The sequence below is a fragment of the Ceratotherium simum genome, chromosome 9 (assembly GCF_057802395.1).
Source record: "Ceratotherium simum simum isolate JZ-2026a chromosome 9, ASM5780239v1, whole genome shotgun sequence".
Taxonomy (NCBI): Eukaryota; Metazoa; Chordata; class Mammalia; order Perissodactyla; family Rhinocerotidae; genus Ceratotherium; species Ceratotherium simum.
The window spans coordinates 5,337,249-5,409,337 of NC_141908.1; the positions used below are offsets into that span (position 1 = coordinate 5,337,249).

General features: G+C 35.6%; 1 long non-coding RNA gene across 1 annotated transcript; it reads right to left on the reverse strand.

The window, feature by feature from the left end:
- Positions 1-12,623: 12,623 nt before the first annotated feature.
- On the reverse strand, positions 12,624-28,186 carry LOC147916227 (uncharacterized). Its single transcript, XR_015553091.1, has 3 exons — positions 27,996-28,186; positions 14,046-14,083; positions 12,624-12,945 (listed from the first exon to the last, which is right to left on the reverse strand). It is a non-coding gene; the product is annotated as an uncharacterized LOC147916227 (long non-coding RNA).
- Between the last annotated feature and the right edge of the window lie 43,903 nt (positions 28,187-72,089).

Here is a 72,089-nt window from a genome sequence, read left to right on the forward strand (position 1 = left end):
TTTTGCTTTGAATTTAGGGAGAATTGCATCTTAATCTCTCCATTTGTTTAGGTCTTCTTAATTATTTAAAATATTTTATTGTTTTCCATGCATAAGTCTTACAAATCATTTGTTAAATATATTTTTAGTATTTTGTTTTTGATGTTATTATAAAGTGTGATTTTATTTCATTTTCCAAGTTTTTGCTGATAGTGTAAAGACATAAAATTGATTTTTTTTTTTTTGTGAGGAAGACCGGCCCTCAGCTAACATCTATTGCCAATCCTCCTCTGCTTTTTCCCCGAAGCCCCAGTAGATAGTTTTATGTCATCGTTGCACATCCTTCAAGTTGCTGTATGTGGGACGCGGCCTCAGCGTGGCTGGACAAGCGGTGCGTCGGTGCACGCCCAGGATCCAAACCCGGGCCTCCAGTAGCGGAGCGCGCGCACTTAACCGCTAAGCCACGGGGCGGACCCCTGATTTTTTTAATTGTTTCAGAGTTTATGCAGCAAGTCCCACTGAGCTTTTAAAAAATTGTAAGAGCTTTATTGTGGAATGATTGGCATTAAATACACTGCAGATATTTAAAATGTACAATTTGATAAGTTTTGATATATGTATACACTTATAAAACAATCACCAAAATGTCTCACCCCTAAAAGTTTCCTCCATCACCTTTCCATTCCCTGCTCCTTTCCCTCCCTTCCACTACTCCTCATCCGCAGGTAAGCATAGATCTACTTTTTGTCACTACACATTAGTTTGTACTTCCTAAAATTTTATATGAATGGAATCAAACTGTGCACATTCTTTTCTAATTGTGCATCTTTCACTCACCCTCATTATTTTGACATTCATCTATGTTATTGCGTGTATCAGCAGATCCTTCCTTTAGATTGCTAAGTGGTGCTTCGTTGTAAAGGTGTATCACAATTTGTTTAGCCATTCAGTTATTGATGGACATTTGGTTTTTTTCCAGTTTTTGGCTATAGCAGATAAAGCTGCTATAATCATTCATGCAGAAGTCTTTGCATGAACATATATTTTAATTTCTCTTCGGTAAATACTTAGGAGTGGAATAGCTGGATCTCATTGAAGATATACGTTTAACATTTTAAGAAACAGCTAAGTTGTTTTTGAAAGTGCTTGTAACATTTGACATTGGCAATACCAGTTTATGAGTTCCAGTTCCTCCACAGGCTCAGCAACACGAAGTTTAGCCCGTCTAATAGGCGTCATGGTACCTTATGTGTTGTTTTGATTCACGTCTTCTTAATACTAGTGATGCTGAACACTTTTCTTGTGTTAATTTGCCACCTATACAGACATACCTTGTTTGATTGTGCTTCACTTTATTACGCTTCACAGGTACTGCATTTTTTACAAATTGAAGGTTTGTGGCAACCCTGCGTCCAGCAAGTCTATCGGGACCATTTTGCTCACTTTGTGTCTCTGTGTCACTTTTTGATAATTCTCACAGTATTTCAAACTTTTTCATTATTATTATATTTGTTATGGTGGCCTGTGGTTGGTAATCTTTGATGTTATTGTAATTGTTTTGGGACGCCACAAACTGCACCTGTATAAGACAATGAACTTAATTGATAATGTTGTTTGTGTTCTGACTGGTCCACTCACCGCTCTCTCCCTCTCCTTGTGCCTCCCCTCTTCCCCGAGACACAACAATAATGAAATCAGGCCAATTCAAACCCTACAATGGCCTCTAAGTGTTCAAGTGAAAGGGAGAGTTGCACATCTCTCACTTTAAATCGAAAGCTAGAAATGTTTAAGCTTAGTGAGGAAGGCATGTTGAAAGCTAAGATAGGCCCAAAGCTAGGCTTCTTGTGCTGAACAATTAGCCAAGTGGTGAATGAAAAGGAAAAGTTCTTAAGGGAAGTTGGAAGTGCTACTCCAGAGAACACATGAATGATAAGACAACAAAACAGCTTTATTGCTGATATGGAGAAAGTTTTAGTGGCCTGGATAGATCAAAAGAGCCACTACGTTCCCTTAAGCCAAAGCCTAATCCAGAGCAAGGCCCTAATTCTCCTTGATTCTGTGAAGGCTGAGAGAGGTGAGGAAGCTGTGGAGGAAAAGTTTAAAGCCAGCAGAGGTTGGTACATGAGGTTTGAGGAAAGAAGCCGTCTCTATAACATAAAAGTACGAGGTGAAGCAGCAAGTGCTGATATGGAAGCTGCAGCAAGTTATCCAGAAGATCTAGCTGAGGTAATTAAGGTGGCTCCACTAATCAACAGATTTTCAGTGCAGACAAAGCAGCCTTTATATTGGAAGAACATGTCATATAGGACATTCATAGCTAGAGAGCAGAAGCCAATGCCTGGCTTCAAAGCTTCAAAGGACAGGTTGACTCTTGCTAGGGCCTAATGCAGCTGGTGACTATAAGCTTAAGCCAGTGCTCATTTACCATTCTGAAAACCCTAGGGCCCTTAAATATTATGCTAAATCTACTCTGCTTGTGCTCTATAAATGGAACAACGAAGCCTGGATGACAGCACATCTGTTTACAACATGGTTTACTGAATACTTTAAGCACACTGTTGAGACCTACTGCTTAGAACAAAAAGTTTCCTTTGAAAATATTAATGTTCATTGACAATGTACCTGGTCATCCAAGAGATCTGATAAAGATGTACAACAAGATTAATCTTGTTTTAATGCCTGATAACACAATATTCATTCTGCAGCCCATGGATCAAGGAGTAACTTCAACTTTCAAGTCTTATTATTCAGAAAATACTTTTTGCAAGGCTATAACTGCCATAGATAGTGATTACTTTGATGGGTCTGGGCAAAGTAAATTGAAAACCTTCTAGAAAGGACTCACCATTCTAGATGCCATTAAGAACATTTGTGATTCATGGGATGAAGTCAAAGTATCAACATTAACAGGAGTTTGGAAGAAGTTGACTCCAACCCTTCTGGATGACTTTGAGGGGTTCAAGACTTCAGCAGAAGAAGTAACTGCAGATGTGGTAGAAATAGCAAGAGAACTAGAATTATAAGTGGAGCCTGAAGATGTAACTGAATTGCTGCAATCTCATGATTAAACTTCAATGGATGAGGAGTTGCTTTTTACTGATGAGCAAAGAAATTGATTTCTTGAGATGGAATCTACTCCTGGTGAAGATACTGTGAAGACTGTTGAAATAACAACAAAGGATATAAAATATTATGGAAACATTTGATAAAGCAGCATCAGGGTTTGAGAGGCATGACTCTAATTTTGAAAGCACTTCTTCTACTGGTAAAATGCTATCAAACAGGCTTTCATGCTTCAGAGAAATCGTTCATGAAAGGAAGAGTCAATCAATGCAAGAAACTTCATTGTTGTCTTAGTTTAAGAAATTGCCACAGCCACCCCAGGCTTCGGCAACCACCACCCTGATCAGTCAACAGCGATCAACATGGAGGCAAGACCATTCACCAGCCAAAAGACTACAACTCACTGAAGGCTCAGATAATGATTAGCATTTTTTAGCACTAAAATATTTTTAAATTAAGGTTTGTAAATTATTCTTTTAGACATAATGTTATTGCATACTTATTAGGCTATGGTTTAATGTAAACATAACTTGTATATGCACTGGGAAATAGAAAAATTTGCGTGACATCTTTTATTGTAATATTTGCTTTATTCTGGTGGTCTGGAACCAAATCTACAATATCTCTGAGGTATGCCTGTATATCTTATTTGATGAGATGTCTCGTTAAACGTTCTACCTGTTTTTTTTTTCTTTTGCTCATTTTTAATTGGATTCTTTATTTCTTTTATTGTAGAACTGTATTTAGAAGCCCAGATCTAAGTATTTGTATATCCACTGCTATTGATCTGTTGCTTCCAAATCATCTCAGTGGATGGTTAGGGAATGTAGGTATGTATTACTACACATATGTACACCTACACATTTATACATTGTGAACACATTTACTTCTTCTAATTTCTATCTGTCTATGTTGAAAACCGTGAGTTCATAAGTGTATCTATAATTTCAATTCAACTGCACAGGATTCATTCTAGGTTCCCTTTCATTTGTTTCCTCTTTTTAACTTTCTTTATCTTTAACCTCATTACTCAATATTGAGAAGCCCAGATCCCACTATGCTTAATATATTTAGTTATTTGTAATCTCCTTGTGTGTAACCAATCTCCTCATCACCAGCCACTGCTCCTCTCCTCCATGTGGATACTCTTTTCATTCCACTTTTACTCTGACCCATACAGAGATTCCATGCCCCCAATAATCCTCAACCCACTCAAAATTCAACACACACACCACTGGGGCCCTGATTACCTAGACCAGGCTGTACAACCTCACCACTTTACTCACTCCTTACTGTCTCAAGCTTTGATACTCTGTTCTGGGCCATCATACTCTACTCCTAGTCTCTTCCCCCAAGTGAGGATACCTACCTTGATTGCCCCTATCTGATGGCTTTCAGGAAAAAAAATCAGGAATCAAAAGAAAATAAAAAAGAGAAAGGATTGCCAAAGGAAGTGGAAGAGGAAAAGGAAGAAATTTACCTCATTTCTTAAAATAGAAAGTTATATCAGGGTAGTTGAAAGCTATACATTTCCCTGAGCTCTGTTATTGCTTCTTTCTACAAATTTTGTTATGTGGTAGTTTCATTATCATTCAGATCAAACTATTTTCTAATTTACTGGTTATTTCTTCTTTGAACATTCACATTTTTAATTTATAAATAAATTTGCAAACAATTTCCGGCTATTTCAATGATTTCTGGATATACTATTATAATTCATTACCAATTTTATTCTATGGGGGTCAATAACATACTCTGTATTATTTCTCAAGTGTAAACTTTACTAAAACTTATGATATAGCCCAGCATATGGTCTATATTAGTGAAAGTTCCATGCACCCTTGAAAATAATGTTATTCAGCGATTGCTGGGTGTAATGTTCTGTAAATGTCAATTAGGTAAAGTTGGACGATGGTGTTGTTTATATCTTTTCTCTTTACTTATTCATTTTTGTGCTCTGCCTGTCAAGTGCTGGGAGACGTGAAGTGCTAAAATGTCCAATTACATTTGTTGACATATTTAATTATTCCATTGTTATATAAATTGTTTATTTATTTCTTTTATGTATTTTTTTGGTTTTGTTTTGATTTTTTGCTTCATGTATTTAGATCCTCTGTTGTTAGGTTCAGACATATTTAAGACTCTTATGTTTTATTATTGAATTGACCCTTTTTCATAAAGCAATATCCATATTTATCTTTGGCAATACTCCTCGTCTTATAATATATTGTGTCTGAATTAACTGCTTTAAGCTTAATGTTTTCACTTTATATCATTTTCCAGGATGTATTTTCAGCCTATTTAAAGACAGAAATATATCTGCATCTTTTGTTTTAATCTTAAAATATTTATCTTTTAATTAGAGTGCTTATTTTTAAAATTTAATGCAATCACTGATATGCTTTGTTTAAGTCAATTATCATTCTATTTGTTTTCTTGTCATTCCATCTGTTTTGCTGTTGTTCTTTTGGCTGTTATTCCTTTGTTTCTTTATTCCTTCAATCTTTGGGGTACTTGACACTTTTTAGTATTTCATTTTATTTTCTATACCTCTTTGTATTACTCTTATTTGTAAGTGTTCATTCTAGGAATTAAAAGAAACATTCTTAATTATAATCAGCATCCTTAATTAATTATAATCCACTTAAAATTAATACTGTATAACTGAAGTAGTTATTTATTTTGGCATAAAAAGTTGCTCCAAATATTAACATTTTAAAATAATACATCTTTATTATCTCACAGTTTCTGTGGATTTGGCAGCTAGGCATAGCATGGCTAGTTCCTTTGCTTCACAGTCTCTCATGGGGCTCAATGATGTTGTCATTCTGGGATGTGGTAATCTCAAGACCAGATGGAGGAAGGATCTGCTTTCAAGCTCAGTCACATGTTTGTGGGTAGAATCAGTTCTTTGCTGGGTGTTGCACTCAGATCCTTCTTCTTCATTTGTTGTTGGCCAAAGATTTCATTCAAATTCCCTCAGATCGTGCCATATTGATCTCTCAAACATGACAGTTTGGTACATCAAAGGGGGCAAGCCAAGAAGAAGACACAGGAAAAAAAAAAGAAATAAAGGAGAGAGAGAGAGAGATGGAAGTCATCATCATTTATAACCTAATTTCAACATTTTTACCATATCATGTTCATTAGAAACAAGTCACTAGGTCCAGTGTGCACTCAAGGGGAGAAGATTACGCAAGTTTGTGAATACCATGAGATGGGGGTCATTGATAGCCAGTTTACAATGCTACCTACAACTGTCTCTGTCTTTAAATATAAGGTATGATAACTGCATGATTTACTTTATTATTTCCTCAAACTTTGTGCAATTGTATTCATATATTTTAATTATAGTTACATTATAAATTTCTCAATGTGATACAAAAATAAAGTATTTTATATATACACACATTTTCACCATTTCTGGTGCACTTTGTTCATTCCTGTGGATTCAAGTGTTCATCTAGTAATATTTCACTTCAACTAGAACTTTTTTAGACATTTCTTGTTTAGATCTGCTGTTAAATTCTCTCAGCTTTTGCTTCTCTCAATATAATTTTATTTTTGAAGACTATTTTCACTAGATGTAGAATTCTGTATTAAAGTTTGCTCTTTTAACATTTTAAGATGCTATTCTATTATTTATTATTTTTCAGATGAGAAAGCTGTCATTGCTATGCTTTTTTCTCTACTTTTTCTTTTACTGCCTGTTTTTTCTCACTATTTTTATATTTTTCTTTAACTTGATAGTTTGTTTGATTATAATCTGCTTAGTTTTGATTTTCTCTGTATTTCTTTTGCTTGAAGCTTCTTTTATATATAAATTCATAATTTTATCAAGTTTTAGGAAGTTTTGGTCATTATTAATTTACATAATATTCCCAATCCATCTTTTTTCTCATTTCCAAATGCACATATGTTAAGCCACTTGATGTCCTAAAGATCACTGTATTTGTTTTTTCTCTCAACTTTTATTTGTTCATATTTTCTGACTGGATGATTTCCATTGAGCTTCCTTCAAGTTAACTAATCTTTTCTCTTTCAGTTTCTAGGATGCTATTATCCATCCTTCAAATTTCGTATTTAAGATATTGCATTTTGCAGTGATGAAGCCTCCATTGTATCATTTCTCGTAGATTCCATTTCTTGTATGATATTCCTTATGTGTTCAGTTCTTAAGTCTCTTTGTTACTGTAAATCCTTAATAATATTTATATTAGTCTTTTAAAAGTCCTTCCTTGTTAATTCCAACATCTATATTACTTCAGGACCTTATCATAATGATTTTTTTTCTTCATTATGTGTCATATATACTTGCCTCTTTTTGTGCCTTGTAATTTTTAATTTATGTTGGACATTGTGGATGATAAGGAATCTGGATTTTGTTGTTTTCCTTTATAGAGCATTGTATTTTGTTCTGATGGGGAATAAATAATTGGCAGATTATCTCGATCCTGTAAGCTTTGTTATATTCTTTGTTAGGGTTGGCCAATTTCAGTTTTTCTTCTATTCCTGGAGCATAACACTTCTGCTAGGCTATACTCCTTTAAGATTTGACCTTTTTAAGTGTTCAACTGATGTGGAAATGCATTGCAATGTGTCTCCTCCGTGGTTTGGCATAGACGCCAACATCTCTGAGCAATGCAAATCTTGGGAATTTTCGTTTAGTTCTCAACCCCACTAAAGTTACACTTTGCCTGGTTTAATGGAATCTTGTTCAGTACATTTGCAGCTGAGCTCTTAACCAAGGAACTGTGAGGAAACTGCAAACAAACTTTTGGAGCTCTTCACATGTGCATCTCCCTCCTATTCAGTACTCTGCCCCTCAAATTTCATCTACTTCACCAGCTCCAAAGGCTGATCTCTACCCACTATGTTCACTGAGACTTCCATGCTCTTCTTAGACTCAATTTCTTTTAGCCATTGTCCAGAAATTGCCCCCAGGTAGACAGCTTGAGTAATTATGCTGCCAACTTGTATATTTCCTTCTCTCAGGATTAGTCCTGTTCTGCTTGTTATCTAATGCCTGAAAGTGGGTGTCTCAACATTTATTTGTTTTTTAATTGTTTATGGCAGTAGAGTAAATCTGGTAGTATTTATTTCATCATGACCAGAAGCTCAAGTGAATTTTGCCTACTTTTGATTTCTAAGTTATGCTAATTTCATTTAATAAATTAGATATCTTTCTCTCATCTTATTTTCTGCATGTATTTTTTAAATATAGGGTTATAAATTCTATTATTTTTTGTAAAATGAACCTGTAACCATTTTAACCTGGTAAGTTTTACTGTAGAATTTTTTACTATAAACTCAATTTGTCTAATGATTATTATTCTCTTCACATTTTAAACATATTTTGAAGCCATTTAGCCTATTAGTAAGTTACATTTTTCTAAAAATGTTTATTTTGTCTAAGTTTTGAAAATTATAAGCACAACATTGTTTAAAGGATTTTCTTCTATGGGGTTTAGATTCAAAAAGAAAATAATGAGTTAAGCAATTGTTGAAGCATATTAGTAAATTTAATTTTTGTTAAGAATAAATCCATATAAAAATATTTAGGGTTGGCATTCCTAATTCTTATAGATGGTTTTTTCCAAATATGACCAGAAGCAATGAGAGTCCTCATTGCAATGTCACCTTTAGAAGCCACTGAACTCCCATACATTATCCTGTTATGTATTCTTAAGTGAACATCTCCTCTCTACACAAACTTCACGAATTCTCTCTCAGCGTCCCACAACCACCTCATCTCAGTTTGAATGCTGGTTTTACTGAAAGCATATAATGTCACACAGACATTTAAAAATTTTAAGAAATAGACTGAAAATATAATATTACTGGGTCAACGGATTTTTAAAATATGATGTAATTATTTGTCATCTGCTTAGTAACCAATTACTGTAAAGTAACTGGTTTAACTTCACTTGATACCTGATTGATCCACTCTGTGTGGCAAACGGATAGTGAGTGATATAAGATTTAACTTTTTCCTAAGGCATGTTTGCCTTAGTTTTCTTCTTGAAATGTCTTTTTTGTTCTCTGATTTTTAGTTCTTACTGCAAGCATTCTTCAAAATATTACTTGTTTTTCCAGTGTTTTAGATGCAGTGCAAATGAACTGCAGGCACTCCAGTTCATCAGTTCTACAAACCTGCTTCTTGATGAGCTAACAGGTCTATTTTATCATGCTTTAGAAATTTATACTCAGCAAGAAGTATATCTAGTAGCTTTGGAAAACAATCCATTCCGTCGTGTTCAGGCAGAACACTACCTTGTTTTTCCAAGTTTGGGCCAAGTGGCACAGCCGCCACTCACCTTAATGCATTCTAGCATCAACTCTAAATCCAAAATCTTATTTTAATATCATCTAAATAAGATATGGATGAAACTCCAGGTACAATTCATTGTGCAGCAAAATTCCTCTCCAGCTGTGAACCTGTAAAACTACACAACAAGTTATCTGCTTTCAAAATACAATTCTGGGAGAGGCATTGGAAAATCATTCCCACTCCAAAACGGAGAAATTGAAAGAAAGAGGTCGTGGGTCCCAAGCAAGTTTGAAACCTAACAGGGCAAATTTCATTGTATTTTAAGGCTTGCAAATAACCCTCTTTGGCTCCAGGATCTGTCCTCCAAGCCCAATAATAAACCTAAAATAAGGAAATAGTTCAGCAAAGTTGCACAATACAATATCAACACACAAAATCGGTAGTATTTCTATACACAAGTAATGGACAATCTGAAAATGTATTAAGAAAACAATTTTATGTATAGTAACATCAAATATAATAAAATACTTAGAAATTAATTTAACTAAGGAGGTGAAAGATTTGCACACTAAAAATTACACAAAACTCTACAAAAAGAAATTAAAGAAAACCAAAACAAATGGAAATATGTTGCATATTCATGGACTGAAAGACTTAATCTTGTCGAATGACAATACTTCCCAGATTTGACCTATCTATTAAAATCTCAAAGGTTTTTTTTCTTTTTTTTACTTTAACAGCAATAGAAAAGCTACTCCTAAAAGTCATACAGATTTGAAAGGGAACAGCATAGCCCAAACAATCTTGAAAAAGATATACAAAGTTTGAAAACTCACTCTTTCTGATTTCCAAACTTACTACAAAGCTACAGTAATCAAAACAGTGTTGTGCTGGGGCCAGCCTGGTGGTGTAACAGTTAAGTTTGGCACGCCCTGCTTCAGCGGCCCAGGTTGGCTGGTTTGGATCCTGGGCATGGACCTACACTGCTCATCAAACCATGCTGTGGCGGTGACCAACATACAAAGTAGAGGAAGACTGGCACAGATATTAGCTCAGAGCCAATCTTCTTCACCAAAGAAAAAACAAAAAAAAAAAAAACCCAAAAAACTGTGTTGTGTTGTCATGAAGCTAGAAATATAGATCAATGGAAGAGAGCCTAGAAATAAACCCACATACTTATGATCAATTGATTTTTTGAGTTTCATGCCAAGACCATTAAATGGGGAAAGAATAGTCACTTCAACCACTGGTTCTAGGAAAACCTAATTTCTACAAGTAAAATAATGATTGGACCATTACTTTACACCATATACAAAACTAACTCTAAATATATCAAAGACCTAAATATAAGACACAAAATACGTAAAATCCTTAAGGAGGAAACATGAAAGTAAATCTTCGTGACTGTGGATTTAGCAATGGGTTATTATATATGATACCAAGAACATGAGCAATGAAAGAAAAATATATAAATTTGACTTCATCAAAATTAAACCACCTTTGCTCATTGAAGGACATCATCAAGAGAATAAAAAGATATTCTACAGAATGGTAGGAAATAATTGCAATCATATATCTGATAAGCATCTGATATCCAAAACACATGAGTAACTCTCATAAGTCAACAAGAAAAAGCCAAAAAATCCAATTCAAAAATAGACAAAAGGGGTTGAAAAGACATTTCTCCAAAGAAGATAAACAAATGCTAGCCAACAATTATGAATAGATGAATAGATAGTCACTAGATAAATGCACACAAAAATTACAATGATACACCATTTCAGATCCACCAGGATGCCTAGATTGAAAAAAAGAAAAGAAAAGAAAAATAGCACATGCTGGTAAGGATGTAGAGAAATTTGAACACTTGTGTATTGCTAATGGGATATAAAATGTTGTAGCTCTGTGGAAACAGTTTGTCATTTCCTAGATAAGTTTAGCATAGAATTATTAAATGACCCATGAAATTCACTCCAATGTATATACTGAAAATAATTGAAAACAAGTACTCAAACAAAAACTTGTACATGAATGTTCATAAAACACACTCACAATAGCCAAAATTCACAAAAGCCAAAAAAATCCTGCAAATATTCATCAACTGATAAACTTATGAGAAAAGCATGGTATATCCATACGATGAGATAATATTTAGCCATAGAAATGAATAAAGTACTGATATATGCTACAGGATGCATTATCCTTAAAAACATTATGCTAAGTAAAAGAAGCAAGGCAAAAAAGTCCATAAATTGTATGATTCCATTTACACAAAACATACAGAATGAGAAAATTCATAGAGATAGAGAGACTAGTGTTTTCCACCGACTCGGGGTGGTGGGAATATGGAATGACTGCTTGATGAGTACAGGATTTCCTTTTGGAAACATAGTTGAAATTATCAGCACTTAATATTTTTAAGATGGAGTTAAAGGAAAATGTGTATCTCTGAATATATATATTAGAAAGTTTTCTTACTTTTCTACTAAGAAAAGTACAAAAGTACTAAAAAACAACAACCTAAATTTCTCTATAAAGAGCCAAAAAACCACAACATATTAAAACCAAAGAAATGATAAGAAAGAAAACAATAAAGGTAGGACAAGAAATCAATAAAATATATAATAGAAAAAAAGTAGAGAAAATGAATAAAGCCAAAATTAGTTCTTTGAAAAAAATTATTAAAACTGATAAATCCTTAGCAATAGAGAAACCCCATATTATCTATAGTAGAATGAAAGAAAGGACATTGCTACAGATTCTCCAACATTATGTGAATGTGTTTGAAGATTTCCATGAAATAGAAAAATTCCCTGATCACAAATTAAAAGAAAACACAAGCAAAAAGAAATACAAAAATCTGTAGAATTCTAAATTTTAGGAAATAATTAATACCATAATTAAAATACTCTCCATTCAGAAAGGGATGATTTTATTGGTAATTTCTTCCAAAATTTGAGAAAATAATCTCATTCTATCAAATATTCTTCTAGAGAATAGAGATACATAATTTTTCAATATATTTTATGAAACCAGCATAACTTAGATACCAAAACCTTACAAAGATATTACAAAAAAGAAAAAGTATAAACCCATCTCTTCCAAGAAAATAAATGAAAAAAATCATCTCAAATATGAGCAATTTTGATGAGATAATATATTAGAAGAGGGATCTTATATTATTACCTAGTGGAATTTTTTTCAAGAATACAGGTGGTTTAATATTTGAATATTAATCAATTAATTACAAAAACTTGGAGGAGAAAAGAGAAAACTCATATGAATATTTCAATAGATGTATAAAGCACTTTGATAAAATTCATCACCACTTGTTTATCATAAAAATTTTTTATATACATACCTATAGGTGAAGACTTCTGTAATTTGATAAAATATCTAGAAAATAATATAAAGAAAAAATCACAGGTATAATGAAATATTGAATATTGTTTCCATAGAGGCAAAACAAGGATATTCCTGTGAATACCTGCATTCAACGTTTTGTGGGATACCCTGGCTAGTACAATATGAGGAGAAAAAGCAAAAGAAGTGTTATAAAGTGTGAAGTGATAAAACAGGAAATTGTCATTATTGGCAGATGATATAAGTATGTTTGTAGAAACAGCTGCACCCTGAAAAAATTAGAAATATATTATTAGATATAATAAATGAGTTTAGCAATGAGTTATACAAATGAGTTCAATACACAAAACTCAATTTCATCTGTATATATCAGCAATGCAATTAAAAATGAAATTTAAAAATATCTCACATATTTGCTATCAAGAAATATATGCCATTTAACAAAAGATGTGCAAGAATTCTACATAGAAAACATTGCTAGTATCATTTTCAAATAACTTAATTGATATAAAAGAATGCATGTTTCTAGATTAGGATTCTAACCATTGTTAAGATTTCAATTTTCCCAAAGTTTATCTATTACTTTGACACAATCCTTATAAAAATCTCATATTTTTTGTGCAAAAATTGACAAACGATTCTATAATTGATATGGAAATGTAAATGCTGAAAATTTGCCAATACATTTATGAAGAAGAATAAAACTGGAAGTCTTAGTCTATCAGATATCAAGACATTATAAATTTACACTAAAAAAACCACATATTGATAAAAATGACAAATAGAACAAATAAAACAAATAGAAATTATAAATCAAGAAATCGATTCCATACATGTACAGTCATTTACTGTGACATTTAAATGTCAAGAGAAAAAAGTAGTCTTTGTAAAAAAATTGTGGCAGGTCAACTGGACATCAGTACGACAAAAAAAAAGAGTCAATTCCAGCCCCATACTCTGCACGAAATCATTCCAAAATTGATTATACACCTAAATATGAAATGTTAAAAAATAAAACTTCTAGAAATTAAAAAAAATAACACAAGAAAGCATCTACATGACCATGGGGTTGGTCAAATAATTTCTTAAACTACATCTGAATAATCATCATAAAATTTATAAATTTATAAATGGTATTATATTAAAATTAAAACTTCTGTTCATCAAAAGACAGCATGAAGGGACTGAAAAGGCAAGCCATAAACTGTATGGATATTTGTAATACATATGTCAAAAAAGAGAAATTTTTTATATTTTATGAAAAAATTATATCAATCTATAAGAAAATACAAACTACTGATATTTTTAAAAATGAGTAGAAGACTTGAACAAGCAATTTACAGAGATCAATATTCAAATAGATAGTTACCTGATGAAAATATTTTGCAACTACTCAAATGACTAAACCTAAAAACAAACAAATAAAGAAATAAATTGTGATTTCCCAATTTAAAAAAGAAAATGGACAATATCCAACTTTGGTAAGAATGTGAAGAACTAGAAACCTCATATAACATAGCTATGCCTCTATAGAACACATTTTCTATAGAATGAATTTCAGAAATATATTATAAAATTAATATTACCTGATGACCCAGAAATTCTTCTCCTAGGGATATACGAAAACAAGCACAAGGATCTACCAAAAGCTCTGAACAAGAATGTTTATATCCCCTTCATTTATGATACCAACAAACTATAAATAAGCTCCAACTTCGGCAACATATCAGGTACGTGAATCATGGTATATCTTTAAAATACGCAGATTTGAAAAGTAAGAGCTAATCCACACACAATAGTATAGACGAATCTCACACACATAATGCTAAATGTAATAATCTAGACACAAAAGAATACTCATATGATTTCTTTATGAGATGTTCAAAACAGGCAAACATTCTCAAGGGTGATACAAATAAGAACAGCAGTTACCTTTGTGTTATGAGTAGAGGGAATTATTGACTCCGAGAGGGCCTCTTAGAGCTAGAAATAGTCTGGATCTTAATCTGGTATGATTTTATATAATTTTATTAATACCTAAAATTTATTCAGCTGCATATTTAAGATGTATACTTTATCATATGTGTTTTACATCAATAAACACATGAAAAATATTCACATTAAAAATTATATGTTTCTGTAAGAAAACATATTCCATAGGTACTCATTAAGCATATTGGAATTGTTGCCTATACAGTGAGAGGAGTGGGATGAAATGAGAGTGGAGTCTGGGGATACAAAAGAACAAACAACACAAGAAAGAGGAAATATATAAAGCAATGAACTAAATATTGGATACCAAAGGTCAGAGAATTGTATAATCTCTTTTCTAGTACAAAAATATCATCACGTTGCATATTGTTTAGTATTTTTCTGCAGTAATATTTTATGACTGTAAACTATTTTATGGCTGCCTGAATGAGTTCATTAACCACTATTGGTTAATCCCTGATGTGAGGAACATTTTATACATTTTCTTAGATATCTTTTAATAACCAGGTGTTCTCAGAGTTTTAGAAGAGTTTCTAAAGCCAGGTTGCTTGCTATATGCCTGTAATTATGCTTTGTTGTTGCCACAGTTTATTTTTGATTCAGTATAAAAGGCACCACTGATAGGTATCAGCTGGTATCTGTGGTGTTGTCTACTTCATATAAACTAATTCACAGAGTACATACATCAGTCTAGGCCGGTGGTTCTCAACCAGGGAAGATTTGGTCCTCAGCAGACGTTTGGTAAATGTCTGCAAGCATTCTTGATTGTCGTGACTGGGGCAGAGGTTGCTACTGGGCTCTAATGGGTCAAATCCAGGGAAGATACTAAACATCTCTAATGCACAGGACTACCCCCACAACAAATAATTAACTGGCCCAAAACATCAATAATGCCAGAGATGAAAAACCCTAGATTAGATCAACCTGTGACCTTGATGGAAGAAGACAAAAAAGACCACATTGTAATGTGTCTGAGAACAGACAGAAACAAAAATTCAGTGTGCAAAACACACACACACAAAAGCTTTCCACTCTCCCAGTAACATGAATGACTGCTACACGACCAATTACAGATCTAGGTCCACTCCATTGCTCTTGTCTACTAGATAACAATTATTGATACATACAGTTATGGACTTGTCCCTCCCCTACCTGACAGCACTCAGTCTAGTGCTTTTGAAATCTTTGACAATTTTGAAATCTTTCACAAATCATGTAACGTAAGCTCAAATCCTAAAACTTGTCTCTCCTATTTCTCTCACTGAAAGGCACCGTGATCCCCTATAATCTGTGCTGTTCTGTGTTGCCACAAACAATAAACCCAACTGTGTTTGACTACACGTCCTTGTGTTCCTCCTTGTGGTCTTTGGCTGGTGACCATTTTCAGTTTGTACGATTTTCTTTGCTGACTTTTAGAAAGTTATCCTTGTAAAAGAACCTTGAAGGGCAGCAGACTATGCTAACACACAATATGCCTCTTTGGCATAAGGATTATTTTGAGCTGATTATTACGACAAACAACAGACATAGGAGAAGCTCTGAAATCAAGGTAGAAGTTACCCTTTTGTAAGGAAAATTTATACTTATAAAGGAAATCTCTATTTGTAAGGGTGTCTTCCAGTCACTACCAGGAACAGAAAGATGGCTAAATCACAAGAAACTCTTATCAATGGAGAAGGTAATGATTTAAATCTGCATAAAAAACCTTACTCTTACTTACCATGCTTTTCCTGGTAACCTCCCCATAACTGGCCTCCAACATTTCTCTTTCTACTGTCCTTAGTTGAAGATGATATCTAAGCTGGAGTTCTAAGTCACCTCTGAGAGTTCATCATTTTTCCCTGGGTATATCCCAAGTACACATGATTTATACATGTTAACACACTTTTGTTTGTTTTTCTCTTTTAATCTATTATTACAGGACTCTCAGCCAAAAACTTTGAAAGGTAGAGGGAAAATTATTTTTCCTCCCCTGCAACCTCAAAGATGTTACTGAAAATGAGCTATATAAGTAACTGTTTGCCTAGAAAGAAAAAGTACTTAATTAATGATCAAACCATCTTGATTGGAGCTAGATGAATCAGTGCTTAATCAAGGAAAAAATATTAACACTCTCTCTCCTGTTAGATTTGATCTTTTAAGGTTCATACTTCTATGGAGCACTTCTTGAACAATACTTTAACTGTCTGTATCTTGTTTGTCTCTAAGACTGAAATGTTAGAAATTTTAAGGGCAATGACTATGCCACATTTAATTGTTTTATACCTAGCACAGTGCTTACAACAGTTTAGGAAATCAATAAATGTGTACTGTTATATTTTAGTTATAATTCTGGTTAAATATGCATTGACTACCCTCAACTGTATTGTAAGTGCTTTAAAGGCTAGAATAACATGTTACGATTTTGAGCACCAAACACAGGGGCTTTTTCTTTTAGGAGACCAATAAATTGTCCTGATTGATTTACATTTCTATACAATTGCATAGTGTAATTTACTATCATGATTAGTGAAACTAATGTGATGACATTTGATTGCAATTACAGGGAATTGGACATTTAAAAGTCCTCACCCTTAATTCATGATTTCAGTAAGAAAATTGTTGTTGAGCATCTATATGTACCACACACTGCATTAAGAGTTATAAGTTAGGAATGCAACCAGAAATAGAATTATCTCTGTCTTCAAAGAGCTGTGTATCATTTTATTTGGGAGTGAGGGACAAGCAACTAAACAAATAATCACAAAACAATAATATATGCTAAAATAGAGGTAGCAACAAACTTCTATGGATGAACAAGTATGGTTCATTTAACCCAGAAAGGTGGACGGGTATCAACCAAGACATGCCTTCTAGGGATGTTGACATGTCAGCTGAATTGTGGAGCATTGCTCAGAGTTAGCCGGTTAAAAAGGAGTTTGAGCATTTCAAGCAGTGGAAAGTTACCGTCAAGTTTAGAGAGATGATGAGAACGAATTTATGCTACTTTCAGCAAAATGCTAGCAAAATGGTTAAGTTTGATACAGAAGGTGAAGGAGGGAGATGGGCTGGAGTGTTAGACAGAAATGAGATCATGATGGGCTATGTGTCATTTAAAAAGTTGAATTATATCCTGAAGTAGAATTTTTACCTATATAATTGCATGATTTTACAATGTCTCTTGAAATCCCACTTTTCAAGTCCCATAGGCCAGACCCTCAATCCTTGCCATTCTTTCCTAGAAGTATTTATTTAGCTTCTGAATTTTTCCCAGTTCTTTGTAGATTGCCAGAGGGAATGAGACAGTGTGGTTCTTTCATGATAAAATGCCAGGCATGCAGTTAAAGTTCATAGCAAATGTTCCATTTGGAGTTTCAGCAGAGAGAAAGCTTCTAAGGCTTTGCCTAAGAAGATGCTAATCTGATATATTTAAATAGTGGGAGATGAGAGAAGAAGAGCCTCATTTCAGATTCAGTAGTGAGTGACTCTGAGAGAGCAGTATTGATAGACCTTCCTGAACCCCCAGGAAAGCCATTAGGCCCATGATATTAAAGTCCCTTAGCTTTAAACCCCAATGCTCTAATTCCCAACTTAAGCAACATCACCCTTCTGCTTCTGTTTTGTATGCTGGCTTCATTATAGAGTTTCTACGGGAGTGGCAAATTGTTGGGAGTTTCCTTCATGCCTGACTTCCAACATTAACCTTTAGGCTATCATATTGCCTAAATTAAGTACCATAAAATATAAATAAACAATCAGACTTTAAACATGATTGCACCCTTTATGAAGCATGTAGAGAGAACTCTCCTCTAACAGGCTTTATATTGCAAAGTCGCTGAAACATATTTCATACGATTTCTCACTTGGACTTGGTTTTAGACTAAAGGCTCCTGTCCTGTTATTGCAGCCTCCAAACCCAGAAGGAGGATAAAAAATGCTTTCTGTTAGCAACTAGTAAGATGGGCTGAGTTGTGACTATAGCAGTAGCTTGAACTGCACTAACTTGTCCTTTTATTGTTAAAGACCCTGTTATGGATTAAATCGTGTCCCTCCAAAATTCATATGTTGAAGCTCTTACCCTCAATGTGATTATATTTGGGGATAGGGCCTTTAGGGTAGTAATTAAGGTTAAATAAGATCATAAGGGTGGGATCCTAATCCTATAGGACTAGAGTCCTTATAAGAAGAGGAAGAGACACAAGAGATCTCTCTCTCTGCACACCAGCACAAAGGAAAGGCCATTAGAGGACACAGTGAGAACGTAGCTGTCTACAAGCCAAAAAGAGGAGATTCACCAAAATCCAACCTTGTTGTCACCTTGATCTTGGACTTCAAACCTCAACTACTGTGAGAAAATCTGTTGGTTGTTTAAGCCACTCAGACTATGGCATTTTGTTATGGCAGCCCTATCAGACTAATATAGGCCTCTTCAGTGGAGGGCTGAGACAATTTAGAGAAAATGTGTTGGACTGCCTCTACAAAGACCCAGAAGGTACCATAAAGGACATAATTAAATATGTTTCTTTAGTCACTGCAGTAGGCAACCTCTAGAATGGTCCCCCACATTCCCCACATCCCAGTATTCATACTCCTGATAATCCTCCACCTCTTTGAGTATTAGTTTGACCTACTAATTTCCTTCTGGAGAATAAAATGTGGCAATGGTGATAGGATGTCATTAGCTTAGGTTTGCCAGATTTAGCAAGCAAAAATTCAGGATGCCCAGTTAAATTTAAATTTCAGATAAACAACATTTTTTTTTTTTTAGTATAAGCATTCCCCACATCACATTTGGAATATATTTATACTAAAAAAATATTGTTTATCTGAAATTCAAATTTAAGTGGGTATCCTGTATTTTATCTGACAACGCTAGACTAGCTCAACTAGAAGGTGAAAGAAATGATGGAATGTCACTTCCAAGATTATGTTACAAAAAGATTGTGGCTTCCATCTTAGGAGCCCTCTCTCAATCACTTGATCTGAGGAAAGCCCGTTGCCCTGTTGTGAACTCCCTATAAAGAGGCTATTTTGGCAAGTAACTGAGTGATGTCCCTGGTCAGCAGACACCAAGGAATTGAGGTCTGGCAACAGCAGTGTGAGTAAGCTTGGAAGTTGATACTTCCTCATGCAAGCCTTAACATGACTGCATACCTGGCCAACACCTTCATTCCAGCCTCCCGAGTCACAGAGGCCAGCTAAGCAGTGCACATATTCCTGACCCACAGAAAGAATGAGACAAACACGTGTTGTTTGGGGCTGCTAAACTTTGAGTGATTTGTTATGCAGTAATAGATCATTAATATAATAATTGAGCCCTCTCAAAATCAGTCATCTGGTTTCTTCTTTCCTGAAAAGCAAGGGAAAGGCTCCACAGAGGTAACATGACCCCTTGAACTTGTTACACCTCTGCCTGAGACACCCTGTTTCACTCCAATCCTCAGTCCTCTTCACTTGGTTCTGCAACTGGTTATCCTTTAGTATACAGCTTAACTATCACCTCTTCCAGGAAGCTTTCTCTGCTTTTGAAGCTCCACCTTATACATACCATAACACATTCTAAATAGTCATATTGCATTTACTGCTATACTGTATTGCAGTTTTACATTTTTTTCTTCCTTTTGCTCTCTTACTAGTTGCAAGTTTTTGGCCTGGCACTGTGTCTGGCATATAGTAGGTACCAACAAAGAGTAGATAAATGAGAGGGATCAGAGCAACATTTAAAAAAATAAAAGATCAGGGTTTTGGCCTGACTCTCCACAATTTTGGGAGGCGAGATGAATCCTAATTGTGTTCCATCTGAATAAAATACACAGAATACTCATTGAAGAGGAGTGTGGGTGTGGGGGATCTGGAAGCCTTCACAACCAAGGAGCATTGGATGGAGAAAAGTGTGAGGAGACAGAACGAAATGACAATTCATGTGTTTTCCATAAGGCTGAACTCAAAAATGGTATATTTGGCCAAGAACGTGGGCCAGATGGCCTAATGTTGAAATCTGAGTCCTCTCTCATATGGCAATGTGGTCTTGAGAAAATAACTAAGTGTCTGTATCTTGATTTTCTCATCCATAAAATAGAGGTACAGTGGAAAAAAAGCTAATGCATAAGTGTTGGAACAGTACATAGAGTAGGCTAAATAAATGTCCCTATTAAAAGGAATATTCCTGTGATAATGTATATCTCTATTATAAGAAATAATACAATGATGAACTGTTAGAAGTAAAGCAGTGGAATGGACTCTGTCATAACAGCAATACTAATGGTTACTGAGCACTCGCTCTACACGGGGCATGTGCTAAGAGCCTCACATATATTAACTCAGTCCTCATACACAACTCAAGAGGGAGGTACACTTTCCTTCTTGGTGTTGCAGATGATCTGACAAAGCACAATACAATTAAATAATTTGTCTAAAGACACAGAACTAGTAGAGGTCAGAGCTAGGACTTGACCCCACAGTATCAAGACTCAGAGCCTGGGCTATTAACCACTTTACTACCCTGTCTCCCCTGCAGAGTCAGTTTCCATTCCCCAAAACTATTCTAGCATCTGCCACCCGAGATTTTGCTTGGATAGAAAGTTGAGATAGCTAGTTTTTAGGATCACCACAATGTTTTTTTAGGTTTCTATAATTGTTTAAGTCCCTTTACCCTACTCATCAGTTTTCTATTTTATTCATATAATTATTTTTAAAAAATGTGTACTGGAATGTTCTGTGGGAGATAAAGCTAATTTTTTTTTCAGTTTGAATTTGTTTCCTTTATGATCTAGAAGAGAATGGCAATAAATTTTGTATACATAATCTATCTTTTTGGTTGAGGGCTGAAAACAAAGTTCAGGCTCATCTTGGCTATCAAGCTTTATTGCCAAGAAAGAGTTTAGAGGTGGTACAGACATCAACTGTAGTTGTTCCCTGTTGTGAAAGGAAGGACAGAGGCACCCAGAGAAGAATGTGTCAGAAGAAGCATAGGTCACTGAATCTAGAGAGTCAGTAGGTCTGGGTCATATTTAAGGCTAGGATGCTAGAACTGGTCAATACCTCGAACACCTAAACTCTTTAGGGCTCCCCAGATATCTAATGAGGAGTCAGGTTGGACTTCCCGGACCCTGTCTCTGTGAGTGAAGGTTTTAAAGTGTCTATACTCTCAAGACAAATCAGAACGTATCGGTGTACTTGAGCTGTGAACACAGGAATGAACACTCTGGTTACATACATATTGAACATCTATTATCTGTGAGGCAGAGTGCTAAATAGTAAGGATACAGAGATAAATGTACCTCAGACACCTGATGAGTTAGAAATGGAAGCATGTCATTACCCTTTCATGAGTGTGATAATAGAGATATATACAAGTTGCCAGGGAGCAGACAAGATGTAGTACTTTATGGGATATTACAAGGTGGATGATTTTTTAATACAGTTTTGAGAGGAGTCTGTGAGCTGTATGAGATTGAGGAGGGTGTTCCAGGCAGAGGGCATGATTCGTGCAAAGATAACAGCATATCATATCAGAATATCAGAAAATGACACATTTGGGAACCTGAAAGTGCTTCTATATGGCTGGGGTAGGAGATACAAGGGAGTAGTTCAGTAGGAAGAGGATAAACAAGCAGAAAAGGGTCAGTTCAAGAAGAGCATTCTGTCTTGTGCTCAGGAATCTAGATGTTATACCACAGATAATTAGAACTCAATTAAAAATTCTTCACAGCACAAACACAGAAAAATTCATTTTAGAAATTTCAATTGGAAAATAATATTTAGAATCAATAGGAGTGCCAAGAAAGGAAGTTACTGATATAGTCAAGTAGGAGACGATGAAGACTCCAGTTAAGGTAGCAATATGAGAACGGATTACAGAGAATTTAGGTAACGGAGGAGGGAGAGTAACTTGATGATCAGTTAAGTGAAGCAGATGAGGATAGAAAAGAAACAATGTTGATTCTAGATTTCTGGCTTGGACGGCATGATCAACAGCAGTGTAAAATCTTTAGTGTGTTTAAAACTCTACTAGTAAGAAATTACATTTATCTTCTATGAACAAGGACCTGAGGGCACTGGCAAATAAGGATTGTTTTCTCCTCACATAAAAGTTTTTCTAATGTTGACAGTCCATGACTACTATGAGAGATCCAAGAATTCATCAGAGATCTATGCCTTTTCTCTTTCCACTAGCCATCCTGTGTGTTGTTTCCAGCTATAAGGTTGCCTTATAGTTCAAAGTTGGTGCAGGAATTCAAATTTTCATATGTATGTTCCACGGTATGCACCACTCTCCCCCTTTTTAAAGAGGCTTTCTGAAAATTTTATATAACTTTTCTGGTTATCTCATAACCAGATAAATAACCAAATAAATATCTCATTTATCAGACCCTGGTCATTGGGCCTCACCTAGGCATACTATCTGCTCAGACTCTTTACTTTGGTTAACAATGTGCACAGGTATGATTTAGGGTCCTATTCCTAAGGCAGAAGAGGAGAATATGGGGCAACTCTTGATCTCAGTAACAAATAAAGAAAATTCGAGTTTGAAAGAAAAATGATCCTATCTCGCTTTGTAAACATTGCAAAGCCTACCAAATGCCATGCACAAAATAGAGCCTCAATAAAGTTTATTAAATTGTTTTGAGCCATTTTAACCATGTGAGTTTCTCTTTTAACATCCTTGGGTCTTCTTTGTTTCACAAATTCTACCACATATTTCGACCAAGATTATATAGTTCGGGAAAACTAAGAAATTTTAAATTTGTTTCTTGGTTGTTCCAAGGGTAGACTTTAATTTGGATTTGTGTGTGTTTAGAGGGCCATAGCTGGACCTACGCAGATGGGTGTAGGTATAGGAATGAGACTACTTTATACTGTTTGATTTTTGAAATATATTCCCCTCCACTACCACCACACACACACAAATTAAATACTACTTTATTGCTTTACTGAACTAAATTATCTCTTCTTTCTTTATTGTCAATGTTATTCTTCAGCTTTGGTTGTTATCTTCATTTTTTTGTTTGTTCTCTTTTACTTTCACTTCCAAGAAAAACTGGATGTCTTTCTTGGAGGGAAAAATATGATAATATTTTCTGCATAAAAATGTTATTTTTTGTGTGTTTATGGTTTAAATCCTTGTCTACATTGTTGAACATGTACAGACATGTATTTGTTTAATAGATGTCAAGTCCTCAGCAATAGTAACCAAGGGAGTTCCACGTTTAAGCTGTCAGTAAGTCTCCCGGTAGGACAGGCCCCAAAGGTATAAAAGGAATGAAAGGGTTAGAAGGATTTGTTGTAGGCCCGTAGCCACTATTATAAAGTTAACACAACAGTCATGCTGAGCTCAGTGCCTAGCAATACGCATGGCATGAGGAGCTTGTGGTAACTATGTGGGACATTCTCTGAATCTCTCTGGTTCTCTGCCTCCCTGGTCAATGTCTGGGATCTCAATGTGAGGGTAAAGTTATCTGACCAGTTTGGGTCAAGGAGTTTTGAGTAGATGTGACAAACACCATTTAATTGCTGGTGCAAGACTCTGGAGAGAACTCCCTTCTGCCTCTAGCAGAAGCTGAACTTCAAGATGATGGTAGAGTGGAACTCCTAAACCATGATGGTCACATGACACGAATTAGGATCAAATCTTTATTTTTTTAATTACCTCTTTTTTTTCCATTGTTGTTGTTATTGTTGTTACCCAAGTACAATCTGACTATCCTGAATAAAAGACATCTCAATTATCTTTGTTTATAATGAATGAGGAAACAACAATGAAACAATAGGTAGTACTTTGCTTTTAATTTAGCAAGAAAGCCTGTTTGCAGGAAGTGACTTAATTCACTGAATGTGAGAGATTAGATTTGGAGATTTCATAGTGGGATTGCTTCACTGGCATTCTTATAAATCAACAAGAGACTCCTATTGCCTCAACATCATGACCAGACTCCCCATCCTGATTTTCAAGACCCTCAATCACTGGCTATAGCCAAGTTACCCTAATTATCCCACAAGTTCCCACTGCTTCTGTCCCACTAATTGCTTCATTAATTAGCGTATTGTATGCTAATTCCTGCCTTTCTGCTTACACCTAGGCATCTGCCCTCATCTTTACTGCTTTCTCTTCTCCCTTCTTCATAATTAAATCCTGGGAGAATGTAAGTGAAAATGACAAAGTAAAGACTTCCAGAAAATCTCTCTGCCATAGGAGCAATGAGAAAAGTTATAAAAATGGTCAAAAATCAGCATTTCAGTATTCTAAAATTTGTCTGATTTTCGTCTGTCTCAGGACATTCACAGGCAGAGGTTTAGGCTCGCTCTGTCCAGTTGGGGTTTGCAGAGAGCATACAAAATGGAAGAATTCATGCTAAGGATTTGGCACAAGAAAATGAAGTTACGGGTGTATCTGACAATGCCTTAAAGCAGCACCCATAGAACACTGAAAACCACAAAAACCACAGACACACCCAGAGATAACTAGATGGCACGACTGCAGACATGGATAAGATGTGGAAGCAGCATAAAAGGGAGAAAGGAAGGAACTCTGATGCCAATGAGCCACCCCAGAGAGGACGATTCCCTGCTGGTCACCTTGCTGATTTCCGTGCCTCTTGTTCTTCCCTTTGGCTGGACCGATTTCCTGTTCCGACTCCTGTGCCAAGGGCTTTGTGGATTTTTGTTCGTAACCCCTTACATATTGAATGCTGTGTTTAGTGTTAGTTAATATGTTTTTATGATACTCATATGATTTAATGTGTGATGTTTGATTGAGTTTCCGTAAAGGAACACCAGGCTGTTACCGCTGTCCCCGGACCTCAGTCACTTGTGGCGAGATCCTTTGAATTTACTCTAATAAATTCTGGCATTGTGGAAAGACACAAAAGGGAGTGGACAACCAATTATTAACTGCTCATTACAGGGTTAGAGACTCAAACACTAATTACCCACTTCTGCCCAGCTTCTATTGCCTAAGAAAGGGATGTTATTATTCTTGGAGGCCCTTGAGTGAGGGCTGAGGCCTGAATCCTGAGCCCACTGGAAGCCCAGCCCCTACTGCTTTAACCCCGGACCTAACAGGTCAGAATTTGGACTGTCTTCTTGTAGAGAGATGGACCAATAGATGGATGATGGAGGGATGGATAGCCATAGATGAACAGTGCCTTGCACACAAACTGCTGAGTGGAAGCATTTCAGTGAGCATGACAGCCTGTGGCACGTCAAATAAAGAAGTTAACTAAAGTCTTGCAGCATTTGTTCAAGAAAAATGGCTGAATCTTGCTCAGAGGTATAAGCTCCAAGGCATTTTAACTTGCTGTTTCCCATTCCCCTCTTTTCAGCTCCAGAGTAACCTTGCAAACCAACAAATGTACTCTTGGTAAAAACCAACAGCAGCCAACCAGGCAAAATGAGGTTGGAGTTCTTTTATAACCTCATTCTCAGAAAACTGTCATTATTTAGCCTGTGTGGTGGTTCACTGGAAGAGCACTTTCAAAGCTGTCTTTATTTGAACTGATTTGGAACTTGCTCAATGACAAGAGGCTTGCCCCCAGGGATGTTTGTTAACAATTAAAAAAAAATTCTTACTTCAAAGATGCCTGAGGCATTGGATAAAAGTTGGGAAAAATAATAGGCTAACCGAAATGCTTAAAAGCTGAGAAATGATGGGGGCCGGCCCAGTGGCTTTGTGGTTAAGTTTGCATGCTCCGCTTTGGCAGCCTGGGGTTTGCAGGTTTGAATCCCAGGCCCGGACCCACACACCACACATCAAGCCATGCTTTGGTGGCATCCTACATACAAAATAAAGGAGGATGGGCACAGATGTTAGCTCAGAGCCAATCTTCCTCAGCAAAAAGAGGAAGATTAGCAACAGATGTTAGCTTAGGGCCAATATTCCTCACCAAAAAAAAATTTTTAAAAACTGAGAAATGAGCTGCCCATAGGAGGTTGGAAAATTTCTGACATATTCTTTGTAATCTAGAAGGCCACACACATGTGTAGGTCTGTGTGCATGCTCAAGAAACAGCTGAGAGAGATCTAATTTCTTATCTCTACCTGATGCTGAGTCTCTGTGCAGACAGGAAGTGAAGGTTAAGGCAAGGGGGTTTGGTAAACCATCTGGACCATTGTGGAAGGTGTGCTCCAGCACTCACACAGAACACCTCAGGAAAGGCAGGGGGACACACTGGCTCTAGGAGTTTAAGGAAATCTCTGTCTTATCGTTAGCTGAGCACTAAGCTAACTGAACAGAAATTTCAATGGCCACACATAACAAAATTATAAACATTACAGATTTAGTTCAGAAAATCCACTAAACAAACAAACTACAACATCAACAACAAACAGTAGCAGCAACAATTCCTGGAGAAAGACAAGAATTTGATTTCCATATTTACTTCACAATATTTCATAAAATGTTCGGTTTTCAAAAAAGATGATGAGATATGTAAAAATAAAATCCTCTAAATTAGAAAATGTAGATCACACACAGGAAATAAAATCAATAGAAACTGTCCTTGAGAAAGACCAGACTTTGTACTTACTAGAGAACAATGTTAAATCAGTTATATTAAATATGTCCAAATAAATAAAGGAAATCATGTCTAAATAACTAAAGAAAAATATAAGAATGATGTCTCAGAAAATACAGAATGTAAATAAAAATATAGAGATTATTTAAGAAAAGAATCCAATAGAAATTCTGGAGTTGAAAAGTACAAAACTAAAGAGAAAACATTATTAGTGAGACTTATCAGCAGATTTGAGCAGGGAAAAGAAAAAAAAGTCAGTGTACTTCAAGTGTATCAACTGAGCTTTACCAGTCTGAAGAACACAAATAGAAAAAGAGTGAAGAGGGGGGGCGGAGTCAAGATGGCGGCGTAGGCAGACTCTGAACTCACCTCCTCCCGTGGACACAGCCAATTTACAACTACTCGTGGAAAAATTACCCCTGAGACAGAACTGAAAACTGGATAAGAGGAACTCCTGCAACAACGGACAATCCTAACTGGGGTAGAAGAGGCAGAGACTCCCTTCTGGAGAGGAAAAACGCCGCCTTCACAAGCCGCCAGCTTCACGGCCGCCGGGAGCAGCTCACAGGTACGCAGCCTCCCTGGAGACGCAGGGTCCTGAGCCGGGGAGCGCCCCCGCTGTGGGCATTTTGTGGACCCAGCACAATTGAGACCAGCAGCATAATATCTGACTTTGCCTGCTACTAAAGCATTGGGTAGCACCCCCAGAAAACCCGGTTCACAAAGAAACTAAAACTGGCTCTTAAAGGGCCCGCGCACAAACTCACCCGTTCCAGAAAGCATCCTAAAATCACCAGAAAGAAAGGTGCACAGTGCTTCGGTGACAAGAGACTCACCTAATAGGCCCTGAGTGCATCTCGGTGAGGGGTGAGACCTCTCCAGGGACTGGGACATTGGCGGCGGCCATTGTTGTGGCCTGGTGTGAGCATGCTGACACAGACGCCATTGGAGTTCTCCCTGAGACCTGCTAGCCCAGGGTCTGCTCCACCCGCTAGAGCACAGATTTAATCCAGCTCAGCCAGGGCAGGCAGCCCACCCCAGAGACTAGCCCCACCCAACAACAAGCCCTCAGGCAACATGTGGGCCTGCATAGATTGGTGACTGGATTCTCTGCAGCCTGGCAACTGAGCTGACTTGAGCCGGGCAGGGTGTGCACAAGGAGCGGGTGGAGAGTGTGGGGCAGTGGCAGAGTGTGTGGGGCTCCCGCCGTGGAGAGACTGGGTCCACTTGGGGAGGTCGGGGCGCTCACACGGGGCAGGACTGTGTTGACTGTGTGTGTGGACCTGTGGGCGGCAGGGCTTCTCAGCCACAGAAGACTTGTACTTCTCAAAGACCCACATAGGAGGTTTGCTCCACCTTCCAAAACCTGAAACAATTGGGTGCTCCTGTGCCTGAGGCCAGCCCCACCCAGCTGCAATCCTCAGAGAGCTGACAAGAGACCTAATAGGCTAGAGGCTTACAGCAATTGTAAGACCCTGAGCCTAACAACCTGCCACGGTGGGGGCCTACTCACTTAAAAGAAATACTGCAACACAAATGTGGTATTAGAACTTACAGCCAACTGTGCTGGGGCTCCTCACACCTGATAAAGAGACTGAAGGGCCCACAACAACTACAAGCAGCTGAGCATTACAACAGCTGGCCAGGAGCATAACTCAGCCTCCCTGGGCGCCCACAGGGAGAGCAAACAGGCCACAGCAGAAGGATACACGTAGCCCACATAGGGGTCACCCCTGGAACATTGAGAACTGAGGGAAGCACACTGGAAGCCTCCTAAGCCATCACTTACATAAGGTCACCTATCCAAGAGCAGGAGACGTAGCTGACCTACCTAATACGTAGACACAAGCACAGGGAAAGAGGCAAAATGAAGAGGCAAAAGAATACATTCCAAGTAAGGGAACAGGACAAAACCCCAGAAAAGGAACTTAGTGAAACAGAAATGAGCAAACTACCTGACAGAGAGTTCAAACTAAGAGTGTTAAGGATGCTGACTGATCTGGGGAGAAGAATAGATGGACTCAGTGAGAATGTCAACAAAGAAATGGAAGATATAAAAAAGAACCAATCAGAAATGAAGAATACAATACTGGAAATGAAAAACTCATTAGAGGGACTCAAAAGCAGAGTAGAGGATACAGAAGAACGGATCTGTGAGCTGGAAGAAAGACTAGAAGAAATTACCCAAGGTGAACAGGTAAAAGAGAAAAGAATTAAAAAGAGTGAGGACAGTCTAAGGGACCTCTGGGACAACATCAAGCGCACTAACATCCGTGTTATAGGTGTCCCGGAAGGAGAAGAGCGAGACAAGGGGGCAGAGAATCTATTTCAAGAAATAATAGATGAAAACTTCCCTAACCTAAGGAAGGAAACAGACATCCAGGTACAGGAGGCACAGAGAGCCCCAAACAAGATAAACCCAAAGAGGCCCACACCAAGACACATCATAATCAAAATGTCCAGAATTAAAGATAAAGAGAGAATCCTAAAAGCCGCAAGAGAATGTCAAGTTACATACAAAGGAAACCCCATAAGGCTATCAGCTGACTTCTCAGCAGAAACCTTACAGGCTAGAAGAGAATGGCATGATATATTTAAAGTGCTAAAAGGAAAACTTACAGCCAAGAATACTCTACCCAGCAAGGTTATCGCTCAAAATGGAAGGAGAGATCAAAATTTTCCCAGATAAGCAAAAATTAAAGGAGTTTGTCACCAAGAAACCAGTGTTACAAGAAATGTTAAAGGGACTGATTTAAGGGGAAAAGAGAAGACCACAAATAGGAAAAATTATCTATTTCCACGATTAGAACGTAATGGATACAAATGCACAAAAAGAGGTTGGATATGATATCAAAAACATAAAAGGAGGGAGGAGGGTAGTTAAAGAGTACAGCTTTCAGACAGAGGTCAAAACTAAAGTGACCATCAATTCTGTATAGAAGAAGTAAGGAAGAGAGAAGGACTACTAAAACACTGAGGAAAAAAAAAAACACTTAAAAATGGCAGTAAGTACATACTTATCAATAGCTACTTTAAATGTCAATGGACTAAATGCTCCAATTAAAAGGCATAGGGTGGCTGACTGGATTAAAAACAAGACCCATATATATGCTGCATACAAGAGACACACTTCAGACCTAAAGACACTCACAAACTGAAAGTGAAGGGATGGAAAAAGATACTCCACGCAAATGGCAATGAAAAGAAAGCTGGGGTAGCAGTACTCATATCAGACAAAATAGACTTTAAAACAAAAACTGTAAAACGAGACAAAGAAGGGCATTACATAATGATCAAGGGAACAATCCAACAAGAGGATATAACACTTGTAAATATCTACGCACCCAATGTAGGTGCACCTAAATATATAAAGCAATTATTAACAGACATAAAAACAGAAATAGACAGTAACACAATAATAGTAGGGGACTTTAACACTCCACTTACACCAATGGATAGATCATCCAAACAGAAGATCAATAAGGAAACATTGGCCTTAAACGACACACTACAACAGATGGACCTAGTCGATATATACAGAGCATTCCATCCAAAAACCGAAGAATACACGTTCTTTTCAAATGCACATGGAACGTTCTCCAGGATTCATCACATATTAGGCCACAAAACAAGTCTCCATAAATTTAAGAAGATTGAAATAATACCAAGCATCTTTTCTGACCACAAAGGTATGAAACTAGAAATCAACTATAGGAAGAAAATCAGAAAAGCCACAAATACATGGAGATTAAACAAAATGCTACTGAACAACGACTGGGTTAATGAAGAAATCAAAGAAGAAATCAAAAAATACCTGGAGACAAATGAAAATGAAAATACGACATGCCAGAATTTATGGGATACAGCAAAAGCGGTTCTAAGAGGGAAGTTTATAGCAATACAGGCCTATCTCAACAAACAAGAAAAATCTCAAATAAACAATCTAACAATGCACCTAAAGGAACTGGAAAAAGAAGAACAAACAAAGCCCAAAATCAGTAGAAGAAGGGAAATAATAAAAATCAGAGCAGAAATAAATGAAATAGAGACCAAAAAAACAATAGAAAAATTAATAAAACCAAGAGCTGGTTCTTTGAAAAGATCAACAAAATAGACAAACCTTTAGCTAGACTCGCCAAAAAAAAAAGAGAGAAGTCACAAATAAGTAAAATCAGAAATGAAAGAGGAGAAATTACAACAGACACCTCAGAAATACAAAAGATTATAAGAGAATACTATGAAAAACTATATGCCAACCAATTCGACAATCTGGAAGAAATGGATAAATTCTTAGAATCATACAACCTTCCAAAACTGGATCAAGAAGAAGTAGAGAATTTGAATAGACCAATCACCAGTAAGGAGATCAAAACAGTAATCAAAAACCTCCCAAAAATAAAAGTCCAGGACCAGACGGCTTCCCTGGTGAATTCTACCAAACATTCAAAGAAGACTTAATACCTATCCTTCTCAAACTCTTCCAAAAAATTGAGGAGGGGGGGAAGCTCCCTAACTCATTCTACGAAGCTGACATTACCCTGATACCAAAACCAGACAAGGACAACACAAAAAAAGAAAATTACAGGCCAATATCACTGATGAACATCGATGCGAAAATCCTCAACAAAATACTAGCAAATCGCATACAACAATACATTAAAAAGATTATACACCATGATCAAGTGGGATTTATTCCAGGTATGCAGGGATGGTTTAACATTCGCAAATCAATCAACGTAATACACCACATTAATAAAATGAAGAACAAAAATCACATGATCATCTCAATAGATGCAGAGAAAGCATTTGACAAGATCCAGCATCCATTTATGATAAAAACTCTGAATAAAATGGGTATAGAAGGAAAGTACCTCAACATAATAAAGACCATATATGAGAAACCCATAGCTAATATCATCCTCAATGGTGAAAAACTGAAAGCTATCCCTCTAAGAACAGGAACCAGACAAGGATGCCCACTGTCACCACTCCTATTTAACATAGTATTGGAAGTCCTAGCCAGAGCAATCAGGCAAGAGAAAGAAATAAAAGGGATCCAAATTGGAAAGGAAGAAGTGAAACTGTCACTATTTGCAGATGACATGATTTTATATATAGAAAACCCTAAAGAATCCACCAGAAAACTTTTAGAAGTAATAAACGAATATGGGAAAGTTGCAGGATACAAAATCAACATACAAAAATCAGTTGCATTTCTGTACACTAACAACGAAGTAGCAGAAAGAGAAATTAAGAATACCATCCCATTTACAATTGCAACAAAAAGAATAAAATACCTAGGAATAAACTTAACCAAAGAGGTGAAAGATCTGTACACCGAAAACTATAAAACATTTCTGAAAGAAATTGAAGAAGACACAAAGAAATGGAAAGATATTCCGTGCTCTTGGATTGGAAGAATTAACATAGTTAGGATGTCCATACTTCCTAAAGCCATCTATAGATTCAATGCAATCCCTATCAAAGTTCCAACAACATTTTTCACAGAAATAGAACAAAGAATCCTAAAATTTATATGGAACAACAAAAGACCCCGAATAGCTAAAGGACTCCTGAGAAAAAAGAACAAAGCTGGAGGTATCACACTCCCTGATTTCAAAATATACTACAAAGCTATAGTAACCAAAACAGCATGGTACTGGCACAAAAACAGACACACAGATCAATGGAATAGAATCGAAAGCCCAGAAATAAACCCACACATCTATGGACAGCTAATCTTTGACAAAGGAGCCAAGAACATACAATGGGGAAAAGAAAGTCTCTTCAACAAATGGTGTTGGGAAAACTGGATAGCCATATGCAAAAAAATGAAAGTAGACCCATACCTTACACCATACACAAAAATTAACTCCAAATGGATTAAAGACTTGAATGTAAGACCTGAAACTGTGAAAGTTCTAGAAGAAAACATAGGCAGTACGCTCTTCGACATCAGTCTTAGCAACATCTTTTCAAACACCACATCTGACCGGGCAAGAGAAACAATAGAAAAAATAAACAAATGGGACTACATCAAACTAAAAAGCTTCTGCACAGCAAAGGAAACCATCAACAAAACGAAAAGACAACCTAACAATTGGGAGAAGATATTTGCAAACCATACATCTGATAAGGGCTTAATCTCCAAAATATATAAAGAACTCATGCATCTCAACAACAAAAACTACCAACCCAATTAAAAATGGGCAAAAGACCTGAACAGACATTTCTCCAAAGAAGATATACAGATGGCCAACAGACACATGAAAAGATGTTCAAAATCACTAACTATCAGGGAAATGCAAATCAAAACTACAATGAGATATCACCTCACGCCCGTCAGAATGGCTATAATTAACAAGACAGGAAACAACATGTGTTGGAGAGGTTGTGGAGAGAAGGGAACTCTCATACACTGCTGGTGGGAGTGCAAACTGGTGCAGCCACTATGGAAAACAGTATGGAGAATCCTCAAAAATCAACGATAGAACTACCATATGATCCAGTTATTCCACTGTTGGGTATTTATCCAAAGAACTTGAAAACACCAATTTGCAAAGGTACATGCACCCCTGTGTTCATTGCAGCCTTATTCACGATAGCCAAGACTTGGAAGCAACCTAAGTGCCCATCAAGGGACGAATGGATAAAAAAGCTGTGGTATATATACACAATGGAATACTACTCAGCCATAAGAAACGACGAAATCCAGCCATTTGTGACAACATGGATGGACATTGAGGGCATGATGCAAAGTGAAATAAGTCAGAGGGAGAAGGTCAAATACCGTATGATTTCCTTCATTAAGTAGTAGATAATAACAACAATAAACAAACACATAGGGACAGAGATTGGATTGGTGGTTACCAGAGGGGAAGGGGGGAGGGAGGAGGGTGAAAGGGATAATTGGGTACATGTGTGTGGTGATGGGTTGTAATTAGTATTTTGGTGGTGAACATGATGTAATCTATGCAGAAATAGAAGTACAATGATGTACACCTGAAATTTTTACAATGTTATAAACCAATGTTACTGCAATAAACAAAAAATTAAAAAAAAATAAAAATAAAAAAAAGAAAAAGAGTGAAGAAAAATGAACAAAACAGAGCTTTAAAATTATGCTAGACACCATTGAGCATAGCAACAAGTATATAATGGGAGCCCAAGGAGAGAAGAGAGACAGGAACAGGTAGAAAGAATATTTAAAGAAAGAAAGTCCAAAAATTTCCCAAATTTGATGAAAAATATTATACATATATTCAACACTCAACACTCCAAGTAGTATAAACTCAAAGATATCCACATGTAGACATATAAGCAAACTGTCTAAAGCTAAAAATTAAGATAGAAAATTTTGAAAGCAGCAAGAAAAAAGTGATTTATCATATACAAGTTATTCTCAATAAGATTAACTGCTAATTTCTCACCAGAAACCGTGGAAGCCAGGAAGCTGTGGGATGTCATATTCAAACTGCTAAAAGAAAAATTGTCAACCAAGAATTTTCTCTCTCTCAAATTATCCTTCCAAAAAGAAAGATAATTTAAGACTTTCCCAGATAAAGAAAAACAGAATATTCATCACTAGTGAACCTACCTTACAAGAAATACTAAAGGGAGTCCTGAAATGAAGGGACACTAGATGGTAACTTGAATTCCCATGAAATAATAAAGAGCTATGGTAAAGCTAACTATATAAGTAAATGCAGTATAAATATATAAAAGACAGTATATATGTATTTTTGTTTGTAATTCTTTTTGTTCTCCTATCAAATTTAAAAGAAAACAGCATAAAGTAATAATTATAAGTTTGTGTTGATGGGCATACAAAGTTAAGGATATATATAACAACAGTGATAATGCACAAAGGAGGGGGAAGGGAATATAGCTATTTAGGGGAAAAGTTTTTGTATACCATTGAAATTAAGGTGGAATTAATTTAAATTAGATTGTTATAAATTAAGGTGTTCAGTCATTAGGAAAGTAACTATAAATATAGTAAAAGGAATAAAAAAGAAATTAAAATGATTTGCTAGAAAATATCCATTTAACGTATTTAAACTCTGACCACGGTTTGAGACCCATTTCTCAATTATTCCCTTCCTTTCTTTGACTACTTCAATCTACAATGAAGCTGGCCTTCCCTGAACAGTTTCTGCTTCCTTCAACCCTTAGAATCACACAGCTTAACAGTTAAGAGTCTGATACAATGGAAAAAACTTGGGCTTTGGAGTTAGAGAGATCTAATATTCAATTCTTGCACCATCAGAGGTTGGTTAGGTTAGTGCCAGGCTAGATACATCATCTCATGGAGTGTTTGTTTAAGTTCTTCTCTTCACTGAGAAATGAAGGTAATACTCTTGAGTTTGCTGTGTTTGGGGAAGATTAATGATACTCAAGCAAATGGCGTGTGGTAAGAAGCTAATACTATTGTTATTGTGGTCTGCCCATTATATTTCACAACTTACTCTTGCCTTATTCTTATACCTTTCATTCTTTTTAGTTCTGCCATTACACCTGGGAGAATGCCCATTAGTTTCTAATGACTCACAGCACCTGTCAGTTTTTAATTTCACAGTACCTGTCATGTTTAATTTCCCCAGGAGCTCTTGCCAGCTTGGAGTTCTTTCAGCATGCAACAATGGTAGAGGTTTATGGTAAAATTTAGAAAGTTGAGTAGAAGAGGGGGTAGTAGAATCCAGGAGGAGCTGTTACTAAGGATTAAAAGCAGCAACTAAGAAACTCAGATCAAGTGATTTTCTACTTTATTTGCAAAATTGCATTCTACTCATGGATTTTTATGTACAATGCAGAGCATTACTGTTTTGAGGACAGAATAAGCAACAGTTTTGCTCATGATTAAAGGTAGGATAGCCCATTCATTTCACTCATATTTAGCAAGTTAAACCCAGCATCTAATAAGAAGCAGCTACCTAACAATCATAGTTGACAACTTTGAATATACAATCAAGATACTCTCATTCCAGCTTCTCAACTTAGTCAGGTCGTCCCTTTTTTTGATAACTCAGCTAAAGCCCTAAATCATATATTCATAAAGTATTCAGATTAAAAAAAGCCTTTCACTTGTATGATATAGGGAAAAAATCAGAACTTTTAAATGATTGCAGCTAATGCTGAGGGCCATTAAAAATGTGGTTGGGTTATATTCATATTTTCCCAAAGGATATTTAAAAGTAGATAATTTTATTACCCCCCAAATGAGTTAGATAATTAATTACGTATCCTAATGTGATTTATTAATAGGTGCTCAGTATTAAATAACATCAGCCCTTATCCACGGGGAATTAATTTGTACTCAGAGCAACCAGAAGTGAGAAAGATATGAAACAGATGATGTTTCAGTAGCAAATGAAATAAGCTATAATAACTTTACGTAAATAAAACTATTTTTAAGCCTTCCCTTGAGTTGTATTTGTGTCTCCCAGAGGCAGGTTTGCTGCGCTCTGCTTCTGTGGGAGGCCAGGGGCAAGAGAACGTTGATTACATTTTCAATAACCTCAAGTGCCTCATATGCATCTCAATGATATGTTATACTTTGGTAACAGATGAAAAACAACCTGGTGAAGGCCATTATTTAGCATTGCTTCTGCATTACAAGAGAAGCGCCAGAGTTTCCAGACTCCTTTTCAGTACCATGTCTATAGGAGACTTGAATTCTTATCAGGGAGAAATATAAGTATGAGAGATGCAAGGACTTTTGGCAAATGGCATCAAAATTCTTAGTGAAAGGTTTTGTGCATATTCAGGTGGTAAATCAGGTGACAGCTAGGTGTTCAGATGTGTTTATACAGAGCAGGCTGTTGGGATGTTTCCTAATGGGGATGCAAATCCCAGCATTCTAGGGCCAGCCACTGACACAATTATAAAGATAATGAGGAAAATAATCTTTATTTGGCAACTTTTCTTCTCCCTTTTATCTCTTTCCTTTTCCTCAGGCTTAAATCCTCAGAATTCCACATAGTTTTTCTTACTGGTTATCTAAGCAGCTATTCTATTTATGACTTTTTTTGTTCGTTTGTTTCCAGTTAGTTGTCAACTCTTACCTGGAAAGGAATTTACTGATAATGAAGGTGTTAGATGTCAACTAAGCATTGGTCAACACATTATATACCGTGATAGTCTATTCGCCCTGCCGTAAATTTCAAGTATGACTCTTGCTTGTAGTTTCTGCATTTTATTTATTTATATATATATATATTTTTTGTGTGAGGAAGATGGGCCCTGAACTAACATCTGCCAATCCTCCTCTTTTTGCTGAAGAAGACTGGCTCTGGGCTAACATCCATGCCCATCTTCCTCTACTTTATATGGGACACTGCCACAGTGTGGCTTGACAAGCGGTGCGTTGGTGCATGCCTGGGATCCAAACCGGCGATCCCCAGGCCACCACAGCAGAGCATGTGCACTTAACCACTTGAGCCACTGGGTTGGCGCCCTGTAGTTTCTGCATTTTAAATAAGAAACAATGTAACCTACCAATTAGGAGCAAAGGTTTACAATCAGAAAGGCTGGGGTTTGAATATTAATTCTGTCACTTACAAGTTGTGTCCTGAAAAGGTCACTTCATTCATCTATTCATAAGAGTGGCTAAATTTATTGAGGATTTACTATGTGACACACACTGATAAGCACTTCATCAGAATTCTCTCAGTCCCTATAATAACCTATTGAATAGGTACTATTCTAATGTCTATTTCACAGATAAGGGAAGTGAGGCTTAGAATTGTTAAATAACTTGCACAGTCATTGCAACTAATAGCAATGGAGCTGGAATTCAAAATACTCTCTGTGTAAGTAAGCATCTCACACTCCTCTCATCCCAACCTATTCATTCTTTGTCAGAAAAATGTGGGTAATTATGCTTCTTTAACAATTCTGTTATAAAGTTTAAATGAAGTTACATGTTCCGGAAATCCTAGAACAACTCTGGAACATAGTAGTAGGTGATTATATATAATGCCTAGCATCTTCTAATCTTCCAAATTCTGCAGACCCAGAATGAATTAAAATGACCTAGTATAATGACAGGGATTGAAGGTGTGGCAGATCAAAATTGGCCATCCTGAAATATATCTCTTGACCTTGATTATTTTCTCTGATGGACATTTGACCTCCCCCAAACTGCCTAAATAATTTAACATAGAAGGCCTGTTTCAGGAAGGAGTTAGTATTATATGATGGCTGTAATATCATGTAAAATAGATGCTACAATAGGAAAGGCACCAACAAGCCCATCTTATCAAAAATTCTCTCTCTCCCAGGCCACATTCTCTAGGTGGCCCTGCAAAGAGTTGCCAGACAAACATTTACATTTATAAGGGAAATCTCCATTTGTAAAGGCATCTCCCTCTCTGTATTAGGAAGAGGGGGGGATTGGCCTTATCTGTGGAAACTCTTATCAGTACAGAAGGAGAGGGCTTAAATCTGCATACCCTTGATTACTGTAATTTCTATCTCCCTTCTGTCTACCTCTGCACCCCCAAAATCTTCCTTTGTCTTTAGCTGAAGATGGTATTTAAGATGAGAATCTCTGCCACTGTATTGAGAAACACAGTTTCCCTGGTTTCTCCCACATATACATGTTATTAAACTTGGTATTATTTTCTCCTGCTAACCTGTCTTTTAATTACTTGGCCATCTATAAGAACCTTAGGGAAAGGGCAGAGGGGGATTTTCCCTCTTGTCCAACAGAGGTTATACTTTAAAATATTGGGAGCAATGCAAATATGTTAGATTATCTTATATAGAATTAATTTTCCCAAGATTCTTCTTTTAAGTGAAATATCATTATCCTTAGTCCATAGACAGGAAAGATATATTTTACATGTGCAATATGTGTTAGGATTTGTGATAAGTCTTAAAAAAAAGGCTCAGTTTTTCAGCCAAAGAACTTAGAGTCTAGTAGAATGAACAGAAAAGTCTTATTTTTAGATGCTATTTATTAGGTGTTAGAGTTGAGATATTTGTGCTTAAGGACTATAATAAGACAATGGAAAGATACTCAATAAAACCTTAGAAAGTCGGAGGAAGCCTTACAGGAGAAGGTGGGAAATCACGAGTTGTAGAAACAGAGGTACAAAAAAGATATTCTCTACACAGGGAGGATCATGTGTAAATAGATTCAGATACAAAAATGTTCTACATTATGGTAATTTATATGACTAGAGAGATGGTTTTGTGAGGTGATGAAGAAGATGAGTGGGTCATGGTCTGTTATTCTAACAAGTTAAAATTTTGATAAAAGAATGAGGATCCTTTAGCAATGGCATCATGTTTTGGAAGGATTGGTGAATGTTGGCTGATTTTATTTTTAAGTATCATCTATCTATTTTTCTAGTAAAAGTTTTCTAAATTTTCAAAGAAACACTTAACATATGTGACTTCTACCTCAATGCCAGGCATTGTCATGTAACTACGGCTAGTCGCTCAAAGTATCCCATCCTATTGGCCATAGCTCATAGGTCAGAAATGAGCCATCAGCACAACCAGAAGCAGCAAAATCCAATTGAAGGACTTAGGAGAATGTTTGAGAGAACCTCTCCTCCATTGGGGCTAGCATGCAAGTCTGAAATTGTCAGTGCCAACTTGAAATTAAGAGGAAGTGTTTCTGCCTCAGAGTTGAGCCACTCAGAAAAAAACATCACTGAGAGAGTGGGTGAGTGAGAGACTCTGTCCCGAGGACACTGTTTGAGCTACTGAAATCCTCTATATTTACCCAAGGACATTGGCTATTGTAATCAATAAATTCAGTACTTGAAAGTAAGTCTAATTTTGTATTAACTATATCCAAAAGCATTCTGACTATCAAAGAAAGCTAGGAGTGTATATTTTTGTTGCCCCTTTTAAAAGAATTAGCTTAAATTCATGGAAACAAGAACTACTGATGGGTTTATATTTCAGACAGTTGGGGTGAAAAGCTGTTTGATAAAAAAGTTGTTTCAAAAATGCATTCACATCTAAATTACAAGATAGATATTCATAAAATATGTGTTCTTTTTATCCTTCTGAGGAGATAACTGTTTCCTTTTTTATTTTATAAAATATGTATCTCAGCAAGTAGAGGTGTCTTGACCTGCAGTTATTCCCAAATACATTACTGCCCCATGAGGCCACATCAGCAGAATATTCCTTTCCTTCTCACCATCTAAAATGTGACTATCCACTAAACTGTAAGAAATTCGTCTCTGGTCTGTCCCATTTAATTCAACAAACAGTTGTTGAGCTGAGTCACAGGCTCTATGATAGATGCTGAGCCACTAATACAGATGACACCTTCTGTGCCCTGCCACTGCTCAAGTTCACTGGTAGAGACAAACGGGTAAACAGATTTATTACGTGACACGTGTATAAATACAAGCAAGCACAAAGGGCAGTGGTGGTACCAAGGAGGCCATGACTACATATAATGATTTAGAGGAGGGTTAGTCATGTCAGTGAGGGCTCCAGAGGGAAGATTCCACACTCTTCAGGATAATTCACAGTGGCTATGATATTTTTCACTCTGGGTATATCAATCTCAAGCTATCAGCAATATCTCACTTTTACAAAGTGAGATATTTTGTACTAAACTTCTTTAATACAACTTCTTAATTTCTATGAAGCTTTTATTTTGGATTAAACCACTTTTCTCAAAACTATTATGATACAACAAATATGGATTCACCCTCTTTCCACTTTCTCACTTGTCAAGAAAAACACAATGAGTATGGAGAGAGGAACAAAGACCTAAAACATTTATAAATATTTTTCTGAGTCTTCTAACATTCTAAGCTATACAGATCCATTGTGATGCTCTCAAAGAAATTTGTGACAAGACAAAGGTTGGGGCAAATTTTTACCTTAATTTATCCTATGGAGCCATTTATTTTTCAGAACATAATTAAGGTTCTAAGGGAAGAAAAAAGATTTAGTTGATGAGAGTAGGATGCTTATTTTTGATATTCAGATTTTTCCTCAAAAGAAAAGGACAAATAAAGGTATATTTAAATTGTTTTAAGTGACACACAAAGGCCTCTCTGAACTCATGGATTTAAAACTACCTGATAGCAGGACCTCCTGTTGGAAATGTAGTGAAGTCCAGCTCTCCTAATAATCGCTTGTCTACAATCCAAGTTCCTTTCTTTGTTTCTTAAGTTTCTCTCATAGTTTACACTATTGTCCAATAGTGCTGTCTGTTAGATGACAACAGTGGATTTGAAATATTTGCACATGGTGTGATATAAATGACATTTGGCTCACTGTTCATCACACTTTTCTTATTTTTGAAATGTGCTGAAGTTTGTATTGACTTTTTTTCATCATTATTAATCACAATCCCCATTTGTATATTTAGAAATAAGTTGCCAATGATATTTATAAATATTTAGTTAATTTAAGAAAAATAAAATTGTCACTCTTCACACAAAGCATAATGGTGCATACATAAAAGGCCAAAAATATACATCTTGAAAGTAATAAGTTAATGTAGCAAAGTCACTGATAAACAATTAACATAAAAATTTTCACTTTTAATATATAAGCAACTAGAAAATGAAAAAGAAGGTGTCACTTATGAGAGCATCAAAAAGTCTAATTACTGAGAATAAATCTAAAGATAGATGTTCTAAATCTCTGCACACAAAGCTATATGGCATAAGACATTAAAGACCTAAATAAGTGAACGTGTATATGGTGTTCATGTATCAAAAGACTCAATAGTAGAAAGGTATCAATTCAGCATGAATCAAGCTGTTAATTCAATATATAAATTTTAGCATCTCTCTAAATGGAAATTGGCAAGCCAGTGTTAAAATTTATGTGTAATGTATAATCTTTTGTGTTTGGCTTCTTCACTTAGAGTAATGTTTTTGAGATTCAAGTGGTAGCATGTACCAGTGCTCTGCTCCTTTTTATGGTTATATGATATGCCATTGTATGGTTATATCACAATTTGTTTCTCCATTCGTCAGTTGATAGACTTTTGGACTGTTTCCACCTTAAGCTATCATAAATAGTGCTTCTATGAACATGCATGTATCTATATTTCCTTGAATACCCATTTTCCAATCTGTTGGGTAAATATCTAGGAGTGGAATTGATGGGTCATATGGTAATTCTATATTTAACTTTCTGAGGGATCACCAAATTGTTTTCCACAGTTGCTGAACTATTTTACATCCTTACCAGCAATGTATGAGGGTTCTCATTTCTCTCATAAGCGCTCTTTTTTTTCTTATTACAGCTATCCTAGTAGGTGTGAAGTGGTATCTCACTGTGGTTTTCATGTTCATCTCCCTAATGATTAGTGATGTTGAGAAACTTTTCATGTTCTTATTGGCCATTTGTATATCTTCTTTGTAGGAATGTCTATTCAAGTCCTTTGACCATTTCTTAATTGGATTATTTGTCTTTATCGTGTTGATTTTTAGGAGTTCTTTATGTATTCTGGATAATAAACTCTTATTGTGTGCATGATTTGAAAATATTTTCTTCCATTCTGTAGATTGTCTTTTCACTTTCTTGATAATGTTCTTTGATAAACAAAACTTGTTTTTCTTTTTTAATTTGGATCAAATTCATTTTATCTATTTTTCCTTTTATGGCTCATGCTTTTGACATCATATCTAAGAATTCATTGCCAAATCCAATGTCATAAATATTTATTCCTATGTTTTCTTCTTTGTCAATATTGTTTTGATTATTCGGGGCCCCTTGAAATTCCATATGAATTTGAGGATCAGCTTTTCTATTTCTGCCAAATGGCCATCAGAGTTCTGATAAGATTTACCTATTTCCATGAAATATGCAGAATAGATAAACGAATAAAGACAGAATATAGATTGGTTACCAGGGGCCTAGAAGAGGGGAGAATGGGAAGAAACTGCCTAATGAGTATGGAATTTTATTTTGGAGTTATGAAAATGTTGTTGCATAACGTTGTCAGTGTACTAAATGTCACATAATTGTTCACTTTAAAATGGTTGTTTTATGTTATATGAATTATACCTGGATATATTTTTAAAAATTGTGCAGAAATGTCAAGTTGAAGAATAATTAATATAATTAAGAAAAAAATAGAATTAAGCTAAAAGACACACATTGTCAGATATTCATACTTATTACAAATTTTCATAATGAAGAGTGTAGTGTTAATACAAGGATTAAAAAATAAATCAATGACGTAGAGTTGTCTGGAACCAGAACTCACGTATTTGGTCAAAAAGAATTGGAGAAAGACTGAGCTTTTTAATGAATAGACTTGAGTCAATTAGAGGTCTGTCTTGGAAAAAAAAAGAAAAAGAAATTTTATCCCATTCATCTTATATGGAAAAATCAACTCTGGGTGAATTTAAATCCAAATATGAACGGTAAAATAATACAGCTTTTAAAATTTAATATCTTCCTGACTATACTTCTTAAATATGAATCCAAAAATATAAACAAATTGCACTGGATTGAGATTAAGAATTCTATCCACCAAAGGATTAAGAGTGAAAAAAATGGCCCCCAAAATGGAAGAAAATATATGTAATGCATTTAACTCACAAAGGATTTATATCTAGGAATTATAATGACTGTCAGTTAATAAGAGATTAATAAGGTTACTGAATAGAAAAATGAGCAAGAAAGTTAAGCATGCATTTTACAAATTAATCTAGCAAAGAAAATAAATATATGAAGAGTTATAAAATCTCATTAGTAATCAGGGAAATGCAAGATAAAGCAACAGTGAGAAACAAATGAACAAAAAAGTATTTAAAATTAGGAAATAGAAGATAAGTTTTGGAAAGAATGTGAAGCAACTGGAATTGTACTCTGCTGAAGGCATTGTAAATGTCTATAACATCTTTGGAAATTTTTTGGCAGTATCTACTAAATTTGAACATATGTATTACTTCTGTTCCAGCAGTTCTACTTGTAGGTATATAATCAACAGAAATATGTTGACCAAAAGACACGTGCAAGGGTGTTCATAGCAGTGTTATTCATTTTAGCCAAAACTAGCAACAATCTGAATATCTATCAATAGTAGAATGAATAAAAATATTGTGGTATATTGATCACTTGAATTTTATACAACATTAAAAATACATGCGTCGTTATGCTAAACCATATGGATGATTATTACAACATAATTTTAAGTGAAGGAAGCCAGAAACCAAATAGTACATGTGGTAGGATTTTATTTCTATAAAGTCAACAATAGGCAGAATTAGTCTAGAGTTTTAGAAGAGAGGATAGTGGTTAACATTGAGAAAATAATGGGGCATAGCACCTGGAGGGGATATAAGGGGGGTCTTTGGCAAGGAGGTCATGTTCTAGACGGTGGTTACCTGTGTACGTTTATCTTGTGATAATCCATAGATCTCTATACTTATAACACATTCATTTTTCTGTGAATGTGTTATATTTCAATTAAATGGTTCATTTAAAAATGTAGATTATTGATAAACACATTAGAGTGTCTTTAATAGAAGTGATATTAAATAAATAAGCCCTGAAATGGCTGTCAACAGTCATATAAATGTCACAGAAGTCTGATAGAATTTGAAGATCTAGCAGATGGTGTAAACTATATCATCTGATTCTAACTTGATGCACTTTCTAGCATTTAGTAGTTATATTAGTAAACTAATTTAAATAAATACATTTATTCTTTATTTTGACTGTTCTCGCTCATTTTTAACTGCTTTGTTATCAGGATTCTCTCATTGAACTGTTCTTGATTTTAATATGCCTTAAGAATTGTACATGATCTTGGAACTAAATAGAGTTAAAATATATATTCTTGGGGCCGGCCACTGGCGCAAGTGGTTAAGTGCGCACGCTCCAATGCAGCAGCCCGGGTTTTTAGATTCGGATCCCCGGCACACACCGACGCACCGCTTGTCAAGCCATGCTGTGGCAGCATCCCATATAAAGTAGAGGAAGATGGGCACGGATGTTAGCCCAGGGCCAGTCTTCCTCAGCAAAAAAGAGGAGGATTGGCAGATGTTAGCTCAGGGCCGATCTTCTTCACACACACAATATATATATATATATATTCTTGTTCTTAGTTTTCCCAGAATTATGTTTCTACCCAAGAAGGCATAATTCTAAATTTCTAAATAGACAATTGCCAAGTATAAAAAAGGCTATAGTAAAATATACAATAAAGGAAAGAGAATCTCTTCTGTGATGTAATGGTTTGGTAATTGGATAATTTACTAAGGTGTTCAGGCATCTGTGTCTGAGAAGATAAATGAGGAAATGATACTGATGACTTGGAATAGCACCAGGAATGGTGACTGGTTCATTCTCATGCCAATCAGCTCCCATGAAGGGAACTGAGTGCTCACATGATGAATCACATTGGTTACTCAGACAAGGATTCTATTACGTTTCTCTGTGAAATGGCTAATTCTAAACACTGCAAGATTATTTTCTGATGACATTTTAGAGCATGCTAACATGTTTTAAATAACACTGTTACTTTAAGTAACACTCAAATACTTAGATTCTGTGATATACGGAACTTTCATTCAATTTGAAATCAAATAAATATTCACGATGAGCTCAATGAATAGATTTGAGTTAACAAATTGGAGATTGCAAAAGAGGGAAGTTATTGCAAACTGGAAGTGTTGAAGGATTTGTCTTCACACATTTGGGTAGAAAATAATATTGCTTATTTCTTGCGCATTTAACCCTGGAAACAGACTATTTCACCCATTGTTTCTAAACCTACAGGTATCGTACTAATTTGCTCTGCTTTTTATAAATTTTCACTTAGTTAAAATTTCCTGATTTTTCTAATGATTTTGCAAAAGAAAACAACTTCTATAACAGAGATTTTGAGTTTCCTAAAAGCACTGCATAATTATCTTTTCAACTAATTTTATATCAAACATCCATTACGTACTAGGCCATGTTTAGGGGTGGGGGGAAACAAGTAGATGATGATGTTTAATTCCTTTGACCTAAAGAAACTCATTATAATAAGGAACACATTCATCTATGTATGTACATATGTATGTCTGTTACTGTATGTATTATAGTATGTAATGTCTGTATTATAGTATGTATATTACTGTATGTATGTATGTCTATTACTGTACATATTTTATATATATATATCTATGTATGTGTGTATGCACATATATATACATGTGCATTGAAAAAAGGCCGACTTACTGTGATACTCATCATTTCTAAATGTTGATTTAATTGAATATATAATAAGGATATCTGCTCCTTAAAAAGAAGAAAAAAAATCAAGCCATAAAAGAATATGAAAAGGAAAGCAACAAATTACCTCAAATGCCACCATCTAGAAATATCCAATGTTAAAATGTGGTAATTATATCAGTAAGAAACAGAATCCAGTCTAGAGAGTTTAAGCAAAACACAATTTATTAAGAATCGTGAGAGGGCTGAAGAAACAACTCTAGCCTAAATGTCCAGCCACACAGAGAACTGGGTGGCCAGAGGAGCTGCTGCTTTTGCCAGTAGCAAGAAGAAAGTAAATCAGGAAGTCAGCACTATAGCTACTTCCATCATAACCACACACCTTACATCAAGATGGGCATCAACAAAGTAGATGACCTATGTCCTACCTCTCTCTCCCACATAGCTTAGTCCCAAATTCTTGTCCAGATGTCTTTCTCTCCACATGATTTGGTCTAGGATATAGTATAACTATGACAGATTGGTAGGATCTAAATTACATTTAGAACCCTATATGAAAGCAAGTCAGTAATATAGAGAATTTTATCTTTCTCATTTCTGCTGTCTAGAGGAGGGTGGCAATTGCTGTAGAATAAGCCAATACACTGGTGATCATTATAAGCATATAGGTCAATAAATGAATGGATAGATGGAGGGATGGATGGAAGGATGGGTGGGTGGATGGATGGATGGATGGAGGGAGGCAGGAGGGGAGGGCTATGTAAAAAGATATTGGTAGGTGATTAGGTAGGCAGAAAGATAAATTGAATACAACAATTAGTAAAATGGAAGTATACTATGCATTTTATTTCTAATAAATTTATTAATATTAATTCCATGTAAAACTTAGAGAAGAAAAATAGAAATGCAATAAAAATAATGCTAGATTTAAGATAATTTCTTGTTTACCACAAAAGAACAAGTCTTCTAAGAGATACTTTGAAGGTGGCAGTGAGGGGTAAAATGGTCGTAAATAACTTTAGATAAGTCATTTCATGTTTTATTCATAGTATAAATTAACTTTATGTTATCAAAGATGTAGTACGAAATTGTAAATTTTTACTAAACCTCTTGAATTTTCTTGATTATATTATGTAATTGAGATTTTATGGAGATTTATATCTTCATTCTGTTCTACAGTCCAAACTCCTTCAGCCATTTAGTCATTTTTAACTGAGTATATTTAGCATACAATAAAAAAAGTAGATCCTAGCGTTTGGTTTAACAAGTTTTGACAAATGTATACACCTATGGAACACCATCATAATCAAGATATAAAAACTTGCCATATCATCCCAAGAGTGCACTCTCATGCCCCTTTGCAGAAGAGCCTCACTCTCAACCCCTATACCAGGCAATCACCAATCTGCTTTTTGTCACTACAATTGAGATGCATTTTTTTCTAGAATTTATTATAAACAGAATTATGCTTTATGTATCCCTTTATGAATGGCTTCTTTTTCTCAGTGTAATGTTTTTGAGATCCATCCACATAGTTACATTAATAAGTAATTGGTTCCTGTTTACTGCTGAATAGTATTCCATTGTATGGCTATATCTCAATTTGTTTACCCATTCACCTATTGATTATCATTTACATTGTATTGAGTATGGGGCACCTAGAGTAAAGCTGATATAAATACCATTCTTACGCAAACCTTTTTTTTGAAATATGTTTTCATTTCTTAAATACTTAAATGTGGAATTGCAGAATGACATGATAATACTATACCTAACTTTATAAAAAGGAATTTTCCAAAGTGGTAGTACCATTTTATCTACCCAATAGCAGTGTATGAGATTTTCAATTTGTCTACCTACTCTCTACAATTTGTTACTGCTGGGCTTTTGAATTTTAGCTATTCTGACGGGTACGTAGTGCTATGACATTGTGGCTTTAATTGGCATTTTCTTGATAACTAATGATTTTAAACACCATTTCATATTCTTATTGGCCTTTATAGGTCTTCCCTGTGAAGTGTTTATGCAAATTTTTTGCTCATTTTTTTCTTCACCGTGTTCTGTATTTTCCTATTGAGTTGTATGAGTTCTTTGGACACAAGAACTCAATTCTGTACACAACTTTGTTGTCAAGTAAAGGGGTTGCATATATCATTTTCCCATTCTGTGGCTTATCTCAATTTTCCTAATGATGGCTTTTGATAAGTAGAAATATTAATTTTGAAAGCCCCATTTTTCATCTTTCTCTTTATTTTTAGTTTTTGTTTTAGGAAGAAATCTCTAATTAAACGTTTAAAGAGATTTGTCTATGCTTACTTTAAAATTTTATGGTTCTAGGTTTTTTTTTTTTTAATTTTTTGTTTACTGCAGTAACATTGATTTATAACATTGTAAAAATTTCAGGTGTACATCATTGTACTTCTATTTCTGCATGGACTACATCATGTTCACCACCAAAATACTAATTACAACCCATTACCACACACATGTACCGAATTATCCCTTTCACCCTCCTCCCTCCCCCCTTCCCCTCTGGTAACCACCAATCCAATCTCTGTCCCTATGTATTTGTTTATTGTTGTTATTATCTACTACTTAATGAAGGAAATCATACGGTATTTGACCTTCTCCCTCTGACTTATTTCACTTTGCATTATACCCTCATTGAGGGTTCTAGGTTTTAAATTTAGGTCTATGATCCATTTTTTTAAATTCAAATATAATTGACATATAACATTGTATTAGTTTTAGGTGAACAGCATAATGATTTGATATATGTATATATTGCAAAATGATTGCCATAATAAGTTTAATTAACATCATCACCACACACAGTTACATTTTTTTCTTGTGATGAGAACTTTAAGGTTTACTCTATTAGCAACTATGATCCATCTTGAGTTAATCTTTGTTTAATATGGTAGATATGTGTCTAAGTTATTTTTTTTGTTTGCACATACAATTATCTTGACATCATTTGTAAAAAAGAGGATTCTTTCTCCATTGAACTGTCTTTGCACGTTTGTAAAAATTGGTTGATTATATTTGTGTGGGTTTAATTCTGGGCTCTCTATTCTGTTCCATTGATTAGTGTGTCTTTTCTTTTGCCAATATTTTCACAAAGAAGTTTTATGAAGATTCTTGAATTGGGTAAAGTTTGTTCTCTAAATTTGTTCTCTTTTAGAATTATGTTGATAATTCTATGTCTTTTGTCTTTCCAACAAAATTTTAAAATACTTTTCAGTATCTATGACAAATCTTGCTGGAATTCAACATTGTGTTGGCTACTCTGGGTATTTTGCCTCTCCAACAAACTTTAAGATCAGTTTGTTGATATCCACAAAATAGCTTGTAGGGATTTTGATTGGAATCACATTGAATTTATAGAATAAGTTGTGAAGAACTGGTATCTTGACAATATTGAGTCTTCTGATAGGTTCTGATAGGAACTGATTGAGTGTTCCAATGTATGTGGAATATCTCCCCATTTATTTAGTTTTTCTTTTATGTTGTTCATCAGAGTTTTGTAGTTTTCTTCTTATAGATCTTGTGTATATTTTGTTAGATTTATATTTGAGTATTTTATTTTGGGGCATGCTAATGTAAATGTTATTGTGTTTTTAATTTCAAATGACATTTGTGTATTGGTAGTGTTTAGGAAAGCAATTGACTTTTGTATATTTAGGTTGTATCCTGTAACCTTGCTATAATCACTTATTAGTTCCAGGAGGTTTTTTTTGTTGATCCTTTCAGATTTCTATATAGATGATTGCATGATCTGTGAAAAAAGACAGTTTCCTTTCTTTCTTCCCAATCTATATACCTTTTATTGTCTTATTGCGTTAATGAGGACTTCCTGTTTAATGCAATAAGATAGTAAAAATGAGTGATGAAAGGGGACATCCTTGCCTTGTTCCTGATTTTAGTCGATAGCCTTTTCTTTTGTTTTTTTCTGAAGTTTTCTTCTCTCTGACGGTTTTACATGCTTCCTCATCTGGTTTTACATTTTTTTTTTATTAGAGCCTTTAATATTAACATTAATTGCAGTTACTTTAAATTTCTTATCTGATAATTCTGAATGTGTGTCTATCTGAGTCTTGTCCTAATGCTTCCTTTGTATCTTCAAACTGTGCTTTTCCTTGTCTGTTAGCAGGACTTGTTATTTCTTGTTGAAAGTCAGACATGTCTTACTGGTTAACAGTTACTGAATTAAATAAGTCCAGAATGTGAAGAATTTTGTTAACAGCATTGAGTTGAGCTATATGTTAACTTTTGTTGTATCTCTAGTTATCAGTGGTTTGATTTCTTCTATTTTTCTTGTTTATCTCCTTCTCTCTTTAACTTGGGGCTTCTCCACAGAGATATTCCATGTTTTGCAATTTTCAACTCTACCATTACTGCATAGGAAGGATGTTTGTGTGGATGCAGGGCATGGGGGAGGGGAAATGGTCTATAATCTTTTGTTTCAACCTCAGTCTTTTAATGGACTTGTGTCCTGAGACTGCAGCCTTTACAAGTATTTCTTTCCTTTTCCAGATATATAATGTGTTCCCTCTGTCTCTTACTTCATTCCCAGACTGCAGCACCCTTGGTATTCCTAAACTATTTCCTTGAATTTCTGTTCCTGTTGACTTCCCTTTTTCCCCTTAGGGAAGAAAGGACGACAGAAGCTGACACTATATTTTCTTTCCCTAGGGAGGATAAAGTTTCAGATTCATTCTCTTATGAACTCCTTCCTCCTAGAGACTAGTCTTTTAGAGAGAAGAGTCTAAATGTGTATTAAGATGGCTACTTTTCCCTTTTCTCACCAAGACCATGAGGGGATGTTTTCACATTCATCATGAAAGCCTGGTAGAGTTCCTGGTTGGAAAGCTTATAAAAATGTGGGGATCCCCTAAGACTGCAGCTCACAGGAGCTTTGCACACTTCAGTCTCCATCAATTATCAAATCACCATTTGTTTGTTCCTACCAGTTAATGCCTTCAGCAGCTTCTGCTCCTGGTAAACTAATCTAACGTGGTGCATCTCTCTGGATGCACTTATCTATTCAAATTATCAGATGGTGATTTTCCTTGTGACATCAATTATTGATGGGTCCAGGACAAGTCATTGATTTTGCAGCTTCTCCAGCTTTTTCTTATTGAAAAGACTAAAGTAGAGGCCAGCCCCATGGCTTAGCAGTTAAGTGTGCGCGCTCCGCTACTGGCTGCCCGGGTTCGGATCCCGGCGTGCACCGACAGATGGCTTCTCCGGCCATGCTGAGCCCGCGTCCCACATACAGCAACTAGAAGGATGTGTAACTATGACATACAACTATCTACTGGGGTTTTGGGGGAAAAAATGGAGGAGGATTGGTAATAGATGTTAGCTCAGAGCCGGTCTTCCTCAGCAAAAAGAGGAGGATTAGCATGGATGTTAGCTCAGGGCTGATCTTCCTCACAAATAAATAAATAAATATAAAAAAAAGACTAAAGTAATAATCTCTAAAATCTTTGCATGTCAAAGGTCAAGTTGCTTACCCTATTAACTTTTTTTAATATGATGAAATCTATTGATTTCCATTTGAATATTAAAACAATATTACATTCATAGGACATACTCTACTTGATCATGATATAGTATCACATTTAAAAATGGCTGAATATGATTATTATGTAATTAAGAATTTGTGTCTGTGGATATAAAGCTTAGTGATCTGTAAATTTTTTTCAAACATGTTTATCAGGTTTTAGTGTCACTGTTAGACCTATAAGGTGACCAAGTATCATGTTTTGTTTAAGACTGTCTGAGTTTTAATACTGAAAGTCCCCTGTTCCTGGAAACCCCTCCCTGAGATGCAAAACGATGTTTGTGATGGATGCAGAAGTTTATAAAAAAAGTACAAAACACATACAACGGCTAAAAGAAAAAAAAAAGGGGGCTAATATTACACTGATTTTAGTGCCAAAATGATATGATATATAGTTTCTGCCTATTGTGTTCCCTGTAAATGTTTTTTCCAAATATAGACATCATCTGAGTGAAACAGCTTAAGTGTATTGCAATTGTGAGTACGAATGGTCTTTGATTTTGTGGTGTAACTATTGTGCTTTGTATTGGCATAGGGCTAGTATAATTTTTAACCTTTTGACTATTATGACCATGTTTTCTAAGAGTTCAAATAACTAAAATGAGAACAATTTTAATACTATTCCAGACATCACAGTAAAAGAAAGCTAAACAACAATGTTATTCAGTGATGGTTGGAAGGGCACATACAACTGGATTATTGTGGCAAATAACCAAAACAGAACATACTGAACAATACGTAGAAATGAATATGGGATTGGTCACTTTTTGATTACCTCAAAATGTGCAGAGGCACTTAATGAGATTTTTGACTTTATAGAAAAAGGAGATAGCTTCTTATCATGTGCCTACAGGATGGCTGTCACAAAAGATGTTAAAATGTTGGCTTACAGCAAAATCATATTTTCTACATTTGGGACAAGAAGAATGTCCTTCTCTAATATGGAAATATATTGAGGATATGAATGGAGAAAAAGGATTACAGTAAAAGCAGAAATTTATATGTTGTTTTTCCAAAACTGTGTGATGATCTTCGAAAAGGCCATAAGTACCATAAAAACGGATGAATTGACTGCACCTGAGTTGTTCAAATGTTATGTGTAGGTTGCCACAAAAATAGGAAAAAAAAACCCAAACTCTCATTTTTTAGAAACAAGATTGCTTCAGAACTTTCAGAATTCAAAAATATGCCTCTAGAAAAGGGCAGCCAAGTTAAACAGCACTTTCAAAATTTCCTTACTAAAACTGTAACTTATTTGAATTCCAGCTTCAATTTCACAATTTCAAATTATCACTGTGCTTTAAAAAGAGTTTACCTGAGAAAGAAGGTTTCAAACTATAATATCTGTTTTTCAGAGTGCTTAAAAATGTTGAATATTTTAGACATGAGTAAAATGTATGATGAATTTATAGATGCAAGAACCTGATTAACAAACAGGTAATATACCAAAACAAATCTGTAGCTATAGAGTGTATGACCATATTTGAAAATCTGGAAACTAATTCTTATAAGCCTAAAAACCTGCTGTTGCTGTAATTTCTGAAGTGGTCCATTCTCAAATTCTTATTGGGAGCATAGTTAACTTGATGCCATCACATAATCTGACAACAGGAATCAGTGTAAGGTGGACTTGTTAAGAGAAGAGCTGCAAGTCAGAGAAGTATATGTTTGACTGTACTTAGTTTTACCATTATGTGTAAGAAAAGAAAAATACCATAAATTCTACTGACAATTCAAAGAGGTAATTATTAGAAAGGAAAACACGAAGAGTAAAAATATTCTACTGTATCGTGGGACAGAAATAAAACAGTTCAATATTTTTTTTAAATAGGTAAGATTTTTAATTTAGTACTATTGTAATTATATCTTCCCTTTAAAAAACCAAACATTTTTGTAGCTTAAGAATATATAATAATATGGCCTACAAAATTTAAATATTCAATGAAGAGTTACAACATGAATAAATGTTAAAATAACTATTAGAGGACAGAAAAAAATCATTGTAAAATATTATGCACATTGTTTAATTCGTCCTGTTATTAATTACTACTAATGCCACTGGTAACTAGTGATAGGGTTGTTTTATTTCAATAATAGTATTTGTGTAACAAAAATATACAAGAATAATATACAATTTCAAGTAAATGTCAATTTAATTTTTTAGGCTAATTTAATAAAATATGATATATGATTATTTATTACATTTTTTTTTCTGGTATGGCTGTGCCCGAGGTTGGCTTTTTAAAATTTGGTTATCCTATGAGTTTCCTTGTAAATAAAGTGGAAAGTGTCCACTTCTGTCTTACAGTCTTAAAATTTTTGCATAGGATTGGTACTCTTTCATCTTCAAGCTTTGGTAGAATTCACCTGCGAAGCTATTTGAACCAGAAGTTTTCTTTACAAAAACTTTTATTACAAAACCAATTCCTATAGTAGATATGGGCACTTTGGTTTCTTTATTTTCCTGTTGTTTCAGTTATGTTAGTTTACGTTTCTTATTTGCTTTAGGAATTTGTCCTTTTTACTATAAAGTGTCCTATTTATTGGCATGAATTTGTTTATAATGTCTTTATTATCATTTTAATAAATAGTATTTGTTATAATGCTCCGCCTTTATTCCTGATTTTGATAATTTGCATATAATATCTTTTTCTCTATATCAGTATTATTGGGATATATGAATTTTATTAGTCTTTTCAGGGAAGCACATTTTCATTTGTCGATTTCTGTCTATTGTTTATTTGTTGTTTATTGCACTGATTTCCACTGTTGTTTTTATTATTCTCTTCCCTCAATTTACCTTATAGGGAAAAGTAATATTAACACTTAGAGTAATATAAACTTAATTTTTCTAGCTTTTTAAGTTGGAAGCTTAGATAATTAATTCTATGCTATTCTCCTTTATAATCTAATATTTAAAGCTACAGATATCTCCCTATGCCCTGCTTTTACTACATTTCACAGATTTGATCATTTATATTTTAACTGTCAGTTCAAAATATTTGGTCTATTTTTACTTACAATTTCTTCTTTCATATATGAATTATTTAAAAGTTAAATTTCCAAAGATTTGTGAATTTTAAGATATCTTATTGTTATTGATTAATAGTGTAATATTGCTATCATCAGAGAGCATATTTTGCATGATTTCAGTTTCTTGATGTATATTGATACTTATCTTATGACCCAGAATATGGTCAATCTTGGTGAGCCTTGCATGTGCACTTGAAAATATTGTGCATTGTAGTCACAATGATCAGCTAGGTCAAGTTTGTTGATACTGTCGTTCAAATCTATACTTCTACTGAGTTTTGTCCCCTTGATTTTAATTACTCAGAAATGTGTGTTAAAATCTCCATCTATGATTGTGGATTTTAGCTTTCTATCTTAAGACCTATCAATTTTTATTTAATAATTTGCAAGTGTATTTAGTATTAATATGTATTTTTGAATAACTAATATTTTTATTACACAATATTCTTTATGTCTTGATATAAGCATGTCTTGAAATCTTTGTTATTAAAAGAGTCATTCATCTTTTTTTATCCTTACTTTTTAAATGATAGAACTTTTGGCATCTTTATTCTTTCAACCTCTCTGGGTCTTTATGTTTAAAGTTTGTTTCCTATAAACAGTCCATAGTTTGGTCTCATGCTTTTTTGTTTTGATTTGTTTTCTCCTTCATTTTTGTTCTTTTCAATCCATTTGATAATCTCTGCCTTTCAAATTTAATCTAACTGTATTTAATGTAATCATTCTTGTGATTGTGTTTACATTTCTCATACTTGTTTTTGTTTTGTATTTGTCCCTTTTTTCTGTTTCTTTGCTCCTCCTTTCCTACCTTGTTTTGTGTAAAGATGCATTTTATGATTCTCTATTGAATTTTTTCCTTTATCTTTTTGCATCATTATTTCATAAGTTGCAGTAGAAATAATAATACTTACCTTCAAGTTATGAAAGTATGTCTTTACTAATGTACTATCTTATGGATAATGTAAAAACTTGCCTGAATATAACTTAGTTGATCCCTTTTCATCCTTTTACTTTTCTTGCCCTAACTTTTATTTCTATAAATGTACTATAAACACTACCAATTTTTTTCATTTTTACCCTCCTACTCAATAGTCTTTTTCAAATTTAGAGAGATGATTATAAAAGGGCTTTTAATATTTAACAGAATAGTCATTGTCTCTGGTGTTCTTCATCTCTTCTTGAGTACCTAGACTTCTTCCTGGTATCATTTACTTTTAGCCTAAAGAAGTTTTGTTAACATTCTGTGTTGTGAAAGTCTGCTTAAAAAAATATTCTCTGAGATTTTGACTATATGAGAGTGATTTTATTTTATCTTTAATTTTGAAGACTATTTTAACCAGTTACAGAATTCTACTTTGACATTTTTTCCCGCTCTCTTATTTATTACTTTAAATATTTCATTCTGTTATCATCTAACCACTTTTGTTTCTTGTGAAAAGTCAGCTATCTTACCATTGTTTCCTTGTAAGCAATGTATATTCTTTCTCTAGAATCTTTTAATATCTGCTCTTTACCTTTGATTTACAAACTTTTTATAATGGTCTGTGTATGTGTGGTTTTCTTTTGCATTTTTTCTGTTCAGGTTCACAAAGTTTCTTGAATTTGATGGATTTCTTTTCATCAGTTTTGGAAAGTTCTTCATTTTTTCTTCAAATTTTATCTCTGTCCATTATCTCTTTTCTCTCTTTTTGGGATTCCAATTATATACACATTTATACTGTTTGTTATTAAATCACAGATCTGAGGTTTTCTGTTACATTTTTTCCAGTTTGTTCTTCCTTTGTTTCAGTTTGCATATTATCTTTTTATCTGTCTTTATAGTCAGTGATTCTTCTGTCTACTTTCTTCAGTCTGCTATTAAGCACAAATTGTTTATTTATGATATTGTGTTTTCATTTCTAGCATTTCTATTTGGATCCTTCTAACATTTTATGTCTCTACTGAGATGTCCCATTTCATCATCCATGTTACCCATATTTTTTACTACATTCTTTATCATTTTTTCTCATGTTTGGTTTAGAGACCTTGGTGAGAATTCCAACTCCGGGCAATTTCTGGGCCTTTATTCATTCGTTATTTTCTCTTTTAACCATGAACAAATTTTTTGCCCTTTCTATAACTTGTAATTTTTCTGCTGAGGAAGATTTGCTCCAAGTTAATATCTGCTGCCAATCTTCCTCTTTTTTCCATGTGAGCTGCTGCCACAGCATGGCCACTGACAAGTGGTGTAGGTCCATAACCAGGAACCGAACCCAGGCAGCCGGAGTGGAGCATGGTGAACTTAACCAGTAGGCCACCGGGGCTGGCCCTCCATAATTTGTATTTTGATTGTAGTATACTCTCTCTCTGTCTGTCTCTCTCTATATGTACGTTATATATATATATGCATATATATATACATATATAAATGTTTATAAAATAATACAAAAATATTATTTCTTCATTTACTTATAGAGGAACTATAGAAACTGAAGTCATATTTACCTCCGAAAGGCAAAGCAGGCCATTTTTTCTTACAGGGCTCTAGAGTGGGACTAAGTCAATCTGATGTGTGAGCTGGGTCTGTGCTTTGTGGGGGTTTTAGTTCAATGAGACTCAACACTGCATTCAATGTGTTGGGAGTTGAATAAGGGCTTTGTTTTCAGTGGGGGCTGGAACGTGAGCCCCGGCAAGCTACCTGTGTTTAGATCCGTGAGATCCCTCTTTTGCTGTATACACGGCTGCCAGGCTTTTAGGTCATTGAATAGACTCTGTTTTCCAGCCTCATCCACTATTTTCAGTAATTCTGGTGATCTCTGACAGCCATTTTTCTCCTCTCAATGTCTTTGAAAGGCAAACGGCAGATGCCATAGGCTCCTTGAAGGTCTTGAGGCCCTTGATGGAGTTTATCTTTTCTTCTTCTGCCCTACATTCATTCTTCAGTGACTGAAATACTGGAATGCCAAGGGAGGTTACCTTAGCTCTCCTGTCCAACCTTCAGTTTTCTTCAGCTGAAAGCAGAAATGCCTCTGACAGATTTCTTTCAGTTCTCCTGCCATCTTCCATCCTTATGTGAGACTTCATACTTGGGAGAGTTCCCCATGCCTCAGGAGAGGTGTCTCTCAGCTCTTCATAACCCATCCACTTTGACCACCCTCTGCCAATGTGTTCATTGAAATTGGCTGGCCAGTGCAAACCTTTTCTGAGGGTGGGATTCCTCTGGATTCTAATCTATCACTCCAGCGATTGTTGTGATTGTTAAAATTTGTTAAAATTTTAGCTCTTTGGTGCCTTTATTTTTCTATTCATTGATTCATCCATTCATGCAACAAATACTTCTTGAGTGTCTCCCATTTGCCTCAGCATGACTCTGGTGCTACAGCAATGCACAAGATGGAAATGACCCTGGTCTCTTGAGGCTTAAAGAAAATTGAGGAATAATAGCTTTCAATTTAGCACTTTTTTCATGACACCTTTCAAGGAACAGTGAAACAAGATAGAAATGAGTATCCTGAAATTCTTTGTACATGGCAGTGTTTACAACAACTTGTTTCCAGAAATAGGCAACAAATAAATATTCATAGATTTGTTTTGGCTATGTAGTCAAACTGTGAATAATTCAAATATCATATTTTCATTTGTGGGTAAATATTCACTTCAAATTATTTTTACTTGTTCTCAAGGATTTGTGTATTATTTCATGATATTATATTTTTGTGCTGTGCTTTTGAAAATTGGCAGGATCTAATTCCATGGAGGGGTTTCTTAGTGGGTATCATCCACACTCATTCACCTATGATCAATGGCCTATGATAATTGAGGTGACTGGCCATGGTTCACACTGTCATCTCTCCTCACCAGCTGATTTCTTCAAATTCTCTGAAACGTTACCTTAATAGACTGGGTGTTGATATCAGCATATAATATGAACTAATGCCTCCCAATAATTTTAAGCTCTTTAATAAAGTATAATATGAATGCTAAGCCATAACAATGACAAAAATGAAGAATGGAACCCTGGTGCATAAAGCAGTGGTCGTGTACTTCATAAATAGTAACTATTTTTTCTGGAGTGACGTCAGCAAAATGGCAGAATAGGCAGCTCCAAGCTCTTGCCCTCCTGTAGAAACATTAAAAAGCAAGCAGGAACTGTCAGAATCAACTTTATCAGAAGTCTGGAAAATATCCAAACATTCATAGCATCCAAAGGTTTGCTGCATCAAGAAGAAAGACATCTTGAAAATGAGTAGAAAGCTTTGTGGAATTTTACTTGTCCTTGTCCTACTCCATCTCCAGTTCTCAGCAGCTTGCTTGAATCACTGGCAGCCTGTGTTCCCATTGAGGGACCCTCCTCACTGGTTGCAGAGAAAGCAGAGTACAGCTCATTTGCAAATTATCGTATACGTCTGCTCTAACCTGTCTGGGGGCTACTCGAAGGACTGACACAAGGCACTCTTCTCTTTCACCTAACTAGGAACTCAGATTTTAACATATATATAAAATTATAATAAAAAGTACAAAATAAATGAGTAGGGTGTCTGCTTAAGGATAAACAACTCTACTTTATGCAGCTTTTCTCTATGAATGAATTTAATTCATTCACTCACTGATTTAATCATTAATGAAACATTTGTCAACTACCTATATTTTGCTATGCATGTCTCTAGATGCTGGTTATAAAATGTGGAATATGATAGAATTCCTTTCCTCAAAATACTTACAACTACTATGGGAAAATCAATAAATAAGCCAAGTGTTATCATGAAGTATCCTACATGCTATGATGGAGACAGGGGTGATAAAATAATTAACAACATGGCACGGGTACTGACCATACAGAATGACCACCAGCTGTAGCACTGGAATAAGGTCACGTAGGCCTCATTTAGTTGTTGGATTTGTGGGCTGTGTGGCATACCCGGGGAGAGGGGACATCCTCCCTGACCTGGCCAGGGAGACCCAGGCTGTCATGGTGGGTCACTTGCAGGGCTTGAGGCAATGGCTGCTTACCGACTGGTGTAGAATTCTCTCAGTAGTTTTTCAATCAATATGTCTCTTCCAGGTACACTGACTGAACTTCAGCCCTAGAGAAAACTATGCAAAGGTCCCCTCAGATATAGAGATAGGATGCTCACTCCTGAGCTTAGGGGTCAGCAGGGTTTACCATGAGTACTACAGCTGAGGTAAGGCATGGGCAAGAATTATTCACATGGAAAAAGAAGAGAAGAGTGTCCAAATTCAGGAACTAGTGGTATGCAAATGCAAGGAAGCTTGAGAGACCACATAGTGGTTAAATACAGAGAGTGTAGAGTATGCTGTGTTTTGGGGACAGTGGAAAGAAGCTCATCAGGGAAGCTTCATAAAGATCTCGTACTTAATGTCAATTTTATCTTTTGGGAATAAGAAAGTGTTGAAGAATTGCCTGAGGAACTGATATATAACATTTGCCTCTCAAAATCTCACCCTTAAAGCCATTTAGAGCATAATTTGGAAGGAGGAAGGGATAAAAATGGAAGCAAGAGATCAATTATAAAAATCCAAGTAACATTTATTATACTACAATATATAAATGTATTGTGGCCGGCCTTGTGGCTTAGCGGTTAAGTGCGCGCGCTCTGCTACTGGCAGCCCCGGGTTCGGATCCCGGGGGTGCACCGACACACCGCTTGTCCGGCCAGGCTGTGGCCGCGTCCCACATACAGCAACTAGAAGGATATGCAACTATGGCATACAACTATCTACTGGGGATTTGGGGAGAAAAAGGAAAAAAAAAAGGAGGAGGATTGGCAATAGATGTTAGCTTAGGGCCTGTCTTCCTCAGCAAAAAGAGGAGGATTGGCATGGATGTTAGCTCAGGGCTGATCTTCCTCACAAAAAACAAAAAACAAAAAAAAAAACCATAAATGTATCAAAGTAACATACTGACCACCTTAAACTTACGCAATGTTACGTGTCAAATTTTTTCAATAGAAGAAAGAAACATTTTATAAAAAAAATCAAAGTGAGAAAGGCTGAAGGCCACAATGAAGATTCAGAATAGAGTTTAATGATATTTATGTAATGTTAAAAGACTATTTATGTAAATCAATTATTTTCGTCAAAACACTTATGTGATCCGTAATTGAAGAGAAAAAATACATTCCTTAGCCCTATGCTATTTTTATAGTAACAGAACTCGCTGATGAATTCTATGATGTCCCTAACCAATAGCATAGATTTAAGAATTGTTTCATGAAGAATGTTGTTTGACCCTTGACAAAGACAGCTTACTGTAGGAAATCATAGCATGGATAAGTGAACAGCACAATAGGATAGTGAGAGCTTTTTTACTAGGCCATGGAGTCCTGTTTGGGATTATGAGTCTGAGAATTACAGGTCTACTGCATCTCTGCAGGTGAACTACAGAGCCATATATCTAGTAAACAGGAGAAACCACATGAGAAGGCGGGTCTATGAAATCTTAGCCTATGTGTTAGGACATCTGGGAGAAGTTGGCCTCAAATAGAGCTATTCAGCAAAGAAAAAATGATCAATGTGGTCAAGAACATATTTGAACAACTTTTAATGGGGACAAGCACATTGTTGAGCAGATTTTGAAATATTATACAGAAAACTTAAGAATTGGAGACAGACTGGCTGGCTTTACCTCTTTGCCTTTTCTACTTCTAGCCGTGTAAGCTAGGATTGGTTACTTAATCTCTGTGACTCTTAGTTTCTTATTTGCAAAATGGGTAAATGATATCTACTATGTCTCATTATTGTAAAGATAAAACAGGATACTATATATAGAGATTCAGCATTTACAGTGGTGGCACATAAAAGAATACATCAGTGTTTGTGCCCTCTCTCCATCAACCCACCTCAAGACCTCTCCACCCAATGTCTGGCTAAAGACCATCTCCTCCTGTTGTGGTATTGATTTATTTAAGTTTCTTATAGGGGTCTAGTAGAATCTCAACTCAGTAAGTTAGTCTAATATTCATCATCTCCTTGTAGATGAGGAAACTAAAACTTAGGGACACTACTTGAGGTAATAGAGTTTGAATTTATGATAAGAATGACTTTTGGTTCCAATATTTGGGGCTCTCTTTTTGCCACAATAGCCTCCTGCCTTCTAAGAACTAAAGGGACTTCTGCTAGTTTCTACTTATTGGGCATTCTCTATGTTCGGTCCCTGGTGGCACCTAGGTGTCTCCCCATTTTCAAAATAAATATATGACTTTCACAAGAGAAGCAGAGTATCCCCAGCTGACCAGGGCTATTTTTACCCCTGATCAATTTAAGGGTCTGTGGGAGAAATGCATATGTGACAAAATCTGCTAGAAATTCTCATCTGTCTTATTTTTTCATCCTTACAATTAACCAATTATTTTTCTTTTATTGATTAGTAAAGCAATTTATATACCTATTATCGTGCAGAAAAAGACTTGAACCTAGATCTCTCTGAATACAAAATCCATAGTAAGACTGTATCTATCACTAAATTGGGTCTGTGCTGGAAAGACAAACTTTCCTAGTATCCAACAAATTATAATCAGTACATCACCCATAAGAAAATCTGTCTGGATTATCAGGACTCCTAGTAGAGTTAGATAATAGAAATAAAAATAACCATTATATCTTTTCAGTTGGTGCTCAAAGATGTGATTCATGAATTGTAGAAATAGAACAGGAATTATATAGAAATCTACACTATAGCTTAAATAGGTATTTACACATCTAATTTAAATATATATCTATACCCATAAGCTTATATAGATATTTATATCTCTAAATTAACATAGATATCTGTATTCCAGCACTTATATAACTATCTATGTCCCTAGCTTATGTATTTATCAGTCCCTAAGCTTATACAGATATTTATACCTCTAACTTAAATGGATATTTATACCCTTAATTTATATAGCTATCTACACCTCTTACTTATTTAGCTACCAACAATCCTAAACTTATATCGATCTCTACAACCTTACATTTGTATAAGATAGCTAAGCTCCTTACTTAGATAGATATCAATGCTCTTAAATATATAGGTATCAACATACCTAATTTAATTTATCTACACCTCTCAGATTACATACATATATATACCCCTGAACTTAAAGAAATATCTACATATGTAATTTATATATGTATCTGTATCCCTTAATTAATAAACTTATGTTAATATTTTTCTAATGGAACAGTTTAATTTTTACAATTCTAAAATTGGGAACAAATTCAGTGGCAGGAACTGGGTTTTCCTACTGTAATGTTCTTACATTAGAAGATAGATACTGTCATTGATGAGTGGCTAGGCTATCATTAAAAAAAAAAGATCAGGATTTTTTTCCTAAAGCTCATAATTTCCATCTGCATAACTTTAATCCCATTCGCCCATCTGGTTGGTCCAGAAGGAATTTGTTGCTCTTATATCACCATCTGTGTTAGAAATTGACTGATATTACTTAGATTAATAATTAGATGAAGATATATAAGAGGTTTTGAAAAATCACCTTGTGGATATGATGGCTTTGTTTGGGATAAGTTTTGATTTGTGACTTAATTAAATACAGCACAGCCTCTCCATTGAATTTGAATAATTGCTTATCAGAGAAGGAAGATAGAGAGAAATGGTCCAGTGTCTTCTAGAAAATAGGCAGGAAACTCAGGAGGCTATCCTGGCCACAGAGTTGCTCTCCCTCCCTCTTCCTACAAAAACTGTCAGAAGACGACTTAGCTGCCTCTTCAATCTTTTTTTTTTTTTTTTTTTTTTAAAGATTTTATTTATTCAGTTTTTCCCCCCAAAGCCCCAGTAGATAGTTGTATGTCATAGGTTCACATCCTTCTAGTTGCTGTACGTGGGACTCGGCCTCACGTTGGACGGAGAAGTGGTGCCTCGGGGCGCGCCCGGGATCCGAACCCGGGCCGCCAGCATCAGAGCGCACGCACTTAACCGCTAAGCCACGGAGCCGGCCTGCCTCTTCAATCTTAAGGACTGCAGGCTCCTGGTCTGAGCAGAACTATCCAGGGTGCTGACAGACTGAGGGAGTTGGGTAAAAACTGGGATGGGTGGGTACATTCGGCAAAAAGAAGTGGCAAACTAGCTGTCACTTAACGTCCTCTCTGTGTACCTAACAAAGTTATAAAGTTGACCTTCTCTGGAAATCTCAGTAACGGAGCAATATCACTAGGAACATAGGCTTCCCCCCATCTTTCTGCTCAGCCATCAGAGTATGCTCGCTTTTTGTTTCTAGGGTGGTTGTCTTGTGTTCACAAGATGGCTGCTGCCCATCTCTGCCTCACATCTTCTCATAACAGCTTTGCACGAGGGAAAGTTGTTCCCAGGTATGGTTCTCACCATTTATCATGGAGTAAAATCCTTTCCCCAAAGCTTTTCAGCTTGCAGTGTTGAGACACAGTTCATCACTTAGAAGAGGCCACCCAATTTTTAGCTCTCTAAAAATGTTGTAGAAGATAGTGTCATATAGCAGAATGAGAAAGAGCTTTGTGAGAAGAAAAATTAGAGTTTGGATATCTGCCTTTCCATATACGAGTTGTATAACCTCAGAGGCTAATTTTTCTGAATCCCCTTTGCTCATCTTGCAAAGTTATTGTAAGGATGTGTTGTTTCAGTTTTACTGTGATTGTGTCCAGTTTTGAGGTGAATCATGATAGGCTCAGGCCAAACTTACCAGTCCTGATAACAGGCTCAACAGTAAGCCTACAGCCCATTCTGGACAGGGAAATATAAGGTGAGTCTACTCACAAACTTCTGGGAAAGGATTTTACTCCATGATAGAAGGTGGATAAAAGCCTTTGAGAGAGTCCTCTGGATTAATATCTTGGATTTATGGCCTGTTTGAGAAAGAACAGATCATTTCTGTGAATAACCACAATGCCAGAGACTGAATGTTGAGTCCCCCTAAATTTGTGAATTTGTTGACACCAACCCCCCCAGTGTAATGATATTAGAAGATGGGGCCTTTGGAAGATAATTAGGTCTTGAGGGTGAAGTCCTCATGATAGGATTAGTGCTCTTATAAGAAAAGACATGCCACGTGAGCACGCAGTGAAAAGCGGTCATCTGCAAACCGTGAAGCTGGTTCTCATCAGGAATTGAACTGGCTGGCACCCCGCTCTTGGACTTCCCAGCCTTCAGAACTGTGAGAAATAAATGTTTGTTGTTTAAGCCACCCAGTCTATGGTAGCTTTTGTTATAGCAGTTCAAACCGACTAAGACACATGACTAGAACCATCAGAAGAATGCTAGATTGTCAATCCATGTCCTCAGAAGCACGTGTCACTTTCCCTTGGCCTCCAACTTGGCCTTTCAGTTTCCACTAATCAGTTGTTAAAGGTCCCATTGTCTCTCTGAGGATCACAGGTGGCTGTTCCTTACTTCCAAATTATCCTTCAAAAACCACAAGTTCCAGTTTCAACAATTAAATTTACATGAGACCAACCCACACAGACAAATTCTGAATCTTAGGTGTCAACAAACTTTAAAGTGTTTTCTTGCATTTTGTGATTATTGTCTTCTTTCCAGGGGCCAATAGATACAGTAAAGAAAAACCTATAGATTGGAAGAAGAAAAACTTTAACAGTTTCTATGGCAACATAAAGATATCAAATCTTGTCTTCATAAATTAAATTACTATAGGCTATTGGAAGATATGAAAAAGCTCTGTTACTATCACTTGATTTTCAGATGAGTTTGTATGAAATAAATCAGTTTGGTACTTTGAAAACATATAAAATGAGAGCTAAATAAGTTATATCTTCAATTATTTGGATTTTTAATATCAAGGCATGATAAGGAAGACTTTTTTTTCATTGATTAGCTGTAGCTCTAGAGGACTCCATGAATAAGTCAATATTTCACGCCAAAAATACATTATTTGTACAGCTTCCCACTTTCAATTTCTTTCTATTTAAGTGTCCTCTCATTTATTCTGATTGCACCAAGGAGAAAGTTTCAGTTGGGCACTAATGATTTTAATAACATCGTTCAACACCTGGTAATCTTCTTTTAAAGGAAGAAGGTGCACCAAGAAAAAGGTAGTGTGAAACAGAGGAGGAGGGAGGGGAAAAGTGATGTTGGAGTTACACCAGGAAGTGACTTTGTTATATACTTGAAACTAAATTATTGCACCTGATCTTTATGGAAACTATATGAATGAATACATGATTTAAAAAAAATTATGAACTTTGGGAGCTTGAAGAGATCTGAGAACTCATGTCTTTGATTTTTCTGCATTTTATAGATTAATAAATCGAGGCACAGAATGCTTAGGTAACTTATAAAAGATGATTAAAGCATTGTCTGACAGAACCATGTCTAGAACCTTGAGGACTTAATTCAGCATTCTTTCCACAATGTTACACTATAACTAAATCAGAAAAATTGATGAACCACTAAAGAGATTTTATATCTTCTCTTGTTAGGATATTCTGCAACACTTGCAGAAATGATTGACTTGTTCACATAGCCTATATTTAGTCCTTTCTGATGCAACAAGTCACTCATGTGAAATAGCATTAGTAATTTGGAGATAGTTATAGTTTTTTACTCACCTTTTCTCTGAGCTAAGTCACCCCAATAAATCATTGCCACAGTCAGTAGCTGTATTTATTCCTCTTTTTCATTTCCTGCAAACTTGTATGACCTATTACTTTACAGGATCCAAAATCAGTCTCTCCTCTTGTGCAAGAAAATCAGTATCCTGCAGCACAGCTTCTACTTGCCCATACAGGATTCATAGTAGTGTACTTTCATTTACACTCTTTTCTCTCTGTGTTTCATATCCCAAATTAAGAGAATCACTCTTGTTTTGTATTCACAGTGATGAGAAAAACTAAGAATACTCACACACATCTGACTATTCTTTCCTTCCAGGCCAAGGAAATATTATATTTCCCCTCCCCCTTGTTTGGTGTAGCCATGTGACTAATTCTAGCTTATGGGGTTCAGTGAGCATGTGCTATATAATTTATGGATGCAAGCATTTCATAGAGTGCACGGTACTCTTCTACACTATTGTCCCCTGTCATGTCAACTGAGGAGACCACAGGTTTCCCTTGGTGAAGATACAGGGTGATAGAGCTACTATCTGCCTGGATCTCTGGGAAGATGGATGATCTAGAGAGCTTCTACAATTCATGGTAGACTTGACATGAGTGCAAAGTAAAGCTTTGAGATGTGGAGGGTCTGTGTTTCTACAGTATTATTTAGCTTATCCTGACTATCCTTTAGTTAGAAAACTATCTTTCTTCAGAATTTTATTTAAATTTGAGAGAGTCAAGTTTGGTCATTTATTTATTTAGTCATTCATTTATGATATCTATTTGATTCCAGTCATTTTGCTAAACATCGGGACCTTGAGATGAACAGAACCAACTTTGACCTGTAGTACTTCACAATCTGCGGCAGAAAACAAACAAAAGCATAATGGAGAGATAGATGCTAAAAATAAGGCACATACTCGGCACTTTGAATGAACCAAGAAGAAAGGATTTAACTCTGCCTGGAAAGTAACCATGGTTTTATGGAAGAGTTGACATGCGAGCTGAAAAGAGGGATGAACACAAATTCACCTGTTAGGCAAAAGTTGCCAGGAGGACAAACCGCAGATTAAATAGCAGGCTCAGTGGCACAGCGTGAGAAAACAACATGTTTTAGCAAAGTTTCCTGGCATGGCTAAAATGAAAGACAATCTGTTAGAGATGACGTTAGAACAGTAGGCAGGGGCCAGATTATGGAGACCTTGTATGCCATACCATGGGTTTTGGCTTTGGTTTTGTAGATTTGTGTTGGAGTAGGCTTTCTCTTCATGCCATCCATGACAGATTTGCAGTGGATACCTGAAGCATTGTGCTAAGAGGGATTCTGACTGTGTTTATATCTAATTTGAGAAATCCACTGTGGGAGAGTAGAATAGAGGCGTACATGATCAGATCTCTGCAATGAATTAGCGTCGAACCAGTATACGTAGGAGTAATTCACTTACTAAATACCACAACATGTACTCAGGGTTTTTTATTTCTTTGTTTCATGAAAAAACAAGCAGATCAACAATAACCAAACACACACACACATACACAGTTCTATAACTGTTAGATTAATGAAAGAATGAGACCGAATTGTGATCTGAAATCAGCAGATAGAATACATCTTTTTAATAACAATAAACCAAAAGGATATGATCCTTGAGGAATCTGTAAGAGTTTCCTCCCTTCTTCTCTTTGGCTCTGCAAAGAGGAAGTATATTTATTCCAAAGAAATAAATAAATTAAACAGGAAAGTTCAAAAAAGAAGATGGAAAAAATACATGGTCTCCAAATTTCACCATTCAAGAGTAACTGTCATTAAAGATTGAGGAGCACTCATTTCAGACAGAACTCCATGTGTGAACACAGATAAAAGATTGAGAGATGAATGGGCTATGGATCAATGTGTTGAGGACGGAAAGCTTATGAGTACGGAATTCTATTCGTGGCTAATGAGTATTTACTTACTGGAGGTGATACTATTTTGGGGGGCATTCCTAAGTGGAAAAACCTAATGGCTACAACATAGGCAAGAAAACTAATTGCCAAAGAATTAAGTTGTCGGCATATAATTTATCCATTCCACAGATTCAAAAACTGAGTGTTTGCAGAATTAGCGTTTTGTTCAGGATCACACAGCTGAAGGATACAGTAATATAATTCATGCCTGGTCTAATGTAAAGTTTTACTTCCCCATGCTGACTGTGTGAGACAGATCTTTATCAAACCTATTGGTTTGAGATTTATCTCCATATATCGAAAATTTATTTCTGAAAGGCAGAAGAAACATTTATCTAGGGAAATCATGTCTTTCTCAACAGATTGTTAAACCCTCAGAAGCTGAGATACTGTATCCTTATCAGGTTTTTTCCCTTTAAAAACATAATTTATAAATATTGAATCTAAAAACCAACATCTGGATTGTCTGAGCAGACCATCATGATCTGATTAAACCACATAATAAGTAGACTTCTCTGATTTTTATAATTTGCAATTTATTTGGGATATGATTACTCCCATTTCATTCCAACAGATGTTGCTGGGTTCCCAGATTACTCCTGTCTTCATGAAAACTGGTAGTTTCCAACTTCCCTCATAGATCTGGAGATGTGAGAGTAGTAGAGACAGAAACTGAGAAAACTCAAAAACAATGATCAAAAAAAGGGAAATAATGCCCCGGGATATATCCTAGCAACCAGAAAGTTCAGAAACTGTTGATTTTACACATAAAACTACTATTAAAGAAATGGTTCCTACCGAAGCATTACAGCACTGGAAGAAAAAAGAAATTCAATATTTAAAGATTTCAAAGAAAATTATATTTAATTGACAATAGTTTCCAAACAATCAATAGTTTACTGTCATAATTTACTGTTAAATTTCGTACGACTCGAAGAAGACCAGAGTCAATTGAATTATACTGTAATATAAAGATGTAATGAAAGCAATTATTATCTGACTATTTTAATACAGAACTTTGAAGTCAGATAGATTAAAAATGTTTGATAGTTCATATTTTAAAGACTATCAAAGGCAGCATAAGAGCAAAGGGGCCAGAAGGAAGTGGCAGGGAGAATACCAGCTCACGATGGCTGGCTTTTGTCTGTTCCCCACAGGCATCTTCATTTAAAGGGGCAGGGAAAGGAGGTGCCAATCAAAGGCTACATTGCTTCTGTATATGATATCTTCTCTTAAGAGAATAATTCTGGATTGTTTTAAAGGGCTATTCACTAACTAATAAGAAGGATATACTCTATCATATATTTTACCACTTAACACAAAAAACTGCAGGCTTTTTGACATGGATTTACTGCTGCTAGCATCTCTTATGGTCCACAATATGACACAAATTTACTTTTCTAATACAACTTGAGTAAATATATGTCTGGTAGGAAATATTTTATCTGATGGGCATCTCAATGAAAAATTTTATTTCTAAGGTGGGAGGAACTTAAAGTGGTCAAAGAAATATGGCTGTAATAAAATACATAGTCTAGGGAAACAGTGAGGATACAGCAGCTGCAGCAAGAAAATCCAGAATAGAATAAATTATGTAAATAAATAAAAAACATGATGAGGGTCTTAATAGATTTGTTTATTTGGAAACTGTAAATGCCAAGAGGGTTTTTTGGCACTTCTATCTTTTTGTTTGGGGATAGAAATATTAACAGTGATGGGGTGAATCACAGTGGCAAGTAAAACCTACAGAAATGGACCTATGAACTGTATAGAGGCATACAAACTTCACAGTAAAAATTCAAGGAGTGTGCACTCTGAGATGAAAAATGATAAATTTAACCTCAAGGTTTGATTGGCTTTAAATTAATAGGATGAGAGAAAAGAGAAACATCATAACAGAGACTAGACACAAAATCCCAGCCAGCTTCCTTTTTAATGCGTCATTCAGATACCCGGGAAATTGACTCCCCAGATTCACAACACTCACTGGAATGCAATTAATTAGGGTCTGGCCCCACTCTGCAGGGTATGTTCAAGTCTAGGTTCTCCCAAGCCAAATTTCCCATTCAAAGGAATCTTGAAGGTCACAAAACCTATACTCCATGCCTGAAAAGGGAATTGGGCAAGTACTAAGGGGATAAAGCAAAGCAATGGAGGACAATAACAGATATCCTTCTGAACGACGTCCATCCAGTCAGTTTCTGCTTGTGCTCGTCCATAACAACATTTTCACATGCTCACAGACTCCACAGAAATGCTAGGCATCCAACTCAAGACAACTGTTTACATAGGATGTGATACTGATAATGATGGCAATGATGATGATAAAAATTTGTTTGATACCACTCAAAATTTTACATTTTAATAGAACTTCTGGTATTCAAAAAAGATTTTAAATTTATGCTTTTATTTAACTTTATAATAGTTCTATTTGGGAGGTAATATCCAAATAAAGTATCCTAGGGAAGTTAATTTACCAGAGGCTAGAAATTAAGTCTTTGGAATCTGAGACTAGGGAAGTATACAGTGGATTATGCTACATCTTACGTCTTGTTGAAATGGTTCCTATTAGCAGAGTTAAGATAACTGAGATTTATCAGTTTAAACAAATGATTTATAAAGAATCTAGTGTATGCAAGAATCAAAAACATGTAGGAATAAATAAGAAATCATTCCCTTATCATGTCCAATAGAAAAATAGTAATGTAACTTGTCCAAAAGGGAGTTGATAATGTAAAAAATGGATAGAATGAGATATTAATTTTTGTGATAACTCATGTGTAAGTTATAGAGGTAATGCAGGAGGGAGCGATGTTCAACCTATCAGAGTGGAGGAAGAGTCAACATTGCCTGGAGATAACATTGCTTTAAAATGGTATTTAAGTTTTGAAATCTTTATACGGAGTAGATGTTGACAAATTTTCTCTTTGATAACTCATTGAAATTCTATATAAATTACAACTCAATTCAGTAAATGCATAGTGAATCCCCCCTTATACCAAACACTATAAATACAAAGCCCGGTGCAAGCTCTCATGAAGGATATGGAATGGAGCGTAAATAGACACATAGAGGCCAAGTTTCAGTGCAGCATGGCGATGCTCTAATAAAGAGAAGCCTAGTGTGATCAGGGGCCCAGCAGCTTCAATCTGTAGACTTCTTGATCTGAGAGATGGTGCAGAATGGGGGTCAGAGGAACTTCTGAGTTCCTCTGAGCTGGATACTGATTATTTAATAAGGCATAGCCAGGAAAAGAGAATGGGCATTTGGTAGAAAGGGAAAGAAAAGGGGACAATATGGTGCTTGTAAAGGAAACGTTTTAGACAGAAGAAACAGCATAAGAATATAAACATGACTTGCCATGGGGAGTATAAGGAAATGACATCTCTATGTATAGATGGGGCTGGAAGAATTAAAGTCTTGATAGGTTGTTGGCAGTTGAAGGACACAGTCACCTTAGTAGTTCAAATAAATCATACTTGCTGTTACATAGAGTATGTTATGAAAGGAATAATATTTGAGGCAGGGAAACAGATAGAAGACTATTTTAGGGATCCAGGTGAGAGCTAATGAGGGCCTGAGTAGGGCAAAGGTAGAAGGGATTGAGAGAAAGAACAGGTTCAAGAAATATTTTGATGATAAATTGACAGGACTTCTTTATTGTGGTGGGAGGGTGAGAGTTATGAAGCCT